Here is a 72,089-nt window from a genome sequence, read left to right as displayed (position 1 = left end):
ACGGGCCCCCAGTGCTCAGATGACAGCGAGGGCTTCGGCCTTGTCACTCTCGTCTCTCGCTGGGTGAGGAGGTGGGAACCAGGACTCGATGCCCCCGGGCCTCGCTCCTCGTTTCCCCTCACGGTCGAGTCTGGCAGACCAGTAAGACCAGTCTCCTCCGTCCGAGAGGGTCAGAATGGCAGTGGTGATCGCCCACGATCGGCGCCACTCTCGTTCCCCTCTCTCCAGCTCGCTGATAGCAGTGACACAGCCTCGGCTGCGTCGCTCCTGTCTGCAGCTGGGCCCGGAGGCGCAGAGACCAGGTCACGAGGAGTCAGGGCCTCGTTCCTCGTCTGTCCCCCTCCCCTCGCCACCGGGCAGCCCGCAGCAGAATGCCCACGGGCCTTCTCTGCCGTCTGCCCACAGGTGGAAGCAGGTTGGTGTCAAGTTAAAACGCCCAGACCCCGCTCTCGGTCGTTACAATGCCACCAGAGCTGGGTCCCTGTCTTCCACCTCGCTGCCCCTCCGCGGGTACGCCGGTGGTTCGGGTGGGTTTGTTAGGACAGTATCTGGAAGCCTGGCTAGCGCTTCCGGGTCCGTCCCGTTGGCTCATCCGCACCATTCGGTTCGGCTATGCAATTCAGTTTGCACGCTGGCCTCCCAAGTTCAGGGGCGTCCACTGCACCCGTGTGCAGTCAGTGGGTGCCCCTGTCTTGCGGAAAGAGATTGATCTCCTGCTGGCGAAGGACGCGATCGAGCCGGTCCCTCCTGCCGAGATGAGGTCCGGGTTTAAAAGCCCATACTTCATTGTACCCAAGAAAGGCGGTGGGTTACGGCCAATCCTGGACCTGCAAGTTTTGAATCGGGCCCTGCACAAACTCCCGTTCAAAATGCTCACGCAGAAGCGCATTTTCGAATGCATCCGTCCCCAGGATTGGTTTGCAGCGATCGGCCTGAAGGACGTGTACTTTGACATCTCAATTCTTCCTCGACACAGACCGTTTCTATGGTTTGCGTTTGAGGGTCGTGCGTATCAGTACAAAGTCCAACCCTTCGGGCTGGCCCTGTCGCCTCGTGTCTTCATGTAAGTCGCGGAGGCGGCTATTGTTCCCATGAGAGAACAAGGCGTTTGCATTCTCAACTATCTCGACGACTGGCTCATTCTAGCTCACTCGCGAGATGTGTTGTGCGATCACAGGGACATGGTGCCCCGTCACCTCAGTCAGTTGGGGCTTCAGGTCAACTGGGACAAGAGCAAACTCTGCCCCATGCAGAGGATCTCTTATCTCAGTATGGAACTGGACTCGGTCGCCCAGACTGCGCGCCTCACAGAGGAGCGCGTCCAGTCAGTGCTCACCTGCCTCAACTCCTTTCGAGGCAGGACAGCGGTTCCACTGAAACAGTTTTCAGAGGCTCCTGGGGCATATGGCAGCCGCAGCCGCAGTAACGCCGCTCGGCTTGTTACATATGAGACCGCTTCAGCACTGGCTTCACGATCGAGTCCCGAGGTGGGCGTGGCAGAACGGTATGCTCCGGGTCAAAGTTACCCCGCGCTGCCGCCGAACCTTCTTCCCATGGTCGGACCCTGTGTCTCTACGGGCCGAGTGCCCCTAGTCCAGGTTTCCAGGCATGCTTTGGTGTTCACGGATGCCTCTGCCATGGGTTGGAGGGCCAGGTACAACGGGCATGCAGTCTTGGGTCTGTGGACGGGGCCCCAGCTGCATTGGCACATCAACTGCCTGGAGTTGCAAGCAGTACGTCTAGCTTTGTGTCGCCTCAAGGGGTTTCTCAGACACAAGCAGTACTGGTCCGAACGGACAGCACTGCGACCGTTGCGTACATCAACCATCAAGGTGGTCTACGCTCCCGTCGTATGTCGCGACTCGCCTCCCACCTCCTCCTATGGAGTCAGAAGCATCTGAGGTCGCTTCATGCCAGTCATCTTTCAGGGGAGCTCTACCGTGTGGCAGACGAACTCTCACGGTTGCCTCCCCTGCCTGGACAATGGCGACTCCATCCCCAGTCGGTCCAGCTGATTTGGAGTGTCTTCGGAGTCGCACAGGTAGACCTGTTGCTTCTCCGGACACTACCCATTGCCAGTGGTTTTACTCCCTGACCGAGGGGATCCTCGACACGGACGCCCTGGCTCACAGCTGGCCCCGGGACCTGCGCAAGTATGCGTTTCCCCCAGTGAGCCTTCTTGCACAGACTCTGTGCAAGGTCAGGGAGAACGAGGAGCAGGACCTGTTAGTGGCGCCGTGTTGGCCCACCAGGACTTGGTTCACAGAACTCATGCTCCTCGCGACAGCCCTCCTTGGCCGGTTCCTCTGAGGAAGGACCTTCTTTCTCAGAGATGGGGCACTCTATGGCACCCGCGTCCAGACCTCTGGAAAACTCCTTGTCTGGTCCCTGAACGGGACGCGGAGGTTCTAGATGGCCTGCCACAGGCACTGGTAGATACCATCACTTCCGCTAGAGCCCCCTCTACGAGGCGCCTCTATGCGTTGAAGTGGAACCTGTTCGTCGATTGGTGTTCCTCCCGTCAGGAGGACCCCCGAACTTGCCCGATCAGAGTCGTGCTTTCTTTCCTGCAAGATGGGTTGGAGCGAAGGCTGTCTCCCTCCACCCTCAAAGTTTATGTCGCTGTAATAGCAGCGCATCACATCAGATTCCTTAAGGGTGCTAGGAGGTTAAATCCACCTCGTGTTTTGCACTCTGTACTCTCTTGGGACCTAGCTCTGGTTCTTAGAGCTCTTCAAAGTCCTCCCCTTGAGCCCTTGTCAACAGTTGAGTTGAATATCCTGTCCATTAAGACAGCGCTCCTGTTGGCATTGGCTTCTTTCAAGAGGGTCGGGGATCTGCAAGCTTTTTCGGTCGACGAATCGTGCCTAGAGTTCGGGCCGGGCCTTTCTCATGTTGTATTGAGACCCCGGCTCGGATATGTGCCAAGCTTCCTACCACTCCCTTCGTGGACCAGGTAGTGAACCTGCAAGCGCTGCCCCAGGAGGAGGCAGACCCAGCCCTAGCTTTTCTCTGTCGTGTCCGCGCACTGCGGGTTTATATTGACAGAATGCAAAGATTCAGAACCTCAGATCAGCTCTTTTTCTGTTACGGAGGCCTGCAGAAGGGGAAGGCTATCTCCAAGCAGGGGTTAGCTCACTGGTTAGTGGATGCTATCACCCGAGCATATGAGTCTCTGGGTGAGCCTTGTCCTCCCAGGTTGCGGGCTCACTCTACTAGAGGTGTTGCCGCTTCCTGGGCTTTGGCTCAAGGCGCCTCGCTGACAGACATCTGTAGAGCTGCGGGCTGGACGACACCGAACACATTTGCTAGGTTCTATAGCCTGCGTGTGGAACCTGTTTCCTCCCGAGTACTCGCTACGGCCAGTGGTGCAAGTGAATAGGTTGTGTCGGCTTGCTACGCCATTCCGTGCCTCGGTCGGATACGTGCGACTTTTGCTCCGTTGGCGCCCTACGTCGGTGAGCCTCGTGAGTTCCTCCATCACCCCTCCGGTGCCAGGCGTGGCGGACCGCCTGGCGCCAGGTCTGCTACCTCTAGTAGGAGTTGCTAGTAGACTGGGTGTCCGCAGCGTTCCCCCCCCCCCCCCCCCCCCGGGGGTCAGGGCACGCTTTCCCAGTGTTATCCAAATCCACTGTGCGGGTCTTGCGGAACAGCAGTGTGATTCCATAGCTAGCTCCCGCAACTAATTCAAGAAACTGCTGCAGGGTAGCTTAGCTGGGCGCTGGAAGGGGCCAGCACCATGGCGTTTTACTTGGGATCCCAATTCGTCAGGGAACTCCCCCGACGACACGTTGGAGTTCCCAGGACGAAAGGGAAGGTCTCGGTTACGTATGTAACCCTCGTTCCCTGAGTACAGGGAACGGAGACGTGTCGTCCCGTCGCCATGTTGCTGTACCTTCGCAGAGGACTGGACACTGTTCGGCTCCTCAGCGAAAAGCACTATGATGCGTTGCTTCCGCCTTTTTATACCCGCGCTGCTAGGCGCGGAATGCAAATCCTGCATGCCAATTTCATTGGCTCGTTTTAATTCACTCGTAGGCAATTGGTCTCCCTAGCGTGATCCCAGTTCGTCAGGGAACTCCCCCGACGACACGTCTCCGTTCCCTGTACTCAGGGAACGAGGGTTACATACGTAACCGAGACGTTATCCGTGCAGCTTTTAGTGGGCAGGAATTACTGGAACGCTGGAGTGGAAAAAGAAGCACTGATGAATGATACTCCACAAACATCTTCAGCTTTTAGTTTTATTGTTCATAAAAAAAGAATAATAAAAAAGGGGTAGTTTAGGGGTAGGACAATATTAATTTACAGTTTTTTTCAATTGCTAAGAAGTGTTTGCCAATTCTTAAAATACTTTTTCTCAACTCTTAACACAGCAACACACCTATATCACACAGTTAGCCAAATAGTAGATGTTCTGCCCAAAACCAAATTTTCTTAAATAAGTACAAACCCGTTTCAAAATCGAATAATTCGATAATTCGAGTCAAAACTCTAGCACTCGTTTTCTATCCAACATGAACACATAGTAAATCATAGCGCAATGACTGTCAAAATACTAACAGTTGGTAGCATCACAAACACTGCATTACTTGTCATGTTTCAGTTCTATCTGTATAGATCAGACATATGAAATCCTTTTTTTTTATTCATTCAGCTGTGTATGTGTAAATACATGGTGCATTAGTAGTAAGTGACAGCATTGCTGCAGGAAAGGCTTTATTAGCAATATGAATTACAATACTTTGTTTACTGTAATACAGTAAATAGCAACTGCACTGATAGCCCTCATAAAATGCATGACTTACCTGTTGGTTTGTTGAAAAATCTGGATAATGGAAGCAACGGTTGACAATCTGAGATTAGGCTGGACTCTTTCACCAGCCTTTCTCAATGATAGACCGTGGTTTATCACATGGTCTATGATGGTGGCTCTGATTTCATCCATGACAACAGCTCTTACTCTCCTCTGAACAGCAGCACACATTCTTACTCCTCTCCCCCTACCTCTCCTTCTCCCTTGTCTTGGTCCAAATAGTCCTCTCCCTCGTCCAGACATTTTCTTTCTTTTTCTGCTTCTCTGTTGTTCTGTGTTGCTTTGAACAAAACTAATCCAAAGAGTGACTTTATATTGTGTATGTCCATGTAATGGAAAGTCTTTAACACCTGGCTATGTCTCTGTTTGAGATTGGAATCAGCTATTTCTTACTGTAATGATCAGTAATTTAAAAATGCTTATCAACTGTTCTATTTGATATATATATAAATATATATACATCAGTGGGGATTTCTTTAAGACTGCAAGGGAAGCTCGGCTTCCCCTATAATGTCAAAAAAATTAATGATCAAATATGTACTATTGTGTTAACATTTTATTGACAAAAAATGCGTTAGAAAACGTTAATCTCAAAGACGAGTTCGTTCAGAATCAGCTACATACAGCAGGTCGGCTGACTCGATCTCCTTCTCATATTTTCCCGTAGCGTCACAGACAGTGCATTTCCCTGTTGAAGCCCAGCGTCCATTGACTTCAATGGGGCTGCTCTGAACCGTTTTTTTCAGCGCTTCGAAACTAGACGGTCATTGGATAAATGCTGCGGTTATGTCCCGCCCACGGACGCTCAGCGTCTCTGGGGGTGAATGAGGAGTGGGCTGGCCCGGACTCCGGGCTTCCGCATGATGATTGGAGGGGCTGCATCTCCTTTTGATTGACAGCGATTTCATACAATAAAAAGTCGCTGCCGCTGAAGCTATTCGAGCTCAGTCCCATCGCGGATTTTTCAAGTGATAGTCATAAGATAAACTGCTGCTACCTCTTTCTTGGTATTTGCTTGTCGAAATTGCTAGCCATTTTTCATAATACATTTCACACAATTATACATGTATACCTTTATTATATTATTACTTATCCTATTATATTTTTTGTAGTATTATTAGTAATAATTAAAACAATAATTATTAAAATAATAAAAAAATAGCCTATATATTATTATTATTATTATTATACTTTATTATATTGTTATTTATACCTTTATTATATTATTACATTTATACAATTATACCTAACTCTGCTGGCCATTGAGAGGACACACTGGTCAAGTCACTGGAAAAGACACCTTGTTGGAACGATATAGGGTCACAGAGCATTTTCTTGAAAAGGAACATTGGGCAGAATATACGTATAAATAAATGGACAATTTTTATGATGTAGGCCGAAAATGAGCTTCCCCTCTTTGAAAGACCAGCAGCCGCCACTGATATACATATATATATATATATATATATATATATATATATAGAGAGAGAGAGAGAGAGAGAGAGAGAGAGAGAGAGAGAGAGAGAGAGAGAGAGATTTTTTAGAGAATTCATCCATTTCTTAAAGGAGAACTCCGGTCAATTTTAACATTGAGCTAATTTTTTTGTACATTTGGAGTGCTGTCAGTACAGAGAACAACGACAAAAATCGGTGTTGCCTACACTGAGTTATTCTATTTTTAAAATTTGCACCCTGGTTGACTTCACTGGGGCAAGTTTTAAACCTGCTTTTAGCCTCTTAACATCCTTGATGTGTCATTACAAGTGCACAGAAAATGTGAGTGATTCTGAACACGAGTGAATCTGACTGCAGTAGATGTGAAAGATATGAATAAAAATTATGTTATTTAAGCCAGCGCAAATACCTGTTTACATCCTGTTTTTCGGTTGAAGTCCAAAGTAATCGATTGCCGAGTTCACGCGCGTGATCATAGGTAACTAATGCGCTGGCTTAAATAGCATCATTTTTATTCATATCTTTCACATCTACTGCAGTCAGATTCACTCGTGTTCACTCTGAAGGAATCACTCACATGACCTGTGCACTTGTAATGACACATCAAGGATGTTAAGAGGCTAAAAGCAGGTTTAGTACTTGCCCCATTGAAGTCAACAGGGTGCAAATTTTAAAAATAGAATAACTCGGTGTAGGCAACACAGATTTTTGTCGTTGTTCTCTGTATTGACAGCACTCCAAATGTACAAAAAAATGAGCTCAATGTTAAAATTGACCGGAGTTCTCCTTTAAGCCATGCCTGAAAAACCTATGAAACTTTGCTGTGAAAAACTTAAAGGACAAGTTCGGTATTTTACACTTAAAGCCCTGTTTACAGATCGTTTCTGATTAAAAAGAACGGTTAAGATTAAAATTTGGACACATGCTGCTGTCCAGAGAATTTTAGGTTTATTTCGTTTATTTCATGCGTTTTATGAAGGATTGTTCCAGTGCCCATAGGCTGCCATTGTGTAGGTGGGGTGGGGGGTGGCGAAAGAAACCTAAAATTCTCGGGACAGCAGCATGTGTCCAAATTTTAATCTTAACCGTTCTATTTCATCAGAAACGATCTGTTAACAGGGCTTTAAGTGTAAAATACCGAACTTGTCCTTTAATGTATGTAGTGCTTGGGCTTGGGTGTAACTGAGGGGCTCTATAGTGCCACCAAATGCAGGCTGTGGTCGGGATGTAGTTTCTCCGATATGTGCACTCAGTGTTCATTTGGTTTTATCTGACTGTGAACTTGATAACTTTAGTATTTTCGGGAAAAATTAAATCTTCTCCGGGTCAAAATGATCTGAACACAACCTGAGGGTTAATAATTAAATTATTACTTTATAACATGCAGTTTCAACTCTCAAATCTTTGTTTGTTTCATTGTTATACAGTAGGGCTGTCAATCTTCCTTTATAATACTATTCGAATTCCATTCCTTATTTTATTTAATATTCGAATAATATTCGAATATTAAATGCTAAAATTCATCCTATTATTAATATTTACGACATTACACAGTCTTATGGATCGTCAATGCGTGATGTTGATCGGGCTCATATCTTCACAGATAAACCGTCAGTTTGTCTGATATTGCCTTTTGGCGGACAGCTGGTAAGCCCCGTGATGAGGAGAGAGGCAGCAAATAAGTAATTCTTGCCTGGTTTAGCACGGCGGTTCCTCGGACAGATCGCCTAGCTTGTCAGGTTGTAAGTTGTCATAAAAAAATAACGTATATTTTTCTCTCCGTTTTGGCCTTCCGTCCACAATGAGACGGCGTTTTTATTAATGAAAACGCACTCCAAAGTGGATACATTTGAAAACGCCGTTTTCGAGTTGTAGTGTGGACTGTGAATCAAATTGTTGATCTCCGTTTCCGTGGAGACTTTCCTCTCCGCGATTTTTGACAGTTGTTATGACGATACAGCGTGGATAACGTGCACGATTCAAAAACTTTATTGTTTATCAGACGAGTCAAAGCATTTAATTTTCACATGCGTGTGCCAAGGCGGCGAGAAAGGCAAGATTGCATTTAAAAAAAATATATAAATAAAAAAACAATATTCGAATAGGAACTTCAGCATTCGAATATTATTGATTTTTTTAATATTCAAATTATATTCAAATTTCGGAATTCGTTCCAACAGCCCTATTATACAGTAAATGTCAATAGCCCTTGTTTTGATTTTTCATGTTTGTTATAAGCTTATTTGGAAATTACCATAGATGTAGTATTTCATCCTTACTGTTAATTGACACCAGCCACACTTACGTTTCAATTGCGGCAATTGCTGCTGTTTTGCAAAATGTCCCTTTGCGCCACCTGGGGGTCATTTCGTGAATGATATTGAAATGCGAAATAATTTTTGCCGCGGTGACTTTTGCCCCAGTGGCTAGTGTGGCGGTAATAGGCATTTTGGTTGACTACCTACTGTATATATATATATATATATATATATATATATATATAATTCATTAATTCACACTACTTTTTCTCTGTGTCTGATTCAAAGCGGGCAAATTGTTTGATCTGACAAGCAGTAATTGACTAAAATAACTGTCAGTTTTACCCTTCCAGTCAAATATTGCACTGAATGCATAAATAACAGCTTTAAAGGAGTTGTATGTAAATTTATGACTGTCCTAAAGCACAAAAATACAATAATATGGTTGAAGATATTCATAAAAACATTGTAAGTGAACATACTTTAACTTTTTGCGCCATGCAGTTCCTTGCCTCCATGTTGTGCATAAAATGCATAAAAATGTAATGCACAGCTAGCCTTGTATTATCCCTTGTTTAATTAAAAGGTACCAGAAATACAGGAAATAGCATCTACACCAGCAAAACATTTCTGGGGGCACACAAACACACACACACACATACACACACACACACACACACACACACACACACACACACACACACATTTTTTTGCTTCTGACACCCATGCTTTCATGCTATTTTTTTAGGTTTAGGGTTGTTGTTAGGATTAATGTGGGTTTCTCCCATACAGTGAAAGTCAGTGAGGTTCAATGTTGTTAGGAGCGCACTAACTTTTAAAGTATCATCATGTTCCTCTGAAGAAAATAAGTCATACAGGTTTGGAATAACATCACGTGAGGATGAGTGATGATGGAATTGTCCTTTTTAGGTGAACTCTCTGTAGGATCTGAACTCCAAAAGCAATAACCCCATCATCATTTACCTTTTATTCTCTGTAGCTTGAATGAGTTTGACAACAAGTTCTTCGGCATCACTAATGCTGAAACAATCACCATGGACCCTCAGCACAAACTTCTGTTGCAGTGCACCTACAGGGCCCTAGAGGATGCTGGGATACCAATGGAAAAGGCCAGTGGAACGCGCACAGGAGTATTTTTGGGTAATATATGAGCTAATATAAGATGCATTAAAAAAAGTTTCTTTTGGTGTCTTTAATCCCAGTGAAAAAAGTGTATGCACTAACTGTAACTGCATGGGAAGTACCTTCGGAGCAACCTTAAGATTCATTGCTAAATAGCACATACATTTTCTCAGTTTTTCCCGCTATTCAAAAGAGGGATCTAACTTGTCCTGACCTCAATATGTGCACTTGTGCTTTAACTCATTTGTGTCACAGCACAAACAGCACACAAGGTGTCCACAGCTAAGGGCTGGTGACATAAATGTTGCTTGTCCGAGCCCTGCAACTATTGTTGCTTTGAGCAAAACACTTAACCTTAGGTTGCCTTGTAATAGGAATACAGTAAGTGACTATAGACAAAAGCATATCGCCAGCAAACTTGTCTAACATGTTTTTTGTTTGCTTGTTTTTCAGGACTCATGAACAGAGACTTTGAGCTGGCAAATGTGAGGAATAATATGAAATACATAGACCACACCACAGGCACTGGCTCTGCAATGAGCATAGCTGCCAACCGCATCTCATACATCTTCAACTTCACTGGACCCTCACTGACCATTGACTGTGCCTGCTCCTCATCCCTCGTCGCCCTCCACTTAGCTTGTCAAGCCATAAAACAAGGTAGTCTTCAAAAATATATGTATGTTAACCATGTGGATCCATATACGGTATAGGCCTATTGTATCTGTACTAATATACAGTGCTGCGGAAATGACATTAGATGCTTCATGTTTTAAGTATGTTTTGCTTTTGAATTAATCAGGCTCTTCCTATCCCCCTAAGTTGTGTGGTTATCTGTATTCAACAGGAGATTGTGACATGGCCTTGTGTGGCGGTGTGACCTGTATATTGGAGCCGACCGTTTTTGTGACTCTCTCCAAGGCAAAAATGATCTCCTCTGATGGAACGAGTAAACCTTTCAGCAGCAAAGCAGACGGATATGGCAGAGGTGAAGGATGCGGGGTCGTTTTATTAAAGCCTCTGAAAAAAGTAAGTAAAAAGATTGTCTCATATAAACACAACACAATGACAGCAATGTTCCTAATGATAAACTACTGCAAGAAACACCCATATGTTGTCTGTATTTTGACAGGCTTTTGAAGACCATGATCATATTTGGGGTATCATCAGCAAAACTGCAGTAAATCAAGATGGCCACACCGTTAGTCCAATCACCAAACCATCCATGGTACAGCAGGAGGAGTTGCTCAGAAAAATCTACTCAACAGAGACTAATCTGACTAATGTTCAGTACATTGAGGCTCATGGGACTGGGACTCCAATTGGAGATCCAATAGAGGCAGGTAGCATCTCAAAAGTCATTGCCAAAGCAAGACCTCAAAAGTCAGGGCCACTCATCATTGGTTCTGTTAAAGGCAATATTGGACACACAGAATCTGCCGCAGGTGTTGCAGGGCTCATAAAGGTTGTTTTGATGATGCATCATGAAACCATAGTGCCATCATTGTTCTACTCCATGGAAAACTCTAGCATAGACACTGAATCTCTCAATATCAAAATCCCAACCACAGCAGAAAAATGGATAAGTGACCGCAGATCAGGGAGGTGTGCAGGAATCAATAACTTTGGGTTTGGTGGAACAAATGCACATGCAATTGTCAGACAATATGTGCAGTCAGAAAAGCCAAAAGCTCAGCTGAGAAGCAAATCCCATCAGTATTTTGTGGTCTCTGCAGCCTCCGAAAAATCCATGAAAAATATAATTAAAGATACGGCAGAACAGATCAGCAAAGGGAAAATATCAGATCTACAGTCTTTACTGTACACATCTGCATGTAGAAGAAGTCACTTGAAACACAAATACAGGAAAGTATTTCAAATATCATCATTGGAAGATCTGCAAGTGAAACTGACTGCTGCTGTGGAGAAAAAGATTGTACCGTCAAAGACAGACTCCAAGCTAGTTTTTGTGTTTTGCGGCAATGGTGTTACATATCAGGGTATGTGCAAGCAGCTCCTAAAACAAGAGCCAGTTTTTAGAGTGGAAATCTTGAAGATTGAAGCTCTGTTGCAAAGCCATAGAAGTTTGAATCTAAAAGAGATGCTGGAAAGTGAATCTGATCGAGGTTTGAATCTGATACAGATGCTGGAAAGTGAATCTGAGAAAATTACAGAGCTATCTGATCCAAAGATTGTCCAGCCTCTTCTGTTTGCTATTCAGGTTGCTGTTGTCAAACTCCTGAAACACTGGGGCATCAGTCCTGATGCTGTTTTGGGGCACTCTATTGGAGAAGTCGCTGCAGCTCATTGTTCTGGTTTGCTGTCACTTGAAGATGCAGTGAAAGTCATCCACTATCGCAGTTCTCTACAAAGCACTGTGACAGGAGGGAAGATGCTGGTAGTCAGTAATATGGCTGTTTCTGAAATTTTGAAAATTCTACCATCTTATTCAGGAAGGGTTTGTCTGGCTGCTTATAACAGCCCTCAGTCCTGCACCCTCTCAGGAGATGCAGATGACATTGACAGGCTGCAACAGAATTTGAGCAACTCAGCCAGAGGAAAAGATTTGTTCCTTCGCATTTTAGATGTACCTGCAGCATACCACAGTCACAAGATGGATCCTATTTTATCCAAAGTGGAACAGAGTATAGGCTCATTGCAGGCACATAATTTGGAGACAGAATTGTTCTCAACAGTGACAGGTGTTAGTTTGTGTTCCTCAGATTTTATTACTGGTGAATATTGGGCAAAGAATATCAGAGAGCCAGTTGAATTTGAGCAAGCTGTAAGGTCTGCAGCTAAAAACAATAGGAGTGTGATATTTGTTGAAATTGGTCCAAGAAGATCTTTGCAGAGGTACATCACTGAGACTCTGGGAAATGACTTCACTGTGATCCCCTCAGTGCAGCCTGATAAAGATCACGAGACCATGCTTACTGTTGTTTCCAAACTGTTTGAGCTTGGGATCAAAGTAGACTGGGAAGCGTTCTACAAGGGTTTTGAGGCTGAACCAGTTCCCTACCCACGATACCAGTTTGATGATGTGAAGAGAGATGTCTTCCCTTCATATATGCAGTTGATCAGTCCTACTAGCAACCATCCAGTAGTTACACAAATGGGTACAGACAGTTCAGTGTTCAGCTGTGATTTATCTTCTGAATCAGTGGCCTTTCTGCAGCACCACAAGCACAGTGGGGTTGCCATCATTCCTGGGGCATTTTATGCAGAGTTAGGTTTGGCAACTTACATGGCATATGCAAAGCCTAAAGTCCCACTTAGTTCTCTGCAGCTCAGCATAACATTCCAGAGTCCATTCGTTTTCACCCAGAATGCCCCAGATATAAAAGTTCAGCTGCATCATTCTGACCAGGCTGATAACACATGTAACTTCAAAATACACTCTACTTCTGCAGTCTATGCGTTTGGCACAGTAGAAGCAAAACCAGGTAGAAGTCCTGAAGAACAGTTCATTTCATTAGACTGTATTTCCAAAAGATGCACATCCCACTTGACGACTGAAGAACTCTACAATCATCTAAGTCAAACAGGATTTGAGTATGAATCTGTCTTCAGAAATAATGCAGATGTTTATTGTGGGGAAGAATTTAGTGAGGCTATATCTATTGTGAAGATCTCAAAGGAATTACTGCCTCAATTACATGACTATCACCTTCACCCTGTGGTCTTGGATTATTTCATGCAAATTGTTCCTGCAACTGTAGGGGTCGAATCAACAAGACCTCAATTTCCTGCACAAATAGAAAGCCTGACTGTTTTTGAACCATTGCAAGAGGAGATGGTTGTTTATTTGAGAGCAGTACATGTGGGAGAAGATGATTTTGACATTTGTGGCTGCTTAGCCAATAAACAGGGTAGGGTGTTGGTTGAACTCAGGCATGTGAAGATCAGAATGCTAGGAAGTCGTTCTCAAGTAGTCGAGGAGTACTTCTTTCACAACAATTTCAGTATCATCTCTGAAGTTGCCAGATTTGATACACCAATTAAGGCACTGGTCTTTTCTGACCAGGTAGGAATTTCTGAAGCTTTGCAACAGTACTTGGACCCAACATCTAGATATGTGTCATCTTCAAACAGTAACACACTGTTAGAAGATGGAGTTGAACTTCTTTTGTCAAAACTGAACATTTCAAATGTAAAGAAAAACTTCCAGGAAATTTTGTTCATGTGGGGTGATGCAGACCTATCCTCTCTTGAATCAGAGAAGGTCTTGGACAGTATGGCAGGGTGTTGTGAGATTTTCAGAAAGATTGTCGGATATCTCAAATCACTTAATTTCCCAGGTGATATCCGAGTAATAACCTATAGGTGCTCTGAGAGCTTAGTGGAGCACATAAACCCTGGGTTTGTTCTGTCAGGCATGACAAGAGCATGTGCAGCTGAGTTGCCAGAACTTTCCTTCCAGCTGATTGACATGGGCTCTGATACTTTTGAAGACATCGAAGCTTTGGTTCAGGTCCTCAGGTCTTACCCCTGTAACAAATATCCAGAGCTAGTAGTGAAGGAGGGCAAAATTCTCAAGCCTGAAATCAACCACACACCTTTGCCAACCATGACAATCTCTTCAAGAAACGTCCACATGTTGCAAAATGAAGACTTCATTTTGCAAACATCTGACCCATATATAATGACAAATCTCTCAGCGACAAATATGGATAATCATACTGAACTGAATCAAGGAAAACACGTTGAGCTTCACCTCAGTAAAATCTGTGTTCATTCATCAGATTACTTTCCAGTCAGCATTTCTGACCTGAATCATGGTAAGACATTGTACTGGAACAAGCACACAACTGAAAACCATAAGCTCTTGGCTCTTGACTTCAGTGGCACTGTCACAGCTGTGGGTAAAGATGTCAGCAAATTTAAAGTCGGTGATCATGTTGTGTCTTGTTTCCCTGTGGCTGCCACATCTAAAGTAGTTCTCCCAGCAGCTGTTTGCTGCAAAGCAAAAAGGCTTTCATTCCTGAAAGACGTGCCTTGTGTCTCTTATATGGTACTGGCTTGGCAGATCCTGCATGAGGCTTTACCCAAGGCTAAACAGCAAAGGAAACTGGGTATTTTCTCCACTGTTCCTGACTCAGCTCTGATGAATGTGTTAATTACTATTGCACACAGATTAGGTTGGAATGTCAGAGTGAGCTCACAGGCTGATCAGCTGTTTTGTAATTTTAGTGAGGTTGTGGGAGCTGTTCTTCTACCTCCTTATAATGTAAAAACCGTTGAAATAGCTAGCAGTGTTAGAGGCATCAAAGACATTGTGTTTGTCTGTGACAACCAGGCAGATTTCCCATTGAATTTAAAGACATTCAGTACAAATGAGGAGGTCTTCTTCCATGTTCTTTTCATGTCCCAAATAATGCAGAAACGGTCTCTGCAGACACAAATGCCACAAATCTACCGTTGGCTGAAATCCTTGGATTTGGACAGAAAGTTATTGTCTTTAAACGCAACAGTTGTTCAAAGAGTGAAATCTCAAGACACTGATCTTCTGTCTGTAAAAGAATCTGAGTCATACTTCAGATGCCAGATCATACCCATTATCATCCTGAACAGTGAAGACAAGCACCAGCTGTCTGACATTCCAGTAATGCCCAAACACAGTCTATTCAAGAAAAATGCTGTCTATATTGTCACAGGGGGTCTAACAGGGTTGGGCTTTGAGACAGTAAAGTTCATTGCTCAGAAAGGAGGAGGGAACATTGTCATTCTGTCTAGAAGTAATCCAAACCCTCAGATGCAACAAGAGATAAGTCAGGTCAGTAGTGATTGGGGCTCTGTCATTAAGTCTCTGCCATGTGATGTTTCTGTATCTGAGAAAGTGGACCAGACAATTGTAAACATTGGAAAACTATTTCCATCAAGTCCCATCAAAGGGGTGTTTCACAGTGCGGTTGTCCTGCATGATGGGCTGATTGAACGTCTTGACAAATCTCTTTATGAGAAAGTCATGAGGCCAAAAGTAAACGGAGTGATTAACCTTCACCGTGCTACCATACAGTGCAATCTGGATTACTTTGTGTGCTATTCCTCTGTCTCTGCCTTCATTGGGAATGCCTCACAAACTAATTATGCTGCGGCTAATACATTCATGGACACTTTCTGTCAGTATCGCAGAAACATTGGGCTTTCTGGACAGTCCATTAATTGGGGGGCTTTGAATCTTGGCCTTCTTCTGAACAAAGTCCATATCCAAAGATTTCTGGAGGCAAAGGGAATCATGCTTTTGGAGATTCCAGAAATCCATGAAAGTCTTGAGCAGTGCCTCTTGATCAACAAACCTCAACAGGTTGTATGCAGATTCAATTTAAAAAACAACTGGAATAACATCCTCAGTCAGAACAAATCACTGAAGGTACGCTTGTTCAAAATAGGAGAGGAAGCCATCATTAAAGCTGGAGTGTTCATATCTAGACCTGAACAACCCATGACATCATCCTCACCACGTGATCATCTGAGGTTCATGATTAGCGAAATGACTGGTGTTGAGATGGATGAGCTGAATGATGATGTTCATCTTTTTGATTTAGGCATTGACTCAATGTTAGCCATGACTCTGCAGAATGTTCTCTTCAGTGATAGAGGTGTGAATGTCCCTCTAGTGACTCTTCTGGATCCAAATAGCACACTGGCAACTGTTATCAAAGTCCTGGAGGAGAATTGTGTTGACGAATATCAGAGTGAAGATGAGAGAAATTCCACATACTTATAATGGTGATTTGCATTGAAGGGGATGGATTGGAATCCACTGCTGCTTCAATGTATATGTAATGAGTGATTATCATCAAGGTATTAATCAATATTTTTCCTTCTAAATATCACATGAGTTGAATGACTTCTCTGGAGATTTTATTTTGTTATTGAAGTTACTAGTGTGATTACTGACATGTTATTTTCATGTATTCTTTTTAATGTCAGTATTTGATATTTGAATGTAATAACAGTGCTTGCTCATTTAGCCCGGCTTCCAGAAATTAAATAGGGACTATTTGTGTTTGTGTTTGTCTTCAACATGTTCAAACAAATAGGGGTCATTGAAGCCAATAGTTTAAGGGACCATTTCTTTGTTAAAGCCTTAGCTTAAAGTTAGAATAAAATGTAGCTCTCCTTGAGAAAGAACGCATTATCTTGATGTTTTGAGAATACTCTCCTGTTTATAGTTAGAGCCTGGCAAAATCCAACCTTGGAAAAGATGTGTGTCGGGTGTATGTACTAGTCTTTCTGCTTACAGGTTAAGGAACCACTGGCATTGTTGGAGATTGACTGAGTTGTTGTTCGGGACATGCTGGCACCCAGCAACCCAAATCTGAGACATGGAAGGTCATGACGTGCCTAACTTCAGGGTCCGAGTTTCAGCTGCATAATCTATGGAGATATGCTTCTGTCTATCTGTATATGTGTGGAAAATTACTATGTTTATCAATTTCTTAGCCAATGAGAATCATTCAACCTGTAAGCAATGATGTAGCTTAGACCTTGGAAATGGTATAACTGCTTTGATCTGTGTAACTGTAAGCGAGGTTACGGCCTACGAACTCCTGTATGAGTCTTGAAGCTGAACTTCTGCTGATGAAACTGCAAACTATCTTCAGTAAAACTTTTCTTCAATTTTTTTATAATTCTGACTCTGGGACTTCTTTCAAACATCTGGTCCTTGGGTCCTAGACTGTTAACCCCTAACAGTATTTCTCCACAGCAGTCTTTTTGAAGCCTCAAAACAAATAATATTGTTTTAGGAAATTCATGAACTTTTGAAATGAAATGGGTGCTTTGTTTTGAAATGCATGTTTTGTACTACAGTACTTGATTAAACAATCCACCTTTCTGAATAAGGTATTCAGCAGATTTTCCAAAATTACAACTACATTTCACCAAACTCTGTTGTTTCTGGGTGGCATATTTCAGGATACCTGCATCCTCTGTATTAACAGTAGGCCAACATATCATTATGATAAATTAGGTTATGTTGACTGTGGACTTAACATTGTTCATCTTTGTTTTACACCATAAAAATTGATAACCTGAAATTGTTACCGTAAGGAGCTATTTTTATCTGATTCAATCCAAAATAATTAGTTTTGCTCGTATATATTTATATATTTTTTTGTTTGTTTTTTGTTAGGTTGATTCAGTGATGTTAAATAATATCTTTGACTTGAATTAATGCACCAATTTTACAGTGTAATTTATGTTTTGTTCATCAGGTCACACTAGGTATAAATGAGAAACAAACTTCTTCTAGAGAGCTTTCTGTGTCTATTTTACTGTACTTGAAACCTAACCTGTTTGTGTGGCACATACTGACATGCTTATTCTTTTCTTCAGCATATTGAGACAATCTATTATATTCAAAAACAATCTATTCTGGCTAAAGAAATCATGATGAAGGCATTTTTAAGTTTGGTCTGAGGTAACAACAAAGACTAAATATAGTTGTATGAAAATAATTTTAAATTAATGAAGATATCTAATAGTATCAGTAAGATTCTAATGTCTTTCTTAAATTTCTTTATTACCTTTAATTACTAAATGGTTTAGTCCAAGTAGGAGGGGTTAAAATACCATTTGCACTCTATTGGAAAAGCTTTGTTTTTCACTTTTTGGAATAAACACTGAACTTTTGACTTCTTCATCACGTCACTTCATTTTTACGCCTCCATGTGCCGGTACACTCAGAGCAGTGGTGCTGCTACTGCTTGAAACATCTTTGGGGCCTCTTTGTGGTAGTTGGCACACCCCTGTCTCTGTTACACCACCCTGTAAAGCAGATTTATAACTAATTCTTTTGTGAGATTAAGGAAGCAGTTAAAAGCTTCTGATTGGGAAGAAATAACACCTGAAATGATGACTTCTGGTGAATATTGTGGAAACTAATTGATACATTTAGATAAATATATTTCATACATTATAGAATATTATAATACAACTTATTAGGCCTATATATTTATAGAATAGCAAAGTAGGCCTAATCAATATACAAGACTGAACCACATAGATGTGAAATATAAAGGCTATCATGATCATTTTGCCAACAATGAACCATGGATTTGTTTAGTTTATAATACTTTTTATTTTTAACTTAAACAAATACATTCAAACAAACATACATTCATCATATAACATTCAAAACTCATCGGCTTAGACTGCATTTGAAGAAAAATAAACACAACAGTTTTCTGTAGCCTTGTGCGAACTTTTTCAATAGAATTAGACTTCTAGAATGTTCTTTCCAGTGCAAAAAATTATATTTTTAATTTAATTAGACAACATTTTATGGAAGTGTAGCGCAAATATCTTTATATAGGCCTTATACTTCCATTATAGTTAAATTTCTTTCCAGTGCAAAACAATACATAAAAAAAAACAGCTAATAAAGAAAATATAAAATATTGCACTCAAATACTGCATTCAAGCAACACAACACCTGTATGTATATTTTTGTGCTCTTTTCTTTTTCGCCGGCTGCTCGGAAGTAGTCATTTTTACATTTCCCGCTGTTGTCACTTGTCGTCATCGTTGCTACGATACGTGACTCACAATGACTGAAACGACCAATTAAAAGGTCATTCTCTGATGATGTTCCAAGATGTTACAAACAGGACAAGACTTTTGTGTGTCAAATACGGGACGATTCCGTATTATACGGAACGGTTGGCAACCCTACTTCTGATTTCTAGTTTCTTTTTGTATATAAATATTAAAGCTGCATTCTGCAAGTCTGGCAGATTGAGGGGACTTAGCCAAAATGTTTAATGTTTACAACTCTCATGCCCCTCCCCAACTCCCAAAGAGCACCCTCCCATCGAGTTCATGCTCGCCAGTGCGTTTGCACCAGATTTTCGGTGAATGCGCCTGTCTCATCAGCATCGATCAACACCATGGAGTACTCACAGGTATGCAGCCCTGGCTAATCTACCCATATATGTGACCTGTCACGGAAACCAGGGACACAAGTCGGCAGCTCAACTTTCGAGCAAAATGAGAAAGAAGCGGTTTTTTTTTCAAAATTGGTGATTTTCGTTTTTTTGCAGAATCTGTTAGTTGAGATCACGAAGAAGCCTCTGCAATATATAGATCCGCCAACTTATCTAACATGTTTCTTAATGGTCCAGTGGTAGAGCTTTCACCAGCCATGTCAGAGGGTCTGAGTTCAGACCCGCCATTGTATAGGTTTTTTTTTTCGTATAGTTTTTTTCTCTCATCAAAACGATTATGTTCAGCAGTGGTTGTATATCAAGCAGGGACACGCAAACGTTTGCATTATGTTTTGTGATATTAAACAGAACGAATAGAGAGTATACGCAACGGATTGAAGCGTGCGTCGAGTGAAGACAATGGGGTGTGTGCGCAAGCCACACGAGAAAACACTGCATCTGCGCCACTGATCGCCGCGGCAACGAGCACTTTGATCACTTGATTTAAAAAAACACATTTCAGCTAGTATCTTATTTAAAAAACGAACGAAATGAATGCTATAGCCTACTAATAGCCTACTCATACTATATATATACATATCACATAGCACATCCTGTTTTTGATTTGAACTGTCTAGAGTTTATCTTATTTTTTATTCAGTGTACACAAGAGTTGCCTATACAGTTTTATCGGTAGACGCTAAGAGACATTTATTTATATATTACCTGCAAACTTTATTTTTTATTTTTTACTTGATGGCACATTTTCCTGGCCTTTCTGCTCCCCCCGTGCTTACAGCTTTACAGGGGGTATGGCTTATCTAAATGAGATGTAAATGAGCCCTATTGTCACTTCCAGCAGGAGAAAGGTGAGAATCTTCAGACGCTGTTTTCTCCCCTTTGTGCGTTTTTGAGTGCCTACCTTTAAATGGCCATAACTTCTCCAAATATTATCAGATTTCCTTGTGTTACACATCGTTGGAAAGCTTGGAGACTACACTTTCAGAATATGTGAATAACTCAAAATGCCCCAGAACCGACATGTGTCCCTACTTTCCGTGACTGGTCACATATAGCAATTGCTAATGTCATTTATACTCTAAATAAGCTTATTTGATTTGTTAGAGATTTGAGATCGAGACACAATTTTCGGATGAAGACTATGTCCCCCCGGCCGTTTCTACACTCCAGCGGATGGATCAAGGTAATAGCCAGAGCCGCGGAGTTGCTGCTGTAGGGAGCGGTGGACCAGGCAGACAGCAGACGCCCAAGCAGGATATACTTATATATACCTGAGGATGTGACTCGGGTCGATCGTTTGCGCTAAATCATGTATGCTACTTTTATGGGATTCACTTGAGTGGAGGGGGAAATCCATAGAAGTAATATTTATTTAGTAGTAACTAATATTTAGTAGTAACTAGTGAAAGACTCTGACTATACTTACACATTCAAATTCAGTTATTTGAACATTTAAATTATCCGAAACCCATAGAAGTAATTGTACATGAACATGATAAATGAAAAATCAAACACCATGGAAATGACAGGTATGTACTATGTTTCAGGAATGGCACAAAGTTGTGTGATTGTTCAAGTCTCTGTCTTTAGATCAGTGTGTTAAATAATGTGCTTCTTTGTCATTTGCTGTGTATTTTTGGATTATGTTGTGTTGTATATAAATCCAAACAATAAAAAAGCCATTTAAATCTCCTCATTCTTTGTGCAAGGTTGCTCAGAATGACAGGGCCTGATAGCTCCTAATAGGGCCATTAGGGAGGGTCTTTGTCTTTCTCAGGTGTGAAAGCCATACATATTCAGGATGTGTTCACGCCTCCTCACATAAAGCTTTCTTACACAAAACATGTCTTACAAGTTTAAAATCGATATATTGTTTTATCTGAATGACTTGTCAGGATGAATTTCAAATAGTTTTGGAGCAAATATTCTAGGCTACGTGATACAATTTTCAAAAGTCTTGTGAAGAAATAATCAGTATGGGTTTCATGACCTTATTTCAGTGACAATTGTTTTTTTTTTTTTTTTTTTCACAAACCCTGCATAAACATCATTATCTCAAAGCTACTAACTTTTACATACATGCTGCTGATATATTATTGTTGCAGAGTTTGTGCTGAATACAGTGTAATTAGACTTTAGCCATGAAAATGTCACAAGTAACAGAAATAAGCGAAAATGTCACAAGTAACAGAAATAAGCACAGATGTCAGAGCATGTCATGACCAACTTAAAAATAATTTTGCCATGATCTCTTTAGCTAGACAAAAAAAAAATCATAATTCTTAATCATCATCAGCATGCACATTTAAAAAGGTACATAAATCAATTTACAAACTGAAGTGAAGTTCACAGAACAGTTAGAGTTAAATTGAGTTGCATTCTGGTTATCTTTATCTCTGGTTAACATTTTAATAGACTGGATGGAAATTTAGTGAAATTTTGTCAAATACAAATATTTGCCAATATTAATATTTTAAAACTAGATAAACTTGAGTTAATTGTATTGGTTAATAAAAGTACTACAGTGCTAACTGTACCCCTATTTCACATCAAAACAATGAAGTCCTTGTTTTGAGACTACAACAAGGTTGCTTTAGAGAAATACAAATTACAAATCATAAGTATGTGGAATTGCTCTTATCTTCACTCTGATATTCGTCTTAACAATTTTCCTCCAGGATTTTAGTGAGAGTTGCCAGTGTGCTATTTGGATCCAGCAGATTCACTAGAGGGACAATCACTCCTCTATCACTTAAGATACGATTCTGCAGAGTCATGGCTAACATTGAGTCAATGCCTAAATCAAATAGATGAACATCATCATTCAGCTCATCCATCTCAACACCATTATTTTCGCTAATCATGGACCTCAGATAATCACGTGGTGAGGATAATGTCATGGGTTGCTCAGGTCCAGTCATGTTCCCTCCAGTCTTAACCGCGACTTTCTCTCCAATTGGGAAAAGCCGCAACTTTAGTGGAGTGTTCTGACTTAAATTGAATTTGCAAACAACCTGTTGAGGTTTGTTGATCCAGAGGCACTGCTCAAGACTTTCTTGGATTTCTGGAATCTCCAAAAGCATGATTCCCTTTGCCTCCAGAAATTTTTGGATATGGACTTTGTTCAACAAAAGACCAAGATTCAAAGCCCCCCAATTAATGGACTGTCCAGAAAGCCCAATGTTTCTGCGATACTGACAGAAAGTGTCCATGAATGTATTAGCCGCAGCATAATTAGTTTGCGAGGCATTGCCAACGAAGGCAGCAATGGAGGAATAACACACAAAGTAATCCAGATTGCACTGTATGGTAGCACGGTGAAGGTTAATCACTCCATTTACTTTTGGCCTCATGACTTTCTCATAAAGAGATTTGTCAAGACGTTCAATCAGCCCATCATGCAGGACAACCGCACTGTGAAACACCCCTTTGATGGGACTGGATGGAAATAGTTTTCCAATGTTTACAATTGTCTGGTCCACTTTCTCAGATACAGAAACATCACATGGCAGAGACTTAATGACATTACCCCAATGGCGACTGACCTGACTTATCTCTTGTTGCATCTGAGGGTTTGGATTACTTCTAGACAGAATGACAATGTTCCCTCCTCCTTTCTGAGCAATGAACTTTACTGTCTCAAAGCCCAACCCTGTTAGACCACCTGTGACAATATAGACAGCATTTTTCTTGAATAGACTCTGTTTGGACATTACTGGAATGTCAGACAGCTGGTGCTTGTCTTCACTGTTCAGGATGATAATGGGTATGATCTGGCATCTGAAGTATGATTCAGATTCTTTTACAGACAGAAGATCAGTGTCTTGAGATTTCACTCTTTGATTAGCTTTTGCATCCAAATATAAGGACTTTCTGTCCAAGTGCATGGAGTTCAGCCAACAGTAGATTTGTTGCATTTGCATTTGTAGAGACCCTTTTTGCATTATCTGGGACATGAGGAGGGCATGAAAGCGGACTTCCTCATTTGTACCTTGGAATGTTGTAGTATTGAATGGAAATTCTGTCTGGTTGTCATAGAGAAGAGCAATGTCTTTGATGCCGCTAACATTACTAGCTATTTCAGCAATTTCTACATTAAAAGGAGGCAAAAGAATAGCTCCCACAACCTCACTAAAATCACAAGACAGCTGATCAGCCTGGGTGCTCACTCTGACATTCCAACCTGATCTGTTCGCAATAGTAATTAGCACATTCATCAAAGCTGAGTCAGGAACTGTGGAGAAAATTCCCAATTTCCATTTCTCTTTAGCCTTGGGTAAAGACTCATGCAGGATCTGCCAAGCCAGTACCATATAAGAGACACAAGGCACGTCATTCAGGAATGAAAGCATTTTTGCTTTGCAGCAAACAGCTGCTGGGAGAACTACTTTAGATGTGGCAGCCACAGGGTAACAAGACACAACGTGATCACCAACTTTAAATTCGCTGACATCTTTACCCACAGCTGTGACAGTGCCACTGAAGTCAAGAGTCAAGAGCTTATGGTTTTCAGTTGTGTGCTTGTTCCAGTACAATGTCTTACCATGATTCAGGTCAGAAATGCTGACTGGAAAGTAATCTGATGAATGAACACAGATTTTACTGAGATGAAGCTCAATATGTTTTCCTTTAATTGGTTCAATCGAATTTTCCATTTGAGTTGCGGACACATTTATCATTATATATGGATCAGATGTTTGCAAGATGAAGACTTCTTCATCCAACATGTCGATGTTTCTTGAAGAAATTGCCATGGTTGGCAGAGGTGTGTGGTTGATTTCAGGCTTGAGAATTTTGCCCTCCTTCACTACTAGCTCTGGATATTTCTTACAGGGGTAAGACCTGAGGACCTGAACCAGAGCTTTGATGTCTTCAAAAGTATCAGAGCCCATGTCAATCAGCTGGAAGGAATGTTCTGGCAGCTCAACTTCACATGCTCTTGTCATGCCTGACAGAACAAACCCAGGGTTTATGTGCTCCACTAAGCTCTCAGAGCACCTATAGGTTATTACTCTGATATTGCCTGGGAAATGAAGTGCCCTGAGATATGTGACAAGCTTTCGGAAAATCTCACAACACCCTACCACACTGTCCAAGACCTTCTCTGATTCAAAAGAGGTTAGGTCTGCATCACCCCACATGAACAAAATTTCCTGGAAGTTTTTCTTTACATCTGAAATTTTCAGTTTTGACAAAAGAAGTTCAACTCCATCTTCTAACAGTATGTTACTGTTTGATGAAGACACATATCTAGATGTTGGGTCCAAGTACTGTTGCAAAGCTTTACCAATTCCTACCTGGTCAGAAAAGACCAGTGCCTTAATTTGTGTATCAGATGTGGCATCTTCAGAGAGAATGCTGAAATTGTTGTGAAAGAAGTACTCCTCGACTATTTGAGAACGACTTCCAAGCATTCTGATCTTCCCATGCCTGAGTTCAACTAACACCCTACCCTGTTTATTGGCTAAGCAGCCACAAATGTCAAAATCATCTTCTCCCATATGTACTGCTCTCAGATATGCAACCATCTCCTCTTGCAATGGTTCAAATACAGCCAGACTTCCTATTTGCACAGGATATCCAGGTCTTGCTGTTAAACCCCATATAGCTGCAGGAATAAGTTGCAAGATGTAATCCAAGACCACAGGGTGAAGGTGATAGTCATGTAATTGAGGCAGTAATTCTTTTGGGACACTCACAATAGATATAGCCTCTCTAAACTCTTTCCCAAAATAAACATCTGCATGATTTCTGAAGACAGATTCATACTCAAATCCTGCTTGACTTAGAAGTTTGTAGAGTTCTTCAGTCATCATGTGGGATGTGCATCTTTTGAAAATATGGTCTAATGAAATGAACTGCTCTTCAGGACTTCTACCTGGTTTTGCTTCTACTGTGCCAAACGCATAGACTGCAGAAGTAGACTGTATTTTGAAGTTACATGTTTTATCAGCCACATGGTCAGAATGATGCAGCTGAACTTTTATATCTGGGGCATTCTGGGTGAAAACGAATGGATTCTGGAATGTTATGCTGAGCTGCAGAGAACACAGTGGAACCTTAGGCTTTGCATATGCCATGTAAGTTGCCAAACCCAACTCTGCATAAAATGCTCCGGGAAAGATGGCAACTCCTTTGTGCTTGTGGTGCTGCAGAAAGGCCACTGATTCAGAAGATAAATCACAGCTGAACACTGAACTGTCTATACCCATTTGTGTAACTACTGGATGGTTGCCTGTAGGACTGATCAACTGTGAATTAGGAGGAAAGACATCTCTCTTCACATCATCAAACTGGTATCGTGGGTAGGGAACTGGTTCAGCCTCAAAACCCTTGTAGAACGCTTCCCAGTCCACTTTGATCCCAAGCTCAAACAGTTTGGAAACAACAGTAAGCATGGTCTCGTGATCTTTATCAGGCTGCACTGAGGGGATCACAGTGAAGTCATTTCCCAGAGTCTCAGTGATGTACCTCTGCAAAGATCTTCTTGGACCAATTTCAACAAATATCACACTCCTTTTGTTTTTAGCTGCAGACCTTACAGCTTGCTCAAATTCAACTGGCTCTCTGATATTCTTTGCCCAATATTCACCAGTGATAAAATCTGAGGAACACAAACTAACACCTGTCACTGTTGAGAACAATTCTGTCTCCAAATTATGTGCCTGCAATGAGCCTATACTCTGTTCCACTTTGGATAAAATAGGATCCATCTTGTGACTGTGGTATGCTGCAGGTACATCTAAAATGCGAAGGAACAAATCTTTTCCTCTGGCTGAGTTGCTCAAATTCTGTTGCAGCCTGTCAATGTCATCTGCATCTCCTGAAAGGGTGCAGGACTGAGGGCTGTTATAAGCAGCCAGACAAACCCTTCCTGAATAAGATGGAAGAATTTTCAAGACTTCAGAAACAGCCATATTACTGACTACCAGCATCTTCCCTCCCGTCACAGTGCTTTGCAGAGAACTGCGATAGTGGATGACTTTCACTGCATCTTCAAGTGACAGCAAACCAGAACAATGAGCTGCAGCGACTTCTCCAATAGAGTGCCCCAAAACAGCATCAGAACTGATGCCCCAGTGTTTCAGGAGTTTGACAACAGCAACCTGAATAGCGAACAGAAGAGGCTGGACAATCTTTGGATCAGACGGCTCTGTACTTTTCTCAGATTCATTTTCTAGTATCTCTATCAGATTCAAATTTCTATGGCTTTGCAACAGAGTTTCAATCTTCACGATTTCCTCTCTGAAAACTGGCTCTTGTTTTAGGAGCTGCTTGCACATACCCTGATATGTAACACCATTGCCGCAAAACACAAAAACTAGCTTGGGGTCTGTCTTTGACGGTACAATCTTTTTCTCCACAGCAGCAGTCAGTTTCACTTGCAGATCTGCCAATGATGATGTTTGAAATACTTTTCTGTATTTGTGTTTCAAGTGACTTCTTCTACATGCAGATGTGTACAGTAAAGACTGTAGATCTGATATTTTCCCTTTGCTGATCTGTTCTGCCGTATCTTTAATAATATTTTTTGTGGATTTTTCGGAGGCTGCAGAGACCACAAAATACTGATGGGATTTGCTGATCTGCTGAGCTTTTGGCTTTTCTGACTGCACATATTGTCTGACAATTGCATGTGCATTTGTTCCACCAAACCCAAAGTTATTGATTCCTGCACACCTCCCTGATCTGCGGTCACTGATCCATTTTTCTGCTATGGTTGGGATTTTGATATTGAGAGATTCAGTGTCTATGCTGGATTTTTCCACGGAGTAGAACAATGATGGCACTATGGTTTCATGATGCATCATCAGAACAACCTTTATGAGCCCTGCAACACCTGCGGCAGATTCTGTGTGTCCAATATTGCCTTTAACAGAACCAATGATGAGTGGCCCTGACTTTTGAGGTCTTGCTTTGGCAATGACTTTTGAGATGCTACCTGCCTCTATTGGATCTCCAATTGGAGTCCCAGTCCCATGAGCCTCAATGTACTGAACATTAGTCAGATCAGTCTTTGTTGAGTAGATTTTTCTGAGCAACTCCTCCTGCTGTACCATGGATGGTTTGGTGATTGGACTAACGGTGTGGCCATCTTGATTTACTGCAGTTTTGCTGATGATACCCCAAATATGATCATGGTCTTCAAAAGCCTGTCAAAATACAGACAACATATGGGTGTTTCTTGCAGTAGTTTATCATTAGGTACATTGCTGTCATTGTGTTGTGTTTATATGAGACAATCTTTTTATTTACTTTTTTCAGAGGCTTTAATAAAACGACCCCGCATCCTTCGCCTCTGCCATATCCGTCTGCTTTGCTGCTGAAAGGTTTACTCGTTCCATCAGAAGAGATTAATTTTCCCTTGGAGAGAGTCACAAAAATGGTTGGCTCCAGTATAAAGGTTGCACCACCACACAAGGCCATGTCACAATCTCCTGTTGAATACAGATAACCACACAACTTAGGGGGATAGGGAGGAGCCTAATGGCTAATCATTTGTTTGTTAATTCAAAGGCAGAACATACTTAAAACATGAAGCATCTAATGTAATTTCCGCAGTACTGTATATTAGTACACATACAACATACAGTATATGGATTCTTAAAATGTGCAAATAAATTGATCCACATGGTTTACATACTTATATTTTTGAAGTACTACCTTGTTTTATGGCTTGACAAGCTAAGTGGAGGGCGACGAGGGATGAGGAGCAGGCACAGTCAAGGGTCAGTGAGGGACCAGTGAAGTTGAAGATGTATGAGATGCGATTGGCAGCTATGCTTATTGCAGAGCCAGTGCCTGTGGTGTGGTCTATGTATTTCGGATTATTCCTCACATTTGCCAGCTCAAAGTCTCTGTTCATGAGTCCTGAAAAACAAGCAAGCCCTTAGCTGTGGACACCTTGTGTGCTGTTTCTGTGACACAAATGAGCTAAAGCACAAGTGCACATGTTGAGGTCAGGACAAGTTAGATCCCTCTTTTGAATAGCGGGAAAAACTGAGAAAATGTATGTGCTATTTAGCAATGAATCTTAACCAGAGGTTGCTCCGAAGGTACTTCCCATGTAGTTAGTGCATATACTTTTTTTCACTGGGATTAAAGACACTAAAAGTAACTTCTTTTTTTGAATGTATCTTACTGTATATTAGCTTATATGTTACCCAAAAATACTCCTGTGCGCGTTCCACTGGCCTTTTCCATTGGTATCCCAGCATCCTCAAGGGCCCTGTAGGTGCACTGCAACAGAAGTTTGTGCTGAGGGTCCATGGTGATTGTTTCAGCATTAGTGATGCCGAAGAACTTGTTGTCAAACTCATTCAAGCTACAGAGAATAAAAGGTAAATGATGATGGGGTTATTGCTTTTGGAGTTCAGATCCTACACAGAGAGTTCACCCAAAAAGGACAATTCCATCATCACTCATCCTCACGTGATGTTATTCCAAACCTGTATGACTTATTTTCTTCAGAGGAACATGATGATACTTTGAAGGTTAGTGGGCTCTAAACAACTTGGAACCTCACTGACTATCACTGTATGGTAGAAACCCACATTAACCCTAACAACAACCCTAAACCCTAAAAAAATAGCATGAGAAAGCATGGGTGTCAGAAGCAAAAAAAATGTGTTTGTGTGTGGGGTGGGGTGTTAAAGTAAGTGTTAAAGTATGTGTACTTACAATATTTTTATGAATATCTTCAACCATATTATTGTATTTTTGTGCTTTAGGACAGTCATAAATTTACATACAACTTCTTTAAAGCTGTCATTTATGTATTCAGCGCAATATTTGTCTGAAAGTAAAGCCTAACATGAACTATCCACAAAAGCTGCCTCAGCGTATTGAATGCCCAAACACGAGATGCAACTATTGTGGCCATCTGCTGGCGCCAGGGTACGACGGCATCCAGAAACGCACAAGCGGAATGACATCTTGAAAAAGACGCAGGGTCACGCTTGTGTTGCTCTTTTAGTAAAATAAAAAAGATTGGAAAAACACTCTCTTAGTGCTGAGGCACCCAGGGGTAGCCGCAGTGTGAATGGACACACACAAGGGAAACGCCCACTGAACTAGAGTTCTCAACGGGTCGGGTCGGCCCGACAAACCCGACGGCACCCGCGGGTTCAGGCCGGGTTCGGGCCGAAAATATAAGCAAATGACTCGGGTCGGGTCGGGTCGGGTCGGACCTCGGGAGGATTTTTTTTTTTCGCTAATTAAAAAATAAAAATTAAACATTTATTAATCATCGCTGCATCATGCTGTTCACCGTAAAGAAAGTCTGTCTGGCTGCTGTGTGTGCAACGAACGTGCATCGCGGCTCGTGGGGTCAGAGTGTCAGACCACCTGACGCCGCTGCGTGCACGCTTTTAGCCTGGACGAAGAAGATGGAGTTGCCGTTGGGGAAAAGAAAACTTGCCGCAGGTGAATTCACCGGCGCCAGTCGAGGAGTGGGAAAATCAGAGGTCTGGAAAGTGTTTGGAGTGGTGCTGGATTCTGATGGAAATTCAACAGGTTATGTGCAATGCTTAAAATGCAAGGTGCTGATGAAATATGACAGCAAAAAAACAGGGTCGTCCAGCCTGAGCCGCCATACATTAAACTGTGGGCATGATTCGACCACCACCACAACGCAACAGCAGCTGACGAAGTTCCTTGCCAAAAATGTCCCCCTTAAAACAAAACAGGCAGTAACAGAAAAATGTGTTTACATGTGCGCCAAGGACATTAGGCCATTTTATTTTGTTCAAGGAGACGGCTTCTTAGAACTTGCACAGGAACTCATAAATGTTGGTGCAACACATGGCAGAGTTGCTGCAAGCTCTGTCCTCCCATCTCCCAACACAGTAGCAACACACTGTCGGAATTTGGCAGAGGAAAAAAGAGAAGAGCTTGCGAAGCAGGTGAAAGAGATCCTGAACAAAGGAGGAAAAGTGGGAATGTCTACAGATATGTGGACAGATGACTTCAGAAAGATTCACTATCTGTCAATAACGTGCCACTATGTTACAGAAGATTTTGAATTGATCAAAAAGAATCTGACCACGGCAATGTTTCCCGTGGATGAGAAAAAAACGGGCGATAACATCAAGAGGGAGCTGGTCAAGCTCTTGGTCACCAAGTTCGGGTTCGACCCACTGTCTTTAAAAGACATTGTTTGGGTTACAGACCAGGGGGCAAATGTAATTAATGCTCTCAGGTCATACACGAGACTTGACTGCATGGACCACGTCCTCAACACTGTCCTTCGCCATGGACTTGATAATGACGCACTGATGCAGGTGGCACCTGACTTTGCTGAAACAGTGACAGCATCAAAGGCGCTTGTCAGGTAAAGTAGTAGGCTATGGTAGAAATGTTTTACTCTTATAATATTAGTATCCTATTATAACCGAAATCTATATCTATATATTTTTTTTAAACCTGTACTTTATACCTTCCTTTTTGAGTCCTGAATAAAGTTATTATTATTATAAGTCGCTCTGGATTATGTCGCATCAGTAAAAAAATGCGTCATGGAGAGGAAAAAAAAACATAATAAGACAGTGATATATAATAATATAATATAATATAATATAATAGGTAATATAAAATCTGAGTCTTTAGTTTGTGTTTGATGATTATCACTAGGCTACTCATTTGTGTAACAGCAGCACGCTCTCTTATTGTCTCTACAGATATGTAAAGCAGTCTGGAATGACAGCGCAGCTCTCAAAGACCATCCTGCAGATGGTAGATACACGCTTCAGCACTGTGTATTTGACCCTTAAATCCATCAGTGACATTTACGCGGAGCTGCAGGACAAACTGGAAGCGCGTGGAGAGAGTGACAGGATTGAAAAAATAACCCCCGACACTTTGGGCATGCTGGTGTCATTTTTGAAGCCCTTTTATGATGCTCAGCGTGAACTGGAGGGGGACAAATATCCCAAAATGCCAATGATACTGCCCAGCTGGCGGCTGTGCGTCAACGCCATGCGCACTGGTTGCAGGAAAAAATGGCCAAGTCTGTCACTGATCTCCACAAAGCTGCAACATTCCTGTAGCCGAAATTTAATCAGTTGCGGATGCTGCCCACTGACCAAAGGGAAAATGTGCAACAATATGTCAAGTCCCGCCTGTCAGCTGCGCAGCAACCGGTACCCGAGGCGGGCCCAGGTGAAGCGAGCCAGGAGACGAGTGCTTTGTTGTCGGCAGCAGCACCGGGCATGGCACCCGCCGCAAAGAAAACACCACGCTTTGATGAATGGGAAAATGTATTCGGGGTCGGGGAGACCGAATCAGAAGAGGATGAGGTTGACAGTTACGTCCGCCAAAGGCCAACAATGACCGACGATCAGGACCTGCTGGGCTGGAGGAAGACCAACAGCTGCGTGTATCCAAAACTGTCTCAGTTGGCACGGCAGGTGCTCTGTGTGCCGGCCAGCAGCAGCAGCAGTGAGAGGGTATTCAGTGCGGCTGGTCGTACCATTGAAGAGAGGAGAACTCGCCTCAGTCCATCCACTGTGGACGCACTATTGTTCCTCCATGATGCCTTATAAGCATACGAATATTTTTCAAAACTCTTCAAAAATTGTGTGGTGTGAAACGTAGCCCACCCACTGCTGGGTACATGTTTGAGTTCTTTTTATTTATTATTGTGTGACGATTTTATTTAAGGCATTATATAGCCTATTTATATATTTAAAGTTTATTGTTTCAGTTGTTTTTGTATTGTTTGTATTGTTAAAAGGCGTGCAGTGAACATTAAAGTTTGATTTGAATTCCCGTCTGCTGGTCATGAATCATGATAATGCGTGTATGAGAAAAAAAAAAAAAACGGCCGCGTCGGGCCGCGGGCCGGGTTCGGGCTGATAATTCATGTTGATGTGTCGGGTTACATCTACCCGATGTGTCGATGTGTTGAGACCTCTACACTGAACCAACACACACACACAGACACAAACAATAGTGCTGTGAAAACAGCAGTTGTGAGCTGCAATGCTCATGGCCACCGCTGATCGCGCCGTCACACCAACACTGCAAGCAAAGAGAGATTCTCCTTTGAAGTCTTCAAAGCACTGATTCTCATAGACAGAAGTCTCATAGAAGCTCGGTTCCGAAGTGAAAGACAATGTGTGTGTGCGCCCGCTTCCTGTTTAAAACCGCGCTGCGGGGCGGGGGCGCGTGACGCGATTCACGTACGCCAACGTTCATTGGCTCGTTCTGTAGACACTCGAAGTTGATAGGGCTCCCTGAAGTGATCCCAATTATGTCGTCACGTCGAACGTGAGCGACTGAAAGGGAACTGTCAGTTACTGCTTGTCAGATCAAACAATCTGCCCGCTTTGAATCAGACACAGAGATAAAGTAGTGTGAATTAATGAATTCTATATATACAGTAGGTAGTCAACCAGAATGCCTATTACTGCCACACTAGCCGCTGGGGCAAAAGTCACCGCGGCAAAAATTATTTTGCATTTCGAACTCGTTCGTGAAATGACCACCAGGTGCCACCAAGGGACATTTTGCAAACCAGCAGCAATTGCCGCAATTTGAAATGTACGAGTGGCTGGTGTCAATTAACAGTAAGGATGAAATACTACATCTATGGTATTTTCCAAATAAGCTTATAACAAACATAAAAAATCAAAACAAGAGCTATTGACATTTACTGTGTAACAATGAAACAAACAAAGATTTGGTGGAGTTGAAACTGCATGTTATAAAGTAGGCCTAATAATTTTATTATTAACTAGTGGTGGGCCGTTATTGGCGTTAACTTGCTACTCTTATCGGGCGACGGGCGATTCTAGGATTTTCATTTTAGGGGAGCTCAGCCCCCAATGAGGGTATGATGTAAAGAAAAATAGAAATAAATAAAAGTTAGTTTATGGTCTAATGCTCATTATCAACTAGTTTCATCCATTCATCCAGTAACATGCATATGGCACGGTTTTATAATCACTGAGGTACCGTATGTGAGGTATTTAGGGGGGTTCGGGGGCATGTTCCCCCGATAAAATTTTGATTTCTCTGATCTTCATATGTGCATTTTAAGATGTTTTAAAGGCCAAAAAAAATGGATGACAATAGCTTTAAAACCATGTGCGTGCAGCTGTTATTTTCCTCACCTCATCAGCATCACACTCTTTTTCTCTTTGTTTTTATCCCTCCTAAAGCTGAGCTTTGACAGATATAGGCTTTTAATTTTTGTCTGTCAGTGAAGAAAGTAAACATAGGGTCAACTGATAGGTTGATTTATGAATCATTTTCTCAGACCAAGCTACCAGGAAAGCTAGGTAACTAAGTCCATCTACAATGAAATATAAATTATTTTTATTTTTTAAGCTTTATAATCAACAATACGGTTGGCTATTCATCAAGTCACCCTGTGAAAATCTATTTCATTTCAAATCATTTAACTAACCAGCTAAACATGTATTAATGTAATTGTCTATTGGCAATATGATTAATCTGTTCTATATTTATTTATATTTATTAAAAATAACAACATGAATGATCAATTTGCCACAAGTACTTAAAAGAAAATCACAAATCCCTTTACTCTACTCTTACTCTAATATATGTATCATGATACACTCCTCCTGATTCATTATTACTTAATACAAAACTATATTTATTAATACAAAACCAACAACTCCACATGATGTTTCTCTCTCTGGGCCATCTAACGTTAGTGCTTTCAGACAATGATGTGTCTTTAATCATTTCTGTGCATGGCTGCAAAATGTAATGCCGAAATACAAAACAATATGATTTAAAGTTTAAAAAGTAAATTAAAATAAATCATGATCGTTTTCTAAAGTATGTTTTCATGGGTGTTAATTGCTTAATTTTTGTAGGAATAAAAAACAACTATCACACTGTGATAAGGGCTAAAGGTGAACGCAGCGAAACGATGAGAAACCGAACCGTCCCGTGTTGCTCCCAATGCTCCAGTATTAACATTACATTATGTAAACTGCAGTGCATTTATGACAAAGAACTGCACCGATGCAGATGTAATATCATAGCTATCTAACAATAAATGCACTCACGACACACCTTGTACTCTCTGATGTTCGCTCTGCTCAGCGCCCCTGCAGATTGAAAAATGCGCTAAATCCAAGCAGACTCAGATAAGGGGTGGAGACGAAACTTGACGCAGCTTGCCGCCGTTTCAAATGAGTTTTTTCAAAGGGGACCGAAGCGATTAAAAATGTGTTAATCAAATATTTTTTAGGGGGGCTGAAGAAAAAGGGCCTAGTGACGCCCCTGTTGGGCGATAAAAAAAATATCGCCGTTAATCTATTCTAAAAGTTGGGTTGGGAGCTGGGTCTATACTACGCAAGCTATGATGACTTTCACCTTGATATTTTAGCGCGGATGTAGGCCTATACCAGTGTTTCCCACACATAGACTAATTCTGTAACTGTGCGCCACAGAATCAACACCGGCCGGCACATATTGCATTTCGTTATAAAAAAAAAATGTTTTTACGCAATTTAAAACACGCAGCGTATTCATTCAGCTGCATTTCCTTTCCCTGCTCTCCCTCCGTCTCTCTGTCACTCACGCGTCTCTCTCACAAGCAATTTTTTGTCTCGCCAAAGCCTTATTTGATCGGTGAGTGATGTACATGACTGCTGCGCTTGCGATAGGGCGCATATTACTGAAAGAACGAGCAGAGAGAGAGGCCCGGTCGCGCGCACACCCTCACCGTCTTCAAACTGTCTTGCTCTCTCTCTCTCCCTCGCGCATATTAATGCAACATCCCTGGTAAGATCATTTCTTTACTTTTAATGATTGATGATGATTGTGTGTTAAGCGTCTGTGACTTTCACTTTGATTTGCGTTAGTTTGCTGGCTTAATGAATAGATGCTCAGCTTCTCATCTGCGGTGATGCGTGTTCCAGTAGCGTCGTCATATCTGGCTATAATATTACATAGCCTATTACACGCTCTCACACGTTTTATTTTTTTAGCATTTTTGGGAGGAGTACAATTTACATATGTGGTTTCAACAACCAGATGTATTTACACTTTGGTCCAGTTTGGTCTGGAATGTGGCCCACACCTTCTCCTAAAGTGGTTTGAGCGATCGGATTCAAATCCGTCTCGAATGCATTTCGGAGGGCATTTACACCTGGTCTCTTCACGTTCGGATAGCTGTACCATCTGAGAAAACGCATGAAGTGGCCAGGTGTAAACAGCCTTTTAGTCATTATTTGGGTAGCATACATATTCTGAATGCCTTCGGCAGAATTCAAATGAGCCATTTTAATCTAGATTAATCTAGATTAATTCCAAGATTACAGTGAGTTTAATCTAGATTAAAAAAAATGAATCTATGCCCACCACTATTATTAACCCTCAGGTTGTGTTCGGGTCATTTTGACCGAAAATACTAGTTAATGTTATCCCATTGGACTGAAACTTAGTGACTTTGTTCACAAAGGGTCTAACTACTTCTCAAGTGTTTTTTTTGACAATTTTTGGGAGGGGTTTTGTCACCTTGTTACACTTGTTGTGTTCCCAGCCTACAAAAAATAGCTTATAAATATCTCATTATGCTATATTATCACCCAGAATTGGATTCAATCTTTTTGTCAACTTGTTCTCTTACGAGAGGTTCTCTCGTATTGCGTAGTTTCTTACGCTACGGGAAAGCCTTTCTTTCTCGAGATACTGAAGCCAAAAATTATCCTTAATTTTTATAATCTTGTCAACGCAGTGCGGCAGCCTGCAGACCTAGGGCAAGCTAACTAGCGTGCCCATTGGCTGCCCTGCGGCAACTGCAGCAGCCTACCGCTGAGCCCTTGGCGTGACGTCACGACCAATGAGCGCGCTTGGCGCGCTTAATGCGTCACAGCCCGCGAAAAGGGGTGTGGCTTAGCGTATATAAACAGGGCTCGGAGGCTGCTTCTCTGATTTCTGTCTTTTCAGCGAAGCTCTTCGCATCGCTGCTCTCTGAGGAAGCCGCCGTCGAAACAAGCGACCAGCACGCCGAGGATCTCAGCCTGAGGACGCCGGCCGCCTTCGCCGCCTTCAGCTTTCCCTGCCTGCTTCGCTATCCGGCGATCATATCCTTTACTGCTCTGTGTTGTATGTGTTTGTGTGTTCGCCCCGCGACACACTTTTGCATCTAAAAGAGCGCGAGGCGTTGTTGCAAATGCCTCGCTCATCCTGTGGCTCGTGCAGAGCCCCGCTCAGCGATGGAGACCGCCACGTGGTTTGCGCTCTCTGCCTGGGCTTCGACCACGCAGCCCGCGCCCTCTCCTCGGGCGGCTGCGAACAGTGTGAGGACTTGCCGATGTCGACCCTGCGGGCTCGACTCGCCATGTTTGACGATCCTCCACCTTCCCCGGCTGCCTCTTCAGGGCCGCGTAAGAAGAAACGCCGCTCTCAAAGGCCTCCCGAGCCGGGGGTTATAGCTGAGCGCTCGCCGGAGCCCCTCCCGCGAGCCTCGCTTTCTCCTTCTCCCCCGCCCTTCACCGACGCGCAGCGGCCGGCTACTGCCCGCACTGCCGTCGCCTCAGGGGATGAAGCAGATGACGCCGCTGACAGCTGCTCTCTGCTTGCTTCGGGCAGCGAGGAGTGGTCGGGCTCTCACCGCTCCGCCTCCTCGACTCCTGAGTCTGGCAGGTCCCGCTCCAGTGTCGACGCGGAGCTTATCCGCCTCCTCACCAAAGCGGTCGACCGACTGGGATTGGACTGGTCCCCACCCAAGGAGCCCGCGCCTAACCGACTCGACGGGTGTTTTCTGCCTAGCCGCCGCCAAGCGCCAGCCTCTAGGTCAGCACCCTTCCTGCCTGAGCTCCACCAGGAGCTATCGAAGTCGTGGAACGCGCCCTTCTCCGCTAGACTCCGCTCGTCTGTCTCCTCGGCTCTCTCCCAGGTGGACGGGGCCGCCGAGAAAGGCTATACCGGCATCCCTTCCGTTGAGGAAGCGGTGGCAACGCACCTTTGCCCGCCGTCTGCTAGATGGCGCTCAAAGTCTGCCCTGCCGTCTAAAGCCTGCAGGACCACATCAGCTCTCGCCGGCCGCGCATTCGCCGCCTCCGGCCAAGCTGCTTCTGCCCTGCACTCGATGGCTGTTCTTCAGATCCTGCAAGCCGACCTCCTCCGCGAATTGGACGAGAAGGGCTCGGATCATACAGCCTTAACAGATATGCGCAGCGCGACGGACCTTTCGCTCCGTGCTACCAAGACCGCTGCACAAGCCATCGGCAGATCTATGGCCGCGCTCACCGTCATCGACAGACACTTATGGTTGACGCTGGCGGATATGAGTGAGTCAGAACGCGCTGTTTTCCTCAACGCCCCGCTCTCGCCCACCGGCCTCTTCGGCCCTGCGGTCAGCGGGATTGTGGACCGCTTCTCTGAAGTGCAGAAGGCGTCGCAGGCTATGAATCTCTTCCTGCCTCGCCGCTCGAGCCCAGCCGCAGGCCGCTCTCAAGCTCAGCCTCCTGCGCGCAGCTCCACACAGCGCTCGTCTCGGCCACCAACCACTTCGCAGCGACGCCAGGGCGGCCGCCCTAGGTCGCGCTCGACCAGCCGTCACAGACCGCCGCCCCCCCGGGGTCCGCGTCCCAAGATAACGCTGAAGTCTGAGCCCGCGAAGTCCTCCTAGCACCCGCAGGGAGGAAGAGATGGCTGAGTCCCGCTGCGGCCGGACCGCCATCAAAACGCCCAGCTCTGTCAGTCCCCTCAGTGCAGGCTACTGCAGCAGCTTACACCGCAGCCAACGAGCCAGTAATACCACTCGCTCGCCTGCACACAAACGCCGTTTTTACGGCGGCCCAAATAAATCTCAGAAAGAGTGTAAATTCGGGCTTTCCGGCTCCGGCCGAAGGTGTTGTAAGTGTAGAAAATGTGCCCACTCCCACGTGCTCACTGCTTCACACAAACATGGTCCCCATGGTAACGCGTTCAGAGCGCTCTCTCATAAAGCGGTCACACGCCGCTCGAGTAATAAGTGTAGTAAATGTGCCCACAACTCTGTGCTCACATCTACCTGTAACTCGCTCTGCCACTCGGTTACCCCGGGCAACAGCGGCTCAAGCCGAGGGTGTTATAAGTGTAGAAAATGTGCCCACTCCCATGTGCTCACTGCTTCACACAAACAGGGTCCCCATGGTAACGCGTACAGAGCGCTCTCTCATGAAGTGGTCGCAAGCCGCTCGAGTATTAAATGTAGGAAATGTGCCCACAACCTTGTGCTCACACCTACCCGCTGCTCGCTCTGCCAGCCAGTTACCTTGGGTCACGGACCCTCTAAAGCTCCCAAACACTGGCCGTGTCATAAGTGTAAACCCTGCGCCCGCTCACGAGCACGCGCACTCACTTGTAGACATGATAATCCCCACGCCTCTCTCGCGCCTGGGATGTTTGACAGCAAATCACGCTCCATCCGATGGGACCGAGCTACTGAACGCTGTACAGTCGGCCAATACTGTTTACCAGCCCCCGTGTTCGAGCACCAGCGGCGCGCGCGCCGCGCCTATCTCTCTGATACAGGCTCCCCATCCCGCGCAGCGCGGCGATCTGAGCCCAGAGACCATTCGACCCCTAGCTATGCATGCGGAAGCATGGGAAGCGATTCAGGGCGCGTCAGAATGGGTGCTGAAAACTATAAAACACGGCTATTCGCTTCAATTCGCTCGTCGCCCTCCGCGCTATACAGCACAGACGGAGACGAGAGTGAGTTCAGAAGCTGCGCACTTGCTTCAAGCAGAAATAGCGAAGCTGCTGCGCAAAGGGGCTATAGAACAGGTTCATCCTTCTTTGAGCGAGTCGGGCTTTTACAGCCGCTACTTCCTCGTGCCCAAGAAGGACGGAGCGTTCAGACCTATTTTAGATCTGAGACATCTGAACAAAGCCCTCATGAGACGGCCGTTCAAAATGATCACAACCAGAAAAATCCTCGCGCAGATTCGCCCAGGAGACTGGTTTATCTCTCTCGATCTAAAAGACGCATACTTTCAGATCCAGATAACTCCCCGTCACAGGCCATTCTTGAGATTCGCCTTCGAGGGTCGAGTATATCAGTACACAGTCCTGCCGTTCGGCCTGTCTTTGGCACCCCGTACATTTACGAAATGCATGGACACGGCCCTCGCTCCCCTGAGGAAACAGGGAATGCGAATACTGAATTATCTGGACGATTGGCTTATTCTAGCGCAGTCAGAGACGGAACTTGTGTCTCACAGAACAGCGCTTCTCAGCCATCTGGAGGAGCTGGGTCTCTCGGTCAACTGGACCAAGAGCTCGCTATCACCCCGTCAGTCAATTTCCTTTCTTGGAATAGAACTGGACTCGGTGGCTATGACGGCCAGACTGTCGGAGCAGCGCGCGCGCCGCATCCGCCTCCTCGCCGCATCCCTCCAAATAGGCAGCCGGGTTCCGCTGAGGACATTCCAGCGTATCCTGGGGCATATGGCCTCAGCTGCAGCAGCGCTCCAGCTGGGCTTACTGCGCATGCGCCCGCTCCAACGCTGGCTGAAAATGCGCGTGCCCCACCGAGCCTGGGCGGCCGGCGGCTTGCGAGTCAGAGTGAATCAGGGATGCATTTCAGCCCTGCAGCCCTGGCTGGCAGCCGAATGGTATCACACAGGAGTGACTATGGGAGTGATTTCACACCGGAAAGTTGTCTCGACAGACGCTTCCAACCTAGGTTGGGGAGCGCTCTTCGAAGGCAGACCGGTCTATGGCCGCTGGTCAGACCAGGAGAATCTCCTACACATAAACTGTCTAGAGATGCTCGCGGTCGAGAAAGCGCTCAAACACTTCCTCCCATTCCTCCACGGTCACCATGTTCTAGTCCGCACGGACAATACATCGGTAGTGGCCTACGTGAATCACCAGGGCGGTGTCAGATCAAAGATGCTCTGCACCCTGGCGGAACGCCTCCTCGTGTGGGCTCAGCACTCTCTGCGCTCGCTGAGAGCCGCGCATGTGCCTGGCCACCTGAACGAGGGCCCCGACAGACTGTCCAGGGACAACGTTCCCCCTGGGGAGTGGTCTCTACACCCCCAAACAGTCCAGTCACTGTGGCGACGGTTCGGCAAAGCGAAAGTCGACCTTTTTGCGTCAAAAGACAACGCTCACTGCCCAGAGTTCTTCTCGAAGAACGAGGACGCGCTGGCCCAGATCTGGCCCAGCGGCCCGTTGTACGCTTTTCCCCCGGTCTCTCTGCTGCCTCAGGTCATCGAGAGAATCAGGGAAGCGCGCCACTCAGTGCTCCTCATAGCCCCATGCTGGGAGAACCAAGCTTGGTTCCCGGATCTAATACAGCTGGCAGACTCAGCCCCCTGGCCGATACCGGTGAGGAGAGACCTCCTCTCTCAAGCACGCGGATCGATATGGCATCCCCATCCAGAGCGCTGGTCTCTGCATGCGTGGAGCCTCAACGATTACACGCTAATCTGCCAGACGGGGTCATGAACACGATCATACAATCTAGAGCCCCCTCTACGAGGCGGCTCTACATGTCGAAATGGTCAGTGTTTAACACATGGTGCACTGCTAAGGGGCTCGATCCACAGACATGTGGGGTATCGCGAGTACTGTGTTTCCTTCAAGAGCTACTGGACGCGGGCAGGTCCCCCTCCACGCTCAAAGTCTATGTTGCGGCCATTTCAGCGCTCTCGGTTTCTGAGCAGGGCCGCGCATTAGGAAGGAACGAGCTCGTCATCCGCTTCCTTAGGGGAGCCAGGAGGATGAACCCCCCGCGACCCCCCTCGGTTCCTATGTGGGATCTCTCTCTGGTCTTGGAGGCCCTGAGAGCGCATCCCTTCGAACCCTTGGAAACTGTGGATATGAAATACCTCACGCTCAAAACCGTTTTTCTGATAGCACTGTCGTCAGTCAAACGAGTGGGAGACCTTCACGCGTTATCTGTTAACGCCGCGTGCCTCGAGTTCGGACCTAATGACTCCAAAGTCATTCTCAGACCGAGGCATGGGTTCGTTCCAAAAATTTTGGGCACTCCCTTCAGAGCACAGGTCATTTCCCTCTCAGCCCTGCCGACGCACGGCAGCGAGGCCGATAGTAATCTCCTCTGCCCGGTCAGGGCGTTGAGAAACTACATTTCACGGTCCGCCGCTTTCAGGCGCTCGGATCAGCTCTTTGTTTCGTTTGGTGGGCGCACCAAGGGTCTCGCCGCCTCGAAACACAGCCTGTCCAGATGGATAGTGGACGCTATTGCTGCTGCTTATGCGTCTAAAGACCTGCAGTGCCCATTGGGCGTTCGAGCTCATTCCACTAGAGGCATGGCCTCGTCGTGGGCATGGTCCAGCGGGATTCCCATTCATGACATTTGTGCAGCGGCAGGCTGGGCCTCCCCCTCCACGTTTGTTAGGTTTTACAACCTGGATGTTCCCGCCTTGCAGGCGAAAGTCCTATCAGTCTAAGTCTCGCGTATGCCAGCCCACTCTCTGTGCGCGGGCTACGTTGTGTGATTTAGCTCTACTGGTTGAGCTGCACTATACAGGGAATTGTCAGTTAGGACCGGCCGTGCCGCTCCTAACCCCCTAGTGTGTGCTTATGTACGGCGCTAGCCCTCTTCGGGCTGCCCGGCTCTCCGCTATCACGTTCCCCGGGCTCTCCCTGGGACTCATTCAGTGGATGCTGGGCGCGCACGGCGTTGACAAGGGCGTTCCCGTAGCGTAAGCAACTACGCAATACGAGAGAACCTCTCGTAAGAGAACGTTTCGGTTACTCACGTAACCTCTGTTCTCTCTAGAAGAGGGAACGAGTATTGCGTAGCCCGCCGTGCTCGCGCCACGAGCTCATTTCGCTTCATGCGACAGAAACCAGAGAAGCAGCCTCCGAGCCCTGTTTATATACGCTAAGCCACACCCCTTTTCGCGGGCTGTGACGCATTAAGCGCGCCAAGCGCGCTCATTGGTCGTGACGTCACGCCAAGGGCTCAGCGGTAGGCTGCTGCAGTTGCCGCAGGGCAGCCAATGGGCACGCTAGTTAGCTTGCCCTAGGTCTGCAGGCTGCCGCACTGCGTTGACAAGATTATAAAAATTAAGGATAATTTTTGGCTTCAGTATCTCGAGAAAGAAAGGCTTTCCCGTAGCGTAAGCAACTACGCAATACTCGTTCCCTCTTCTAGAGAGAACAGAGGTTACGTGAGTAACCGAAACGTTCTCTTTCAATTAGGACTGGTTTTATATATCTATTTGCATCTGATTAATCACAGGCCTCATTTATCTGAGAGTAGGCGAGTAAAAAAAGCATTATTAATGAACAATTTTCACCATATTAAATAAAATATGAAGAAAATTGCTCTGTTTATCACACAAATGTGCTTTAATGTATAATTAGGGTGTTTGTTTTGAAATGCTTTTATTTTGTACAAATGGCACATATTCACCTGTGGTGTTCCCAGTCAAAAATGACCGGCCTACAAAAAATTGCTTATAAATATTATCAGCCAAAATTGGAATCAATCTTTTTGTCAACTTGTTATCTTTTTTTCTTCCAGTCAACTTGTTTTGTATTTATATACAATCAGAGGTGGGTAGTAATGAAGTACATTTACTTCGTTACATTTACTTGAGTACTTTTTTAGAAAAATTGTACTTTTAAGAGTAGATTTGAATGTGGGTACTTATTACTTTTACTCGAGTACATTTCTAATGAAAAAACTGTACTTTTACTTCGTTACATTGGGCGACGTTCCTCTCGTTACTTTATTTTAATGCAATATGTGTTGTTAAATGCGTAGTTTATTCCAGGCGCGCTGTATCGTTTTTCTGGACTTGAGCGATGCTCAATTCACAAATGAATGACTCTTTTGAGTCGATTCTGTTCAAAGACTTTATCAAACAAGTTGGCAGATCCGTCTAAATCGGTTCGCGAATCAGTTTGAATGATCTGTTCAGTTCTGCACGCACTGAATCATCTGAAGCCCTTTCAATTCACACTCGACTCGGAGTCGTAACAGGAAGATTTAAGCACATCAAGAGCGTTAGATGAAGTGGCAGTGGACCTACAGAAGCTACTAGCTACAGTCAAGTGAGAGCAAATCTTCAAATGCATCAACTTTTTGCCAGCGATGAAGATCTTTATTAGTTGAACATCTTCGTAAGCTGTCTGTGAATGAATGATTCCACAGGACGATATATTCGATTTCATTTCACTCAGGTAATACATTTTACAACCAAACAGATTACTACGCCACGATACTAGAAAGTATGACATTACCCGTTTTTTGGACATATAAATTAATTTACATTAAATAAAGCTACCATTGTTCACAGTAATGAACACCCGCCATCCCGCGGTAGTTTGTGTGTATTGTTGCGCAGTGGCGTGCGAACTCGACTTGAAAACGAATGCCTTTGCCTGCCGTTGACAGTTAACCAGTTTAAACATGCTGGCAGAAATATACATTTGATTATATTTTGGAGAACAGTCAGAAGAAGAACCGTCGATGTACTTTTATTTATTTTTTTGTTTTTTTTGTGTGTGTGTTCAGATGTCAGTCATGAGCGCGAGCACATGTGAAGAGTTTTTAACTCTTCTCTGTAAATACCTTTGAATGCAACACTGCAGATTCATTTTATTTCGAAATTTTCTAATAATCCAAATGTAGTTGTATAAGTTAATATTATACAAACCAGAGGACAGGCAATGATTTTCGAGCTATACAGATGGCAGAGATAATGCTTACGTCTCTCTTCTGTTTTTGTTGCAAAGATAGCTGATAATAATAGTCATTTAAATAAACAAAATCTAAATATATCATTTTATATATAGCCTACGACTTCAGAGGCAAAAGCCTCTAAGTACCATCTGAAATTTTCTTCTAAAAGAGCATTTTTATCAAGCTTGTATGTTTATGTTCACACTTGAATGGCAATGAAAAGTAGCCTACCTATTAATTGTCATTAAAGTGAAATTACTAACCTTAAATATACGAGCTTGATACAAATGATTGTTTTAGAAGAAAATTTCAGATGGCACTCAGAGGCTTATTGCATCATGAAGTCTATATATATATATATATATATATATATGTTGTTTTGGTTGTTGTTGTGTTTCCTTGCCTTCCTATTATGTAAAGCGACCTTGGGTTTGAGAAAGGTGCTATATAAAAAAAAACTTATTATATATATATATATATATATATATATATATATATATATATATATATATATATATATATATATATATATATATATATATATATATATAGGCCTATATGATCCGAAGTAACTAGTTACTCACTACTTGAGTAGTTTTTTCATTGGATACTTGTTTACTCTTACTCAAGTAACTATTAAGATTATTACTTTTACTTTTACTTTGAGTAAATATTTCTATAAGTACTTGTACTTTTACTTGAGTACAGTTTTTGGGTACTCTACCCACCTCTGTATACAATTATAATAATCGTTTAATAGCGTCTTCTCTTTGTCTCAGACACTCCTCTCCTCTCAGAGAGCCTGTGTTTGCAGGGGCAGTTCAGTGGCTTTATCTTGAGGGTGCGAGACAATAAAGGTGTTTATCGCCCCTCTTTCATATGGAGAGTGTTGGATAGCCAGCCTGATGATACAGATTTTATCTTAAAGAGCAGGCAACGTTCCTTTCAGGATATATCTCTCGATGTGTCCAAATAGGCCCTATATCTTATTAAATTTTGCTAATATATTTCATATATTATTTTAAATTTGAAATGTTCAGTCCAGTGGTTTCAACTGGTTTTGTATAGTTTTACAATGTTTGAGCAGTGTGTGTGATTATCAACAATCTGACCTTATATAAACATGAACTGTTGACGAAACGCGCTCATGCCAACTAAACGAATGCGAGTGATCAGCAGACACAGAGCTCATTAATTCGCGATCAAATTCGTTTTATTGTACGGTGAATTCAACAAGGCATTCTGTTTCTTTTAAGCAAGAAAGGCTAAATAATTTGTTAGTTGTTGTTTTTTGTCATTGTTGACACGTGACATATAGAGTTCTATTAGATGTATGATGTGTTTCTATCCTGAAACATTTAATATCGCGAGAGACCCGGCACGTGCAGTGAGGGAGACAAAAGAAACTTGCTAAAACGAGATCCAGTGTGTCTGCGAGAGAGAGGCAAAGAAAAACAATTGTTCTTAATTTATGTTGCTTTGTAATATTATTTCTTTGGCAATACAAATTTATACAAAAATACAAATTTTTTTTTTGTATATATATATATATATAATTTGATTTATAACAGTTTTTATACAAAAACAAACAAACAAACAAATAAAGTAACACAGACTGTATACAAAAATTATGTTTTTCATAAAATAAACAAAGGAGAAAAAAAGGAAACATCCCCCACCCAACCCGCACCAGATAGAGAGAGAAATTACACCTTAAAGCCATACATAAACTTAAACAGATCATTAACAATGGAATGAAGAGATAGAGAGAGAAGCTATCCTGTCATGATTCTGTCTTCTTGTCTCTGATTTTCCCTGGTCTTGAGGCAGGATCATGACAGGCCCATGTTTTATGTGCAAGCACATGGCCATTTGTTTGGGCCATGTGCTTGTGTTGTCTCGTCACCCAGCCCCGCCCCCCTTGTTCTCCTTGTTTTGTCATTATGCTTCACCTTTGTCACCTGTTGTGTATCATTAGTTCCCTATTTAATCCCCTCTTGTCTGCTGTCTTGTGTCGGTTCATTGTGATTCCTACCTGAGTATTTCATGTTATCTACTATCATTCATTGTGAGACTTTGTTCACTGTGAGTACCCTGTCGAGAGAGAGTTCTGTTTCTGTATTAGCTGTTTATTTGTAGTCTAGTTTTGTCAAGTCATAGTTTAGTTTAGTCACTCGTAGTCCTGTCTTGTCTTGTTTTGCCCCCTCGTGGGCTTTGTTTTCCCTGTTATTTGTATAAAATAAACCTTGTGTGTTCTGCAATCTGTCTGCGATCGGGTTCATCCTCCAGCATCATAACATATCCATATTACATAGAAGCTCAAACATATTTCAACTCTTAGAAAGATACCTAAGGAAGGGGCCCCAGACTTCACAAATTTTTTTAGAAGCATCCCCTTTAGAACAACCATTTCAGCCAGACATTTATGAAAGCTGGGTGGTACAGTGCACTTCCGGTCCATCAAGATCACCCTTTAGCCAACGCCACACACTCTCAGAAATAAGGGGTACAGCAGGAGTCCATTTCTGTCCCCCAAGGTACATATATGTCCCTTTTTGAGGGTCAAAAAGGTACATATATGTCCCCAAGCATTAAAAGGTACAAATATATACCGTTTCTTTTAAAGGTTAAGGTACAATATCAAAAGACAGCCTCTGCTAAGTAATTTTATTTTATTTTATTGTAATTTTTTTTTTAAGGTTTTAATGATACCTTAATCATTTAAGGTAGATTTTAACTTATCACTATATTAGAGTAGCCTTGAAATAAAGGAAATAAGAGTTTTGTAAGTCAATTTACTGATATTAAATCATTATAACACAGCAAAAACTCCAGTGTTAAAGGAACTTTCCTGGGAGTTTATTTGGCTCCAGACTCAAGAGTGCTAAAGTGTTAAAATATGAGTGTTAAATTAACATTCAAGAGTGCTAAAGTTAATGAGCTAATTAAGTGATTCATTGAGTGATGATTGAACATTATTGAAGACACCTGATGTTAACAAGCAGAATCACTGAAGGAGAAAATATATTTTTTAAGACACCGTTATAGTGATCAGTGTTTGCTTTAGTTGGGTCTTTTGACCCTTAAGTTGTTAACATTAGGTTTTGTTTGGCTGTTGCATCTGAGTTATAATGGCTAGATGAACAAAGAGAAAAGTTGATCAGGTGGTGTTGGTTATGTTTTGACTTAATCATAATTTGACCTGAATCATTGAACTCATTTAAAGTCTAATCTCTGACTTAAATGTATATTGTTGATTACAGCATCACTGTGATTCTACAGCATAAGATCCAGAGTTTTTGAAATAATCCAAAGGAATTCTTAAGTAGTAAGACAATTCAGATCATAATTTATTCATACCGCAATGCATGATGGGAGCCATGAATGAGTTTTGATTGGTGGCACCCAGGATGCACTGCAACATGCTCTATTATTGTCACCATTGTTGAGATTCACAGGCTGATTATTGATGTCAGTGTTTCTTCATAAAGTAATTTTCAATGTCTTTTGATCAGAACAACTTTTAAGAATTTTTGGATTATATTGAAAATGCTGAAAATCTTTTGCTGTAGAATCACAGTGATGCTGTAATCAACAATATACATTTAAGCCTGAGATTAGATTCTAAAGGAGTTCAGTGATTCAGGTCAAATTATGATTATGTCAAAACATAACCAACACCACCTGATCAACTTTTCTCTTTGTTCATCTTAGAGTTATAACTCAGATACAACAGTCAAACAAATTCTAAAGTTAATGATTTAAGGGTCAGGAGCCCAACTAAAGCAAACACTTATCTCCATAATGGCAGGGACATGCACAGACATTTTGAGGGGCAGGGGCTCAAGTGAAATAAAGGGCACTTCTCATAATTACGTTTTTTTTTTTTTTTTTTTTTACAAAAAAGTATATATATTAATGCAACTCTGACTTCCTTTAAAAAAAAAAATAATTAAAAAAGTTAATTTTATCTTCCTCAAACTCACGCAATTGTTTCATTTTCAAAAGATGTCTACAAAATAATCAGTTCACACCGAAACCATGGTCTCCTTAGTATTCACTAGGTTTATAGAGCAGTAAAGGAAACCATTCCACAATGTGCTATTTTATAAAGGTTTAGAGGAAATAAAAAAAGTTAAACTACTCAATAAAAAGGTACATTTATAACAGGGTTCACCAATCTCGGTCCTGGAGGGCCGCTGTCCCTGCAGAGTTTAGCTCCAACCAGCTCCAACACACCTGTTTGAAAGTTTCTAGTATGCCTAGTGAGACCTTGATTAGCTGGTTCAGGTGTGTTTAATTGGGGTTGGAGCTAAACTCTGCAGGACAGCGGCCCTCCAGGACCGAGATTGGTGAACCCTGGTTTATAAATATTGTTATTTTTAATGTTTAATGTTAACTTATTTCTACTCAGTTTTATTTATTAATGTACCAGATGCAGTTACTCAGATTTACTACATTTTTTAGAGTGTATCCTCCATCTGTTTGCATCTGTAGATTTCCTCTAAATTCACCAATTTAGATTTCTAAATTTCAGGGGGAAAGACTCTTGATGTAAGTCATTAACTGGGGACGTTCTGTATGCAAATTAGGCGTCAACTAGTTAAAATGCGCACATTTGCATCTAATTGACAGGGCAATGCAAGTAAATAGGATAAACAAAAATAACTAAAGCATATCACCTGGTGGTGATATATGCTTATTTTATTACTAACTTATTTTATTACATGGCTTGGTTGAATTCCAATGTAGAATGCGGTCTGTTATGCTTCGCGTCGGGGTCCTGTTCAGCCTGTCGGGGTTGTTATTCGCTATAACGACCGCCTCTCTATACATTATCCCGCTTATTACATGGCTACCTACAAAATAAATAAATAATTTGACACGAATTATTGATTTAAAAAGGAGTTCATTGATTTAAAAACGATTATATTGCTTCCGGCAAAGAAAATAGTCCGTTCCGCGTCCATAGCAACGCGCTGTTTTGCATGGCAACGGTCTGTTATAGCTCGCAGCGGTCTGTTATCAAGAAATAACAGACCGCATTCTACATTGGAATTCAGCCAAGCCATGTAATAATTCTTGATAACAGACCGCTGTGCGGAGTATAACAGACCGTTGCCATGAAAAACAGAGCGCTGCTGGACTCACAGGATTCTAATTTGATTTGATTTATACTTCTGCTTTATACTTCTGATTTATACTTCTGCGTCGGACCTACGCCGGAGCCTCTACTTGGTTTTCATTTATACTTCTGCGTCGTTGTCCGCGTTCACGCGTGCAGAGGGAGCATGTGAAACCCGAGGGAGCGGTCCTAGCAGACCAATCACAGCGCTTGCGTCCGCGTAGACAGGAATATATATTATTTTTCAAAAAAAAAACACCCCAGAAAAAAGGGCACTTTCTCTCCAGGAATAAAAAGGGCAGGTGCTCAAGCCCCCTTTGATGTGTGCACGTGCCTGACGGTGTCTTAAAAAAATAGATTTTCTTCTTCAGTGATTCTGCTTGTTAACATCAGGTGACTTCAATAATGCTCAATCATCACTCAATGAATCACTTAATTAGATCATTAACTTTAACACTCTTGAGTCTGGAGTCATATAAACTCCCAGGAGAGTTCAATTAACACTGGAGTTTTTGCTGTTGGACCTTAAGGTACATATCGCGACGCATCGTCAACTTCATCTTTGCAGTCGACACAGAAAACACTTGTTTATTAATAAACAATTTAAATGTCTCCTTGCTATATTTGACATATTAATAATCATTACTTTTGCCGGTTCTTTGTGACAGCTTTTAGATGCTTTATTGGCAGCGCCACCCACATGTTGAACGAGTCACACCCACTGATAATGACTATATAATGATAATGTCATTCTATATAGATCAGTGGTCACACCGCATCAGCACCGAAAACATGATTTTTTTTCAAATCTAAAATCAAAAATCGTGATACGAACTGAATCGTAGGTTTGGTCTATCGTTACAGCCCTAGTAAGATGAGAAAGCAAGAGTTTAACGTTATGGTTTAAAAAAAAAAAAAAATGGCTATCTGAACATCTTTGCCAAGCGCAAACCAGTACAGAAGTAGGCTAATCAATAAATTATCGGGGAGGGTCATGCCTTTTTTCACAATCATTTTGGAGGGTCATAGAAAAATTTATTGCTGGCGAAGGGAGGGTCATGTCTTTTTTGACAACGGATCTCAAAACTCCTCCGGTGGCCCCTTAAATAAAAAACGAACAGTCCCTAAGTTTAGATTTGGTATAGTGTAATCTATGCAACACTTTAAACTGAGTAAGTTGTAATGTTGCATTAACAGAACAGGTATTAATTCGCTTCAGTCCTTCTCCCCAAATCTCGTTTGAGATATTAATTCCAGTGTAGAGTTGTGTATGGATCTGTTTTGAAAATGTTCTTTCGTTGCTACGGGTATCACTGTCAGTCATCTCAATTTCGTGAATGATTCATGAAACTGTAATTTAGCAGATTAAAGAGGAGCTTCATCCTCTTCATTTTCTGGTGCGATCGTCTGATGATCTCCTTCAACATCACCTTGGGGTTTTGTCGTCTGTGCAGCGCAACAGCGGCTCTACTGGAGTAGCACATTTATGTTGTAATGGGCCACTGATAATTGAACGAAACGCTTGACTTTAATAAACTGTTAACCTATTTAAGCATCAAGAATGCTAAAACATAAACACTGTCGGCCAACATTGGATTACAGCATGTAGGCAACAATGTTATTGTCTAAACGCCAATAACAAAGTCAGGAGTAATGGAGTAATGACAATTACATTGTAATTGTCATTTGATCACAGGAATAAATTACAGTTTAAAATATGTTAAAATAGAAAATAGTAATTTTAAGTTGTCATAATATTTCACAATATTACTGTTTTTTTATTGTTTTATCAGATAAATGCAGCCTTGGTGAGCAGAAGAGACCCAGCAAACACATTTACGTTGTGGCAACATGCATTTCTGCTTTGGCAACGTCGCTGTCGACGTGCTCACAACATTGTAACAACGTAGAAGTGTAAGACTTCTGTAGGGCTGTAGTGACATTCAGCAACTGAGAGACAGCGTTCTGATTTTTTTTTTTTTATGCTAGATATAGATATTCCACATTTAGCACGTTATGTTTTGTGGTTAATTTTTAATTTAATTATATACTTTTTAAAATATTGTTTATCCTTATTATGATTTATGGGCCTAACAGCAAATTAAATTTATTATAATCAACACCTGTAAGTGTACACTTTGAAGGGTAAAAATGACATGGAAGGTTAGCTAAAGGTGGTATAGAATTTATACTAAAATGTGATTATGATGTTAACAAAATACTCGTTAAACTTGCAAGTTTCCACAAACAAAAGCATTACTTTCATGGACTCTTATGTATAGTCATCTAAGCTATGAAAACTACACAGCTGTTTGACAAGTACAAGCTTTTTTTGTAAAAGCTTTTTTGCTTTTTTTTGTTTTTCTTTCTCTTATTTATTCTCTATCCCTGACATGTATGGTTATATGTACTCTTGTCTGCAAAATGTTTTGTTATTATTGAGAAAAAAAAAAAAAAAGAAGGTTAGCTAAATCAGCTTTATTAAAACTGCATATGGTAATCAAACTGCACTTCCAAAAGTCATACATTTGTGATGTAAACAGGTGTAAACAAAAATAAACAGGTGTGCGTGCAGTTACATACTCTTTTTTTTTCTCTGTGAAAAATAATAATAAAATAGACCTAAAATATTATAGGTTTTTTTATTTTTAAACATAAAACATTTGGCATTATTTTACTTCCAAACAAATCATCCAAGCGCCTCATTCCGAGCTATTTTTAAGATATGTTTGATTAATATTATTAAAGATTATTTAATTGTAAAGAAATGATAGATCTGTCTTTGATTTTCGCAAAAATTCCAGAAGTTGAAAGTCTGTTCTGATTGGTTGATAACTTTTGACAATGTTTAATCCAGAAACGAAGATAATGTCTAGTGAAAGAACATGGGAAGATTCGTGAGTGCACAGGACACAGTTTGAGCATCTGAGTCAGAGGAGAGGCGGTTCGTAAGACAGCACTGTGTATTGGAGAGTGCGTGTCCAGTTTTGAGCGGGAGCAATCCGTGTGCGAGGGGATAGATTTGTGCTCACACATTACATGGAAGTGCTCTTGCATTACAATAATGGCATTAAAATAGCGCCATATGGTAAGTCCCTCAAAACTGTGTGAAAATTAAAATAAAAAAATGGCACATTCCATCCAACATGGTTGACTTTCTGTTGGGTGGAGTCAGATAAAACCAAGTGACCTTGACCACACTGAGTGTGCATATCGGAGAAACTCCATCCCGACCACAGCCTGCATTTGGTGGCGCTGAAGAGCCCAAGCACTACATACATTACGTTTTACTCTGTCTGAAGTCTCTGCAAAGTTTCAGAGAGAGAGAGAGAGAGAGAGAGAGAGAGAGAGAGAGAGAGAACTGCCCAAGCCTGAGAGATTTATTATCCTTTAATGCAGGCAAAATGAACACAACAATGAAAGGGTTAAACTGTAAATCATCACGGGTGTAACTGACACCCACACACAGAGGTGGGCATAAATACATAGAAAATACTGTGTGGAAAATTGTATTAAATTACAAATACAGTATTTTGTATTTTGAAAATACACAAACTACATGTGAAATTGGCCATCCAGTGCAGGGATAGGTCACAGTCAACATTCTGATCTGAAAAATGAAGCCTACCCGGAAGTGCGAAAAACTGCAATACATCTAAAATCCGCTAGGGGAAGGTCCCAAAAGGGAGCAAATGTCCATCGCCCCCATGTTAAAATGTCCGTTTTCACAGCATAAATTCATGTTTTTACAGGTTGGTCCCATGACTTTTATTGTATTTTTTCGATAGGTTCCGAGTGCCTGACAACCATGAGGGCTGTGAATTTTTTTCTAACTCATTAGTTTAGATCGTATTTAGATATAAAATGTATGACAATAAGGGCGTGGTTAAGTTTGATTGACAGCTTGATTGACAGCTGACAAGGCAGCGCCACGGAGAATGACAACATAAGAAGCGCCATTTTTTAATACATTTGACATATAATACTACTGTTTCTGTATCATGAAATGTAGTTTTAAGAGTTTTTCAGGCGAGAATGTAGTTGTTTAAAGCTCAAATCTGTGGTTTATTTATAAAGATTTATGAAAATTGTATCCAGGTTGTGAGATTCAGCGATGACCGGGCGCTCGGCGAGATGTACTCCGCCTGGAACAGCCTTTCCTCGGCTAGTCGTTCTGACGTTTGCCGCTGACTCTGGCGTCTCTGTAGTGGTTAAACACGAGATATAATTCGTCTTGTCTATATGTAAAGGGCGATTTTTGGTCTCGTGAATCTATAATTTGTTCCCTGGCCAATTTTTGTTTTGTTTTGTTTTGTTTTCATAACTTTATAAGCTATTTAACTTTACCGTTGTATGGTTAGACTAGCGCTGACTTTGTATGTTTGACTGAATTGTTTGCTTTATTTGTATAGCTTCTTGTAACTTTACCTTTTACTTTTATAATGGCTAATATTGATAAAACTGAAATTTAACAAAAAGAGACTGGGTTGAGTTTTGTCATTTTAAATTTTAATACAACAAAGATGATCTGTAATGTTGTTTACTGCAACATCTGTTGTTTAGTACAAATGCACATATTGCCTGGACCATATTAAAATGTTAAATATTTTTATATTATATTTAAAACGAAAAGAGGCAGGTTTGTGTTTTATAAATAATTTGTTTTGTTATAAATAGGCAAACGTTATATGCAGTGAATATAATCAATACGCGTTGCCTGAACCACATTTGTGTGGCTATAATGCTTAAGATTTCTTTAAATGAAAACGAAAAGAGTTAGTATGGTGTTTTATAACATATTTCGTTGCCTAAAATATACATACAGAGATAACCGGAGAAGCAGAGCGAGCTGAGTGACGTGCGCTGCATCCTTTACCCATATATGGGTTGGCCAGAATGTGGGCGGGGTTAGGATTTCCCAAGATTTTCCAAGATGGCGCCACCCATACCCACCACCTTTGCTTTCCCCACAAACAGGCCCATCTATGTAAACCATAGACAGAACGAGATCAAATGCTTAGATTGTTTACCAGTAAATTGAGTCAGATGATTCAACATTTCAATAAATTAATAAATACAATTCTACACTGTGACAGATTTAAGACTTTTATAATGTCGAAATATACATCCATAATGCTATACCTATGAAATGTAATGATGCCTGAATAATGTTATTAGCAAACAGTTTTTTATGAGCGTTTCCTCAGCCCTGTTTAAAATGCTGTTATACTATGTATGACATTTTTTATTTTATTTATTAATTTCTACCAGATTGCACTAATCTGCCATTTTTTTACTTACACCAGTGGTTTTTTTTACAGAAGAAAACGAGACGATAACTAAATAAAAACCAACAAATAAAAACTAGACAAAAATGTTTGGTAGGGACGATTTGGGAAGAGATCCAGTCAGAATTATGTGCTGTGTTTGTGGTAGATGCGCACATTTGTACTGTAACGTGCTGATCTACCCGGCGGGACACGAGTTGGCATGCGCTCGTCTCATAAACGTTAAAAAATGCAAACATCTGGGAGAAAGAGGAGAGCAGACATGTAGATCTGAATAAGAGTGACACCTCTAAAAAGAGAACTCTATTCGGGACAGACTGAACATTTTAGAGAAATTCAAAATGAACAATTACAATTAAACTAAACTTTTATTGTAAAAGATTTTAGTCAACAAAATTTTTGTCGATTTATATCTACTGTAGATCATTAAAATCTTATTGTATTTTGTTGACTAAAATTTAATTCAGATGACTAAAACTAAACCAGAATTTAAAATTAACCCTGACTTGCACATACTTAAATAAAAAAAGAAAATACATATATATATATTTCTTATATTTGTATGGTTTTATATCGTAATAAAAGATGTATAATTGTTGAGAAGATATGAAACTCTTCCTGTTTTTTTCACTACTTTAATCCCTCACCATGGCAACACCGTTTGAGATATTCTACATCCATTCACAATTTAACATCTTCACTGTCTTGGCACCATGTTGAAAAAGTGTGGTGTAAATCATATGAACTTGTTAGGAGTAGAAGGCTACTGATTGAAAAAAAAGTATTTACGTTCAAACCAAAATAGCTGACTACCTGTGGGTTCAAGCGAATGACTGTAAATTATAAAGTCAGAAGTTCACATGAACTGAAGACGTACCCATCGATGAGCGCTGCTTTAGCCGTGTGCGTCTTCCCGGCCTTACTCTCGTCTGGGTCGTACCATTGAGAGAGCTTAAACCTGTCGTCCGGGATCTGAACTGTACAGTTCTCTCCATGAAGGAGGACTCGCCAGAAGTTTTCAAGTCCCTCGCCTAAAATACAGGAGAACATACAATGTAAATACTATTAAGGCCAAAATCATAGCATGAACAAATAATGAATAATAATGTTAGCCTACCTCCAGGAAAATGGCATCCAATGCCAACAATGGCAATTTCTACATCATCCTCCATCATGTTTCATGTGCCGTGTGTTACAATCTATAGACAGCAAAAATAAACAGTGAGGCAGTTATTTTAATATTCATTCATCACAATTAATATTTTAGCTTTCTTCTTTATGGATTCTTTCAGCAGGAAAAAAGATATATATTTACTACTTATTACTACTAGTCAACCATAAAAAAAAAAGTCCTGTATAATGTAGAGACAATCTGAATATCGGATAAAATGTGGAATCTAATTTTAAATATTGCTAATAAATAAATAAAGGTTAGAAAACGTTTTGTAAAAGTAGATATATATTCCACTGTATATGAAATGATTATTTTTTAACTTTATACATTTATTGTTTTATGAAAATGTATAATATATATTGATAAGCTGAAGCTGTCCATACTTTTCTTTTGTTAAATAGTTTCTCTTTTGTATTATTATTATTTTTTAAATTTTGGCACGGAGAACAAGAAAAAATAAAGCAAATAAAATGAAAAATATCGACTTACCTGGTTACTCATGTTGAATCTTGTCTTGTTAAAAATGCTTACATGATGCGGAGTCTACCCAATATTTATTGAGCTTAAGGAGAAGTAAAAGGTCAGGATTCTTCATGTGACTTCCTGTTAGCTTATGAAACAATTTCTTAGAAATGTTCCTTTAAATAGATAAAGTTGACTCAACTCTTTATCACATGTTTGATATTTAGATATAACCTAAGACAATTTAGCTCTATTTTTTCCCTAAACCTCTACATCAGCAGAATATGAATGATATCAAAGAGTGCATGGTCAGTATTTTCCTTCTCAGCTCTGACTAAACAGGTACAGTATTAGCTGTTGCATTAGACAAGTGAATATCATTTTACTGTTTGTCATGTTCTTGGCCACTACCTCAGACCCCTGAGGGTTAAGAACCTGGATGTTATGTTTGACAGCAACCTATAATTTGACAATCATATTGCGGTAGGCTATCGATAAGCCTTATCGATGCAGCAGCCTAGCGAGTGTTTCAGTTTCAGTATTCTGGGCCGAGCACATCGGGGCAGACAGTACCGATTTTTAGACCGAAAGCAGCTTAGCCTGCAAAGCGGAAACCTCTAGGTTATAAAACCTTATAAATGTAGACGGGGAGGCCCAGCCTGCCGCCATACAGATATCTTGCAAGGCAATCCCACTAGACCAAGCCCACGACAAGGCCACACCTCTCGTGGAGTGCGCTCTGACACCTAATGGGCACTGCAAGCCCTTTTAGAGGTATAAGCCAGCGCTATAGCATCGACTATCCATCTGGATAGGCTCTGTTTCGACACGGCAAGTCCCTTAGAACGTCCGTAGAGTGAAACAAGAGCTGCTCTGTCTGTCTGAAAACAGATGTGCGAGACACATAAGCCCTTAATGCCCTGACTGGGCAAAGGAAGCTGGCGTCCTTTTCCTCGTTAGAGACCGGCAGGGCAGACAGGGAAATCACCTGAGCCCTGAACGGTGTGTTGAGGGATTTAGGAACGTACCCGTGCCTCGGTTTGAGTATGACTTTCGAGTCATTTGGCCCAAACTCCATACATGTTGCACTCACTGAGAGCGCTTGTAAGTCCCCTATGCGCTTTTACTGAAGTGAAAGACAAGTGTTTGATATCTATTGATTGGATTGGCTCAAATGGGGCACCTTTCATGGCCTCCAAGACCATAGAAAGGTCCCATATGGGAACTGAGGGAGGTCTGGGAGGATTTAACCTCTTAGCTCTTCTAAGGAAGTGAATGACCAAGCATTGGTTTAGAAAACGCTGCTATAGCCGCCACATAAACTTTGAGCGTGGATGGGGCTCTGCCCTCATCCATTAGCTCTTGTAGGAAGGAGAGAACCTCCATCACTCCACAGTCTTGGGGTGAAAAGCCGCGTGCTGTGCATCAGCTAGAGAACACAGTCCATTTTGAGGAATAGAGCCGTCTCGTAGAGGTGGGAGCGCGATGGGGGGGAAAGCATAGAGCGGGCAGCGGGGCCAGACGTGGGCCAGCGCATCCCTGCCCTTGGAGAAAAAACTCCGGGCAGTGAGCGTTTTCTTGAGACGCAAACAGGTCTATTTTCTCTCTGCCGAATGTCTCCCACAGCAGTTGAACTGTCTGGAGATGTAGAGACCATTCCCCTGCCGGAACATTGTTCCTGGACAGTCTGTCTGGTCCCACATTCAGGTGGCCGGGCACATGCGCTGCTCTGAGCGAGCGCAGATTGTGCTGAGCCCATACCAGGAGGTGTTCCGTCAACCTGTAAAGGTTTCGGGATGTGATGCCTCCCTGGCAATTTATGTAGGCTACCACTGACATGTTGTCCGAGCGGACCAAGACGTGGTGTCCTGCTATTTGGGGATGAAAAATGCCTCAGCGTGTTGTCGAATGCCATCATTTCCAGGCAGTTTATGTGCAGAAGCTTTTCCCGTTCTGACCACTGGCCAAAGAACTGTCTGCCCTCAAGCAGCGCTCCCCATCCCGAGGTGGAGGCGTCTGTAGACACCATCTTCACACTCGCTAGGAAGTCCCCAGGCTTACACCTGACTGTTACCAGTCGGTCGCTCTCCAAGGTATCAGTGCTGAGATGCATTTCTGATCGACCTTGAGGCAAAAAAGACCACAAGTCCACGCTCGGCGCGGTACTCGCGCTTGTAGCCAGAGCTGCAGTGGGCGCATGCGAAGCAGACCCAGCTAAAGAATGATACTGCGGCCATGAGACCCAGCATCCTTTGAAACTTTTTGAGCGGGACTATAGCGCCGCGGTGGAAGGGTTCCGTCATGCGCTGAATAACCAGTCTGCGCTGTGGCGATAGTTGAGCTGTCATAGACAGCGAGTCCAGTTCTGTGTCCAGAAAATATATTCTCTGACTGGGAGACAGTGTACTTTTCGCCCAATTGACTTCGAGACCCAGATTCTCGAGATGCTCGAGTAAAATGGTTCTGTGTTCTATGAGCTCTGAGTGTGAAGCTGAGCTAGAACTAGCCAATCGTCCAAGTGGTTCAAAACTCGCATTCCCCGAAGCTTCAGGGGAGCGAGGGCTGCGTCCATGCACATCGTGAATGTACAGGGTGCTACATTGTGCCCCTGTCTTTTTTTTTTTTTTTTTTGTTACCAGAAAAAATCTGCTGTGTAGCCCCCCTTCGCTCTGAACTTGAGATAAAGGCTCTATGGTCCCCTTGCTCAACAGTTTTGCAATTTCGGCACGAAGTAAGTGCTACTTCCTTTTCTACCGTGGTTTCAATTCGCACCGGGCAACGGCGGGGATGTCGAACGAACTGTAGCGAATAGCCTCTTGTATGCTATAATGTTCAGCATCCATTCTGATACCCTGGGAAGCTTTGCCCATGCATTTGCATGGATAGCTAGGGGTTGAATGAGATCTGGGCTCTGGGCGCGACATGGTGGCGGCCGGAGCGCTCCGGTGTGCTGAAAAACAAACATCGCGCTTGAGCGTTCGAGGCGGGGGGCGCGCTGTCTGCCCGCGCTCGACTCTCTTACGCCGGGTTGCCGAGGGAGAGCGAGCAGGGGGAACCCCGTGGGGCTTGTCATGTCCGTGAGTGAATGTGGGCGCGGGACAGCGGGCACATTTACTGCACTGAACACACCGTCGGCGTAAGCTGACTGTATGTGTGTTGGTTTCGGTTTTACAGAAACCGTGGGACATGCAGTGTGTAGTGTTTGTGGGCACTGGGTCGTGGGCACATACACTACGTTAAATGCACAATTGACATGAGTCGATTTTATGTGTGCGAGCCCTGTATTTTGGCGGGCTGTGCTTGTGTGTAGGAATGAACACTGGGTTGTGGGCATTTTTACTACACTTATAACACCATCGGCCTTGGCCGGATCTTGAGTGAATGTGGGCGTGGGACAGCGGGCACACTCTTAACACTGAAAACACCGTCTACTTGTGCGTTGGTTTCGTTTTTTACAGAAACCATGAGACATGCAATGTGTAGTGTTTGTTCCGCCACTGAGCCATGGGGGGAATACTTAAGCTTTCAATTAGCGCGAGCGTCAATGTGTCTTGTGAAGGCGTTTGTTTGCAGGCATGCATGTATTACAACAGGCTCGTTTACTGCAATATTGACATTTCCAGTCGCCTGAACTTCAGAGGGGAAAGAGAAATGTGTGAGAAATGGAGGTTGGTCCGGCCTCAGCGGGACTAAAAACACTCTCTTTTCTCCTTTCGCCAGCGACGCACACGACGAGAGAGAGCGTCACATCACGTTTTGCTTCGGCGTTTGTTTGCAGACGTGCGTGTATTATAACAGGATCGTTTGCTGCAATATTGATATTTCCAGTCGCCTGAACTTATAAGAGGGAACTGAGAAATGTGTGAGAAATGGAGGTTAGTCCAGCCTCGATGGGACTAAAACACTCTTTTCTCCTTTCGCCGGAACGACGCGTGAAAGGGCGGGGGTAGCTTTCTTGTAACGTAAAGAAAAAACTAATCATCCCCCACAGATGCGGCTTCTTGGTCGATATCCACGACGGAAGCGGCGGCAGACGGCGGCCACTGTCCGTTCGCAAGAGACTCTAGCGAACCTGGTGAAGCAGGCGGGCGAACCGGCGAGCTTTGCGGGTTGGGGGAGGTTCCGGGACCCGTTGAGCATGGCGCTTTTTACAGCACGGTACCGCAGCGGGCGGAGGTGTAGTCTCAGAGAAGGATGCCAGGCGAGTCCTCAGAGTCACCATAGGCATTAGCTTGCTGAGGGCAGCCGCCGTTGAGGGCAGCCGCACTTACGCAGTGCGAGAGAACCTCTCGTAAGAGAACTATATCTAGCATAAAAAAAGAATTGTCAGAGCGTCGTCTCTCAGTTGCTGAATGTCACGCTACAACGTTTCTACAGCTCTGTCGCGTCTTACAGTTCTACGTTGTTTCTAACATAGTAATTGTAGTGGACAACTGTAATAAGAGCAATGTGTTTATTTTATTACGTTTATTTTCCTGAAGCCAATTAATGGATCATTAACCATTGAATGACAAGATTAACCAATGACAAATTAAAATTATAAAATGGGTGTCTGTGACCCATTTAAAATAATATAAATGTTTTTTTTTTCAACGGTTTAGCTTTACATGCACAAATTGTTACGTCAAGTAAAGGCGGAAGCAAATGCAAGAAAAATACTCTTTATTTGAACAATGGTTGTCTCAGGATAAAGAAAGCAGATCGCAGATGGCAAACAGCAGATCGAAGACGGCAGACAGCGTTGAGTCGGTTTGAGTCGGACTGCCACCGGACTAATAATCTTGGTGACAGGGAATGGGCCAATAAATTTGGGAGATAACTTGTTGGAAACTGAACGGAGCGGAATGTTCTTGGTAGAATGGTTAATGGTAAATGGACTGCATTTATATAGTGCTTTCAACAGACACATGGCTTGTTCAAAACCTTCCGGTTTGTAGAAAACCTACATGAACCAATGAGCCACTGCCGCCCCATAAAAAAGAGAAAGAGAAAGCCACACATTTGACCCTCAACGTATATGTGAGGCTTCGACCGGTGGCGAAGAAGAGTCTCACGGGCTCTACTCCATGTGTGACGGCACCTTTGGATGAAGGTGTGAGCGGAGGGGACCGTGACTTCGGATTCCAAACTGGGAAAAATAGGTGGCTGGTAACCTAAGCTACACTTAAACGGAGAGAGGCCTGTGGATGACACTGGTAACGAGTTATGGGCGTACTCATAAAATCTAGCGCAATGTGGGACCAGGGTCTCGAAGGGACAGACAGCGGTTGGAGTAAACCATCTGGGGGTTGATTGGAAGTCTTACCAGTGGCACAAACTGAACAAGCCAAAACAAAATTGCGAATATCGTGAGCCATCAATGGCCACCAGAATCGTTGCTTGACCAAAAATGTGGTGCGATTGATTCCAGGATGACATCTTGTCATCTGAAGAAGAACGTTGAGACACAAATGCACCTCTAATGCATAGATCTCCACCACAAACCGACGTGTGGGATCAGGGGCTATGAGAATGGGGGCCGAAACAAAGCAGCTCTTAAGTTTGGCGAATACAGCCACAGCTGTATCGGACCATCTGAACGTCGTTCTGGGGGAGGTCAAGGCGGTCAGAGGCGTGACTAGTTGCCTGAAGTTGCGTATGAAACGCCGGTAAACAATGGCGAATCCCAGAAACCTCTGTAGGGCCTTACAGGAATCTGGATTTGGCCAATCTACCACAGCCTTAGCCTTGTCAGGGTCCATACGCACTCCCTCAGACGAAATGATGTACCCTAGAAAAGAGACAGACTGTGCATGAAAAACACATTTATCTGTCTTGACAAAAAGCCCATTCTCTAACAGCCTCTGAAGCACTCGCCTGACATGCTGGACGTGTTCCTGGAGAGAAGATGAAAAAAAAAAGTCATCCAGGTAGACATATATGAACTGATCTACCATATCTCTAAGCACGTCATTGACGAGTACCTAGAAAACCGCCGGGGAGTTGGACAGCCCGAAAGGCATGACCAAGTATCAAAGTGCCCCCTGGGGGTGATAAAGGTGGTTTTCCATGATAAATCCGCTGCCTTCTCCTGAAACACAGACACAGACGGGCAAGCAGACACAAGACAGGACACATAACAACGTTCGCTCCACATAGAAATGGAGTTCAGGACCCAATCCACTCTAGGATTGTGCCGCACCAGCCAAGGGTGGCCCAAAACTATGGGTGCTAACGGAGGGTCCATGAGGAGGAATGTGATGATATCAGTGTGGTTGCCTGACATGATGAGGGTTATGGGACCAGTGGTTAGAGAAATACTGGGAAGTTTCTGTCCATTGAGTGCATTAACGGAAATCTGACGGGTGAGTGGTCTGATGGGGAGATGAAACTTGTGAGCGAAATGAAGGTCCATGAAGTTACCTTCGGTTCCGGAGTCCAGTAAGGCTTGGCAGGTGTGAGTGTGGTTGGCCCAGTCTTACTGGAAGGAGAGTTGATGTCCCTACGTGACAAATGGAATTTGAAGACATAGGTGGCAAACCAATGTGTCTCATTTGTCAAAAAACAATTGCTGTATTAAAGTGAGCTAATCTGCAACACCACCATGAGCAACTTCATTCCGATTTCAGTGCTGCATGTCCACATAGCAGCTCAGTCAGGAGTCACAAGGTACAGACATTGTTAGCTGGTTTGAATGCCCAGAGATTCCGATTCCGATTCACCGACGTGATTTACTGGCAGCCCTCGAAGATGACACATTCATGCACAATGCAACTTTTCTGACTGATGTTACGCGACATTTAAATGCACTCAATCGTAAGCTTCAAGGGAAACAAAAGATTCTTCCGATGATGCTGAATGATGTGGCTGCATTTGAAGCAAGAATTTACCTGTTCGCGCAGCAACTCCAGGAAGGAAATCTCACTCACTTTTCTGTCCTGCAGTCACAAGTGACAGAACCAGCCTCATTTTCACCCAGCACTTTCTGTTCATATCTCAGGGAGTTGAAAGACGAGTATTCCTCCAGATTTGCGGAGGTTAAATCCCTCACAGCTGTACTGGCATTCACAGAGAATCCATTTGCTTGTGACATACAGGCAACGTCTGTCGCAGTCATGTCAGAACCCTTCAGCGTGGACAGGGCAGGGTTTGAGGAGCAACTCACAGAGCTCCAGCACAACAACATCCTTAAAGAGAGACATAAAGAAGAGAGCTTTGACACATTCTGGACCAAGTGTGTTCTGAAAGACACATACCCTGCATCAATCCAGTGAGCTTTAAAAATCTTGACCTGCTTTGGATCTACATATGTGTTTGAAAGTGCTTTCCCTGCAATGGGAATAATAAAGTCAAATCAACATTCACGTCTAACTGACAGACATTTGACAGAATGTCTTAGAGGAGCAGCCAGACCTGAAATCACTGGGAAAAAAGAATGGACTCAGATTTCCCACTAGGAATAAGGACTACTTTTCATCAGGGCTTGAGAAGTAGCCTGTATTTTCTCAGTTATTTTCTAAATACATTTTGAGGTTTTTAATACTCTGAGTATTAACACATTTTTGTGTTAATACTTTTTAATCTACTTCTTGTTAATCTACTTTTTTGTTCCAGATTATTATTATTATTTTTTCATGTTCAGTATTACTTTAAATTGGACATAGCCTAGCAAGACTTACCTTGCAAGGAGGTTTTTAATACTCTGAGTATGAACACTTTTTTTATTTTGTTTTTTTTGCTTACGATTAATAATTAATATTGCTAGAAAACGTCTCGGGTTACGTATGTAACCCTTGTTCCCTGAGAAAGGGAACGAGACACTGCGTCGGTGACGACACTAGGGGAACACCCTTCAGCGTAGCACGTCTGAATTCATGAATGAAAACTAAACCAATCCTATTGGCGTTGCGTGATGACGTGGTGTGTGACGGCATATATGGATGTGTACAAAAGTACGCCGGCACACAGAAAAGTCAGCTTTTTGCTATTCAGCAAGTGCTCTGTGTGAGTGGCCGCTCTTATCTCTAGACAGTATATGTGTAGGCCTTTCTCCGGGTCTGTCCATAAGCCGGAGATGGGCCTGCCCTCAAATAGGGCTCCCCGTTGGAGGCATCTGTCATCTGTCGAGATCACTTTTCTTTTTGAAACCACACCCATACTCACGCCAGACTGATACCAGTCGGCTGCTTTCCAGGGAGCCAGGGCTTTGATACAGATGTGGCTCACTCTGATTTTTAAGTGGCCAGATCGCCATGCGTGAGCTCGTACATGAGGTTTTAGCCAGCATTGGAGAGGACACATGTACAGTAGTCCTAGCTGGAGTACTGATGATGCTGAGGCCATGAGACCACATCATCTGAAAGCTCTTGAGAGGTGCACAAGTGCCTACTCTGAAAGATGCCGCTAGGCGCGCTCTCATCTGTATAGACTATCACTGTTCCCAGGAAAGAAATACTCTAGCTGGGAGACAGTGAGCTTTTGGAAACACTGATCCTGAGGCTCAGACACTCTTTAGATCAGTGGTTCTCAACCTTTTTTGGGCCAGCGCCCCCTATCTGTCTGTCTATTAATTAGGGCTGTAACGTTACACAAACAGGACAGTTTGTTTATGTACTTGTATATTATTGCCATATTGTTTGTTTGATTGCTTCTATGATTAAATCTACATGTAAATGTGTATACTATATGAGTGTGTGTCTAGCTTTTCAGTTAACCCCGCTAATTCTATCATTAAATCGTACTGAGCTGAAATTCCATGTTAGAGTTTTCAGAGTTTTAGTTGGGTGTCAAAATATAATCTTTATGCATGTCGTTAAAGGGTTAGTTCACCCACAAGTGATCATTTGGTCCTCATTTAATCAACTTCATGTCTTTCCAAACCAATATGACTTATTTCTTCTGTGCAATCTGAAAAATATGCTGATAACAACGGTTTCAGTTCCCATTGGACCAACAATTAAACAGAAGTCAATGGGAACAGAAACTGTTTTTCTTACTGGCATCCTCCAAAATAGCTTCTTTAGTGTGTGTGTGTGTGTGTGTGTGTGTGTGTGTGTGTGTGTGTGTGTGTGTGTGTGTGTGTGTGTGTGTGTGTGTGTGTGTGTTAAAAACCTTCACAGTCCTCAAATCTAGGCCCTAGCCCGGCCCGTGTCGGACAGCTCATCAGAATTCTGAGTCTGACTGTTTTTTTGTTTTTGTTTTTGTTTTTTCATTACTCAGCCTGCCCTATGTTGCAGCCATTAAAATAGGTCAGTTTTGTTTTCAATGGAAAAGTAGTTGTGTTTCTTTTCATTCCTTTATAAAGTTAATTTAGACAAATGTTCGGAGCAATTTTTGTGTAAAGTTTTTTTTTTTTTTTTTTAAATGACGACCAAGCGAGTTCAACATGTTTGATTAATTTAGCCTTTCAAATCAACAATTTACTTGGCTAAAATAAAATCCATTACAGTTTTTCTCAGTCGCTTTAGTGCATTTCTCACATCACTATTTACATTTGCACAACAGTTAACACCTCCACAACATTTAGTCATTTGTGCACATCATAGTAGCAGTTTCTCATTCCTTCCAACAAATTGCAAATGCATCAAATGCTTTCATATAACTCTCTGCTGTTTTATAACATTATCATTTGCTTATGTCATGTTAGTCAAAATCAGTGGTGGAGAAAGTACTGAATCTCAGTACTTAAGTAAAAGTACAAATAACCAGAGACATATTTACTTTAGTAAAAGTAGAAATACCACAATGAAAACCCTACTTAAGTAAAACGTAAAAAGTACCTGATTTTAAATGTACACTGTAAAAAATAATTTTATGTCAAAGTAAATAAAACAGGAAAAATCATGTATCTTTTGCTAAGAATCATTTTGTAAAAATGAAAACTTTAATATATTAAGTAAATCCTAATTATATACTCATTTTTTACTTGTAAATATTAGACATCCAACAGACAAGTAAAATTGACTTCTGACTCTCTGGCATATTTACATGCATTAATTAAGTACTTGAAGCAAATGTTTAAAAAATCAAGTAAAATTTAGTCCTTGAAGAAAGGAATCTGCGCATGCGCGGAAAGAAGAAAACACACAATGATTGAGGGATTTTCCAATCTCCACTCCAACGGCTCTCGACAGGTAAGCAACAGTAAAAACTGCATTATATTACGGATTAATAAGGGACCGTTCAGTATTTATGGAAGGGGCCACCGGAGGAAAATAGGGGAGGGTCATGTCTTTTTATTCTTTGTTGAGGGGAGGGTCATCCAATTCTTTTAGTCTAGGGGGAGGGTCACCCAACTTTTATATTCATGAAAACAGCAACATTTCAAAGTGGTGTGTTTGGTGCTATTTTTTTCCATTTAGCTCCATGTTGATCTCGCGTTATCAGCCCCCCTTCGATATCAGATGGGTCTGACCCAACAAAAATCCAGTTTGGCGCTGTTTGACAGTGTGCGCTTCAGTTCGCTCTTAGAAAAAGTGCATCATGTCAGAACAGAATGCCAAAGAAAAGTTTACCCGGCAAAACTTTAAAGCACGAGCAAATAATGAACTTTTTTTAAGTGCACAGTGTCCTGTGAGTGTACCGCTGCATTAACATGTGATGTGAACGTACGTCGAGTTTAACAGTATTGGGACTGAGGCGCCAGAACTGCAGCTGATAGAATGTGCGCTGTATAGGGCGATACTGCATATTTTAGTTTCCATTCTTATTTTGTTTCCACGATGTATAAGATGTAGGGCTACCACCAGCCGCGCCGCTACCATTGGGCCCGGATGGGCATTTAGGTCCGACCGGGCCCTTCTATAGCCTATGGTTTTGTACGTTTGTTAAAATATAATAATGTTATTTTTTCATCTATGTTGATTATGAAAAGTGAACCGCACACACGAGTATACGCAATATCGAGAGACATGGAGCGGGTCAGACATTATTTTGACCACTTAATTAAGTTTTGTTTTGCAGAAAACGATTTTTTTAAGTGAATTTCGTTTTGTATAAATTGTATCTTAATTTTAATAATTTTTTTTTTATCAACCACTTGCCAAATACCAAATATAGCAGACAACACAATCATAGAGGCGGGCACAGGACTCACATTTAAAACATGACCGGTCGTGCGAGGCCGTGTGACAGAGCGGGCAGTGAGTAGGTGTGGGCACGGAGAAGTGGACACGTGACCTACTTTTAACACTAAAGCGGCTTTTGCCTGCTTCATGAGAGTGGGCTCTGTGAGAGACACGGGATGTATAGTGCTTGTGTACAGGGGTGAACAAACATCGTGCAACCAGACATTATGCTCTTTTGAAATTTTTTCTGGGTTGCCGTGAGAATGGCGGATGCGCGCAGGCGAGCGGGTAGATATTGACTGCGGGGTAAACAGCTGCAGTAGCCGTGGCAACGGGGCATTATATTTGTTATATTGAGCATTAAGCTTCGACGGTGGTCCAGCCGCAGGGCTGCGGGATTTAACCGTCTTTTCTTCTCTCGTGTTTAGACGCTCAAAAATACTCGAGCACCCTGAGAAGGTGTGGTGCGAGAGGCGGGTTCGCTTTCTGTAAGTAAGAAAGACTGGCCGCGAGCTCGGAGAAGCAAGCAGCATAAATTTTTATTTTCCCCGAGAGCTGGGATCGAACGCGGATCTCCCGCATGAAAGCGTATGATTCTGCCACTGAGCCACAGGGGAAACACATAAGCTTTTAGTTAGCGCGAGCATATAAAAAGCGACCTCATGTGTCGCGTCGGCGTTGCAGACGTGAGTGTTTAAAACAGGCTCGTTTACTGCAATAGTAATACTTCCAGTCGCCTGAACTTAAGAGGGGACTGAGAAATGTGTGAGGATTGGCGGTTGTCCAGCCGTAGCGAGACTAACACACTCTCTTCTCTTTTCGCCGGTGAGTGAGGCGCGCACGCTGAACGCTGCTCGTGACCGTCCGCTTTGTCATCCCTTGAACGGCGCAATCTGCGCGGCCCAACGAGGGAGAGAGCGGGCTTGTTTTCTGTATGTAAGAAAAACTGCCCGCGAGCTCGGAGAAGCGAACAGCATAAACTTTAACTGCCGCGAGAGCGGGGACCGAACCCCGGTCTCTGGCTTGACAGTCTAGGATTCCGCCACTGAGCCACAGGGGAGAATACATTAGTATCATGTCTTGTGACGGTGTTTGCTTGCAGGCGAGCGTGTATTTATAACAGGCTCGTATACTGCAATAGTAACAATTCCAGTCGCCTGAACTTAAGAGGGGACTGAGAAATGTGTGAGAAATGGAGGTTATAGTCCAGGCCACGGCGGGACGAAAACACTCTGTTCCCCTTTCACCGGTGACGCGCGAGGACGGAGTAGCTTTCTTGTAACGTAAAGAGAGCTCAGACCGTCCGCTCCTGCCATCCCTTGTGAGCGGCGCAGTTTGCGCGGCTCGAACAGAGGGAGAGGAAACTCGCTCCGAGACCGTCCGCTTCTGCCATCCCTTGTGAGCGGCGTAGTTGCACGGCTCGAACAGAGGGAGAGTATGGGTATCTATCACATTCGCCTCATCTCCTGACGCGGCGCGGGCGAGAGCCGGCGATTGAGCGGCCGGGAGGGAGAGGGCGAGAGAGAGCTCAAGGGAGAGGTTCTGGCGAGCTCCTCAGTCACAACAGTCTCCGGTGGTCGCTGCGAGGGGCGCTTCTTATTGCGCGGCCCGCAGGGTCGACATTGAAAGCTCTTCGCACTCGGAGAGTGCGGTGGCGGCGTGCCCGCGGCCCAGGCGGAGAGCGCAGAGAGGTGGCGGTCTCCGTTGCTGAGCGGGGCGCGGCACGAGCCGCAAAAACGAGGCGTTTTTACAAAAACGCCTCGTGCTCTTTTAGAGTACACACAGAAACAGTAATAATGTAAAGGATATGTCACCGGATAGCGTAGCAGGCACGGATGGCTGAAGGCGGCGAAGACGGCCGGCTTCCTCAGGCGCTGTCCTAAGCTTGCTGGTCGCTGGTTTCAACGGCGGAGGCTCTCAAGATCCAGCGATGCGAAGAGCGTCGCTGAAGACAAGAAAATCAGAATTTTAGCCTGTGAGCGCTGAATATATACACGCTGGCCACACCCATTCTGATGGTTAGAAGGGTGTGGAGGGCGCTCACCGATAGGCTTAAGCAGTTGCCGCCGAGCAGCCAATGAGCACGCTTATACAGCCTGCCTAGGTCTGTCGGCTGCTGCACTGCGTTGACAATGAATGCAAAATTAAGGATAATTTTTTGGCTTCAGATCTCGAAGAAAGAAGACTTTCCCGATGCGTAAGCTAACCTTACGCAATACGAGAGACCTCTCGTTAGAGAACTAGACTATTTTATAGAGGATTTATCTCTAAATGATCTCTGTGATCATAAAATGGTTTTAATGAGGATCAATTTTAAAGATGAAATTAAGGGACCAGGGGCCCGTTCTTTGTATGCCGCTAACTCACTTAGCTGGATTTGATTGTTGCCGATTTGGCATGATCTTGGATTGTTTGGTTCTTCGACGCTCATCCTGGACTTGCTGTCATATCAACAGGTGCGCAAACTTAAACCTGCTCGGGAGCTTATTTCATGTTAACAGGATTAGATCCCGGCTTCATAAGCGGAGCTTATACAGGAAGTCCAGCGCAGCGCGATAGTGCACTTTCTGATATACAGTGAGGAAAATAAGTATTTGAACACCCTGCTACTTTGCAAGTTCTCCCACTTGGAAATCATGGAGGGGTCTGAAATTGTCATCGTAGGTGCATGTCCACTGTGAGAGACATAATCTAAAAAAAAAAATCCAGAAATCACAATATATGATTTTTTAACTATTTATTTGTATGATACAGCTGCAAATAAGTATTTGAACACCTGTCTATCAGCTAGAATTCTGACCCTCAAAGACCTGTTAGTCTGCCTTTAAAATGTCCACCTCCACTCCATTGATTATCCTAAATTAGATGCTTTGAGGTCGTTAGCTGCATAAAGACACCTGTCCACCCCATACAATCAGTAAGAATCCAACTACTAACATGGCCAAGACCAAAGAGCTGTCCAAAGACACTAGAGACAAAATTGTACACCTCCACAAGGCTGGAAAGGGCTACGGGGAAATTGCCAAGCAGCTTGGTGAAAAAAGGTCCACTGTTGGAGCAATCATTAGAAAATGGAAGAAGCTAAACATGACTGTCAATCTCCCTCGGACTGGGGCCCCATGCAAGATCTCACCTCGTGGGATCTCAATGATCCTAAGAAAGGTGAGAAATCAGCCCAGAACTACACGGGAGGAGCTGGTCAAAGACCTGAAAAGAGCTGGGACCACCGTTTCCAAGGTTACTGTTGGTAATACACTAAGACGTCATGGTTTGAAATCATGCATGGCACGGAAGGTTCCCCTGCTTAAACCAGCACATGTCAAGGCCCGTCTTAAGTTTGCCAATGACCATTTGGATGATCCAGAGGAGTCATGGGAGAAAGTCATGTGGTCAAATGAGACCAAAATAGAACTTTTTGGTCATAATTCCACTAAACGTGTTTGGAGGAAGAAGAATGATGAGTACCATCCCAAGAACACCATCCCTACTGTGAAGCATGGGGGTGGTAGCATCATGCTTTGGGGGTGTTTTTCTGCACATGGGACAGGGCGACTGCACTGTATTAAGGAGAGGATGACCGGGGCCATGTATTGCGAGATTTTGGGGAACAACCTCCTTCCCTCAGTTAGAGCATTGAAGATGGGTCGAGGCTGGGTCTTCCAACATGACAATGACCCGAAGCACACAGCCAGGATAACCAAGGAGTGGCTCTGTAAGAAGCATATCAAGGTTCTGGCGTGGCCTAGCCAGTCTCCAGACCTAAACCCAATAGAGAATCTTTGGAGGGAGCTCAAACTCCGTGTTTCTCAGCGACAGCCCAGAAACCTGACTGATCTAGAGAAGATCTGTGTGGAGGAGTGTGCCAAAGTCCCTCCTGCAGTGTGTGCAAACCTGGTGAAAAACTACAGGAAACGTTTGACCTCTGTAATTGCAAACAACGGCTACTGTACCAAATATTAACATTGATTTTCTCAGGTGTTCAAATACTTATTTGCAGCTGTATCATACAAATAAATAGTTAAAAAATCATACATTGTTATTTCTAGATTTTTTTTTTAGATTATGTCTCTCACAGTGGACATGCAACCTACGATGACAATTTCAGACCCCTCCATGATTTCTAAGTGGGAGAACTTGCAAAATAGCAGGGTGTTCAAATACTTATTTTCCTCACTGTATATATTTGTTCTCGTGATTCGTGAGATTGTCGTTTACATTATTAATTTGTTGGAAACGCACATTTATTTTCGACTTGTTGGAGTCGGGCTTTAACTACAGCACAAACTGTTTGCATTGCCCTGAGGTTATTTGCGAGTGTCTCTTTCCTTTACACTATTGGAGATGCGGAGAACTTGATGGAAAGTGCTGTCTGTCGTGTCACTTTTAGGTTTAAAAAACAGTTTTAGTTTTTTTATTGTGGCATTTCCAAGCCACTTAAGACCCAATGTTGTAAAGCAGTTTTTTTAAAGCAGTTTTTTTATTTTTTTTAGGCTATCATAATTTTTTATGAAGATCATGCAATCATGACCATGCCGATTACAGATATGTCACTCAGGCTTCACTAACGCAATTGGTACCATACACTATAGGCTAGACCACAGACTGCCATCAAGGCCTCAATGAACGGATTATGTGAACAGAAAGGGGGTTCACAATGTAAATGTGCAGCCCAGTTACTATTGTGATTCTTAATATTCCAGATTAGTAATATTATATCAAATAAAAAA

The 72,089-nt window shown here is 42.9% G+C and overlaps 2 protein-coding genes across 2 annotated transcripts in view; one reads left to right on the top strand and one right to left on the bottom strand.

Moving 5' to 3' along the window:
• The window catches only part of LOC308690166 (mycocerosic acid synthase-like polyketide synthase), a gene marked incomplete at its 3' end in the record, with an annotated part of 20,071 nt that extends 3,669 nt beyond the window's left edge, over positions 1–16,402 (top strand). The window contains exons 4-7 of the mRNA XM_081364488.1: positions 9,530–9,690; positions 10,126–10,332; positions 10,520–10,701; positions 10,805–16,402. Coding sequence (XP_081220614.1) covers positions 9,530–9,690; positions 10,126–10,332; positions 10,520–10,701; positions 10,805–16,402 — 6,148 coding nt within the window. The remainder of the gene's footprint in view (positions 1–9,529; positions 9,691–10,125; positions 10,333–10,519; positions 10,702–10,804) is intronic.
• Positions 16,403–19,877: 3,475 nt separating this feature from the next.
• On the bottom strand, positions 19,878–56,386 carry LOC308690592 (mycocerosic acid synthase-like polyketide synthase). The gene is made up of 7 exons (XM_081365156.1): positions 56,345–56,386; positions 55,799–55,880; positions 55,559–55,712; positions 28,790–28,950; positions 28,290–28,496; positions 27,882–28,063; positions 19,878–27,778 (listed from the first exon to the last, which is right to left on the bottom strand). The coding sequence occupies exons 2-7, from the start codon at positions 55,854–55,856 to the stop codon at positions 22,286–22,288; spliced, it is 6,255 nt and encodes a 2,084-aa protein (XP_081221282.1). The 5' UTR covers positions 55,857–55,880; positions 56,345–56,386; the 3' UTR covers positions 19,878–22,285.
• Positions 56,387–72,089: the final 15,703 nt, after the last annotated feature.

The sequence above is a fragment of the Scardinius erythrophthalmus genome (assembly GCF_964197995.2).
Source record: "Scardinius erythrophthalmus genome assembly, chromosome: 1".
Lineage (NCBI taxonomy): Eukaryota > Metazoa > Chordata > Actinopteri > Cypriniformes > Leuciscidae > Scardinius > Scardinius erythrophthalmus.
The sequence above is the reverse complement of the archived record's forward strand: the minus strand, read 5'-3'. Positions and strand labels throughout refer to the sequence as shown.

Excerpts from the sequence above, each read along its gene's own strand:
- LOC308690592 (XM_081365156.1), bottom strand. The coding sequence starts at position 55,856 with ATGATGGAGGATGATGTAGAAATTGCCATTGTTGGCATTGGATGCCAT. Across the intron at positions 28,064-28,289 it reads TTGTCAAGCCATAAAACAAG|GAGATTGTGACATGGCCTTG; the intron begins GTAGTACTTCAA and ends TGTATTCAACAG. Across the intron at positions 27,779-27,881 it reads TATTAAAGCCTCTGAAAAAA|GCTTTTGAAGACCATGATCA; the intron begins GTAAATAAAAAG and ends GTATTTTGACAG.